The 72,089-nt window shown below is 42.8% G+C and overlaps 2 protein-coding genes across 2 annotated transcripts in view; one reads left to right on the top strand and one right to left on the bottom strand.

The window, feature by feature from the left end:
• dcun1d1 (DCN1, defective in cullin neddylation 1, domain containing 1) overlaps positions 1 to 17,102 on the bottom strand; it is an 18,650-nt gene extending 1,548 nt beyond the window's left edge. The window contains exons 1-6 of the mRNA XM_084326850.1: positions 17,007 to 17,102; positions 15,889 to 16,102; positions 11,587 to 11,755; positions 10,378 to 10,508; positions 3,349 to 3,431; positions 3,091 to 3,187 (exon numbers count right to left, since the gene is read on the bottom strand). Coding sequence (XP_084182976.1) covers positions 3,091 to 3,187; positions 3,349 to 3,431; positions 10,378 to 10,508; positions 11,587 to 11,755; positions 15,889 to 16,102; positions 17,007 to 17,009 — 697 coding nt within the window. The 5' untranslated portion in view covers positions 17,010 to 17,102. The remainder of the gene's footprint in view (positions 1 to 3,090; positions 3,188 to 3,348; positions 3,432 to 10,377; positions 10,509 to 11,586; positions 11,756 to 15,888; positions 16,103 to 17,006) is intronic.
• A 43,982-nt stretch (positions 17,103 to 61,084) lies between these two features.
• eif4a2 (eukaryotic translation initiation factor 4A2) lies at positions 61,085 to 70,236 on the top strand. Its single transcript, XM_084327937.1, has 11 exons — positions 61,085 to 61,144; positions 62,018 to 62,075; positions 63,766 to 63,898; positions 64,212 to 64,351; positions 64,795 to 64,963; positions 65,070 to 65,179; positions 65,617 to 65,760; positions 68,898 to 69,035; positions 69,140 to 69,229; positions 69,480 to 69,559; positions 69,644 to 70,236. The coding sequence occupies exons 1-11, from the start codon at positions 61,116 to 61,118 to the stop codon at positions 69,786 to 69,788; spliced, it is 1,236 nt and encodes a 411-aa protein (XP_084184063.1). The 5' UTR covers positions 61,085 to 61,115; the 3' UTR covers positions 69,789 to 70,236.
• Positions 70,237 to 72,089: the final 1,853 nt, after the last annotated feature.

The raw sequence follows: 72,089 nt of genomic DNA, 5'->3' as shown, positions 1-72,089 counted from the left end.
TCGGTAATCTTAAAATAGCCGTAGGTTAATTAGGTTCAGGTTTTATTCAAGAAGACTATAAACCAAGGAAGGGTCATTACATCATAATACCAGCGTTTTAATGCTCTGCTTGGTGCCAGACTTTGGTGTCAGTACTAGAGGCCTTGCACAGAATGTTTGCATAGTTATATTTATTCCAGTATGGCTGCCTGTAACCATTGGTAACTTCCAGTATGGCTGCCTGTAACCATTGGTAACCACTTTCAAAAGAAAATGTTTAAATTCTGTGTAGTGGTAGAGTAGGTAAACCAGTGGGAAAGCAAGATATTACTGTTCTACTGTGACTCGTTTACAAGATCCAGTAATAGGACACCAAATTATTATGTTTTTGTCGATATATTTATCATGTATCAACACATAGCAACCATTGTTTTGCACATAGCAAACGTTGTACAATGGCACACAATGGTCGCTATGTTACACGTAGCCATCTTGGAAGACAGAGAAATACACAAACATTCAGTGCAAGGCCTCTATTGAAGCCTATGTGAGATGCATGGAGAAGCACACTAAACCCAAAATATCCACATCATATGACTTGATGAAGAAATGCCTGCTTTACCAAATTAAACACACTTCAGAGAATACGGAAATATTTCTAAATGTGCACATTAGTTTATTTGCTGCTGGTCTCCAAATAGTATCCATAGATGATTATAGGCCTACTTTACAGGGCTCATGGTGAGTCAAATTAAAATGCTCACCATGACAATAAAACAAAAAGAAAAAAAACATTGCCAGTGGAGTCCCTTGAAACTTTAGGATGAATAAATATTGTCAATAAGATCCGTTTCCTTTATTGCTTCTCTCTTCCTTCTCATAGTCATAAATGCAGCAGTTTTAGGAGGCTGCTTAATAATGATTGACAGGGCTAATAATAGCTAATGTTATGGGAATATCACATATATACAAAATAAACATTTATAAACCTCTTAATTGCACATTGGAAGCCTATAAACAAACCCTTTGCTATAAAACACTCTGCCACCATCTTGATAATGGGGACTAACAAGACCTGACCCATATCTCTTTGAATGGGGGAGCCATCCATATCTAAGAATCATTTATTTTTATTTTGATCACTGGCTAATTGACCAGTGAAAACATAGAATGGTTAATTTTGTCAAAAAGGACTTGCCTTTTTTCCAACTTAGACCAGCTTCTAAAAAAACATGGCAACCATTCACTGCACGATTCCCAGCCTTTTAGCAGAGATGGTGATTCATTTTAAATATCTTTAAAAGTCGCATTAACCTCAAGATCAAGTATATTATAGTTTTACTCAACATAAAATGTATATGTTTGTTTTGTAGCACGTAGTTTCTTTGTTGCAGTCATCTTTAGTGTTATGGTTTTCGCCATTCAAAACCACTATGATCCGTCTCCTCATTATGTGTAGACTGTCTCGTTACTTTTGCTGATTTTAAAAAGGTAATTCAAAAAGTGGAAGGGAACACTTGGGATGGGCCAGTAGACTTGTTCACAGTGGACCTGTTACGGCTGCCCTTGACTAAAGATATTCTTAGTCAACTAATCGATTAGTATGTTTTAATCTGCAAATATGTAAAATTGTGCTTCCTACATGCAGAGGGATCACTTTAAATCTACTGCTTACCAGAGATATACATTCTCCAGGAACAAAAAGAAAAATCAATCAAACCGCCTGATTAACACTTTGATCGCCATGGGTTAAATTCATAATTTACCATCCCTCGCCAGCTCTATTTGTCTATGGAGAAGTTCCCCTTTGCAGGGCTATAACTTTTTAAATTCTATTGCTACATTGCCATTATTATGGCACATTCAATGTCCTATATGTATTGTTCAGGGTGTAGCAACGTTAAACTTTTTCATTCATATATTCATACTAAAATATGGTCTAAAGTATAAGTATGTTTTTATCGTTTTCTGCAGCTTTCTTCAGAACGTGATTTATAGCCCTAAATGCATTATATTGATGATGAAATACAGTTTGGTAGCGATCGGCGCGAGATGAAAAATTTTAACTGGACGTACTTCTAGAATGATCTACGTATGATCTGATGATGACCGGAGTGGGCGGGGGATCATTTATAATTCCGTGGGCAACGTTAGATGATTCATCCAGAGTGGGTCATATGTTCATCATAGCAGTTTATATGGAATACGTTAGAAAATAACGCTGAATCTTACCGTATGTTCCTCGCGCCGTTGGACGATCAGCGTGGAGTAGACCGTTTTCGATTATGGGATGTAGAAATGCCCGATCCATTTCCAGGTTGTATAATAGTATATACGTCCAAATAACGTTGTTTATTGAGTTAGGGCGAGCGATCTATTATCCAGTGTTTCAAGATGGAGTCGCGGGAGCTATAGAGTGGCCGGACCACATTTGCATGAGTACTACTGGTTCAAAGGTTAATATCCGGTTGGCGATCTGCCGATCGGCCACCAGATGGCGCTCTTGAACCGCTAGAGAGTTGAGAGGAGATCAGCACTGTGTCTCAGAGCTCCGGAAAGGAAATATGATTTCGATGACAGATTTTTGAAATATTGACATCAAAGACGAGTTAAGGCGTCCTCGGCGGAATGAGCATGGCGGGGAATGACGAGTTCCGGCGTTTTCGGCGGTTAAAGTGTTAAATAGATTCATTGGAGACATGCAGCCCTATGACTTGCCATACGCTCACACAGTGCAAACTAATTAAACAGTATGGGAAATTTGCTTGTCTTCTCCAGGGTCAGACAAGAAGATAAGATACCGGCTTCATCTCTGTGCGTTTAGTAGAAAGACATGCCAGCCTAGCTTAGCACAATGAATGGAAGCGGATTGGTACAGGCTAGCCTAGCTTAAAACTCCAGGAGAAGTGTTAGTTGGCCAACTCCTGGACTAGCTTGTACCAATCCGCTTCCATTCAGTGTGCTAAGCAAGGCTAGTGTGCAGCCGGATAGCTTTCTACTGAACGCACAGAGAGGAAACTGATATAAAATCTTCTTTGACTCTGGGGAAGATATATTCCCATGTCGGTGTGTTCCTTTGTGGTCTACGCTGAGGAAGATAAAAGTACAAACCTTCCTCATCATAATTGGACATGTCATCAGTTATCATTGTGCTGAAGTCTAACAAGAGGTTCCATGTGTCCTTGGGGATAGACCTTTTATGATGCTCCTGCAGAACACAACAGGTTAACCAAAAGAAAAACACACCATTATGAAGAGTGATGTACCAAATATTTGCATATTGATAGTGAGTGGTCACTTACGTACGTATACATACATACATATATACACACACACACACACACACACGTGTAATAGTGATAAGCTTACCACTAAAAATTTGTTCCAAAGTTCCAGGAACTTGAATCTTCCAGCCAGTACTAAATTCCAATATGCAATTGCCATTTCTAGGTCTAAAAGCAGAAACAATAACAGAAGGAATGTCAAAAATAACTTTGCATCCAATCAACATTTGGAATATACGGAAGCGTATTGCTGCCACACCAGAAACAGAAAAAAAATATCAGTATCACATTATAACCTGATAACTTATTGTTTTAACATAAAACATTTCACGTTATAACGTGATAACTTATTGTTGTTGTTTTTTTTTTTTTTTTTTTTTATCTTTTTCCCCCTCCTTTTTCCTCCGATTTTCTCTTATCCCAATGTTAGTCGTTATGCCAATTCCCAATCCCCTTCCTGGTCGCTGCGCACTTACCCCCCACAGTCGGTCTGGGAGAGTGGAGGCTATCACGTGCTTCCTCCGACACACGTCTAGCCAATCAACTGCTTCTTTTCACCTGGTAGCGCGGACTCTCACTGAGAGCGTGTAAAGTGTGGAAGGATCACACTACCGCCCTTAGATCCTATCCGCGCTTAGCAGGCGCCCCGACCGAACTGTAGGAGTCGCTGTTTACAACGCCCCGGACCCACCCCGCCAGCTTCTCCCACCCTCTAAAACTGCCAATTGTATTAGTGTGAACGGCCAGCCAAGCTGGTGACAACCCCGGAGCTGTGAGCTGGATTCGAACAGGCGAATCCAGCGTCTCCGGGGTTGGTGACGAACGCAATCTCCACTACGCCACCTGACCGCAACTTGTTTTAACATAAAACGTTTCACGTTATAACGTGATAACTTATTGTTTTAACATAAAACGTTTCACATTATAACGTGAAAAAACTTATCACGTTATAACGTGAAACGTCTTATGTTAAGACAATAAGTTATCACGGTATAACGTAAAATGTTTCATGTTAAAACAATAAATGATCAGGTTATAACGTGATACTGATCTTTTTTTTCTGTTTCTGGTGTGGCAGCAATACGCTTCCGTAGGAATATATTTGGTTTATATATAACAAAAAATATATTGTTTTGTTTTATTCTGTCTATATTTATATATATACCGGTATATATATATATATATATATATATATATATATATATATATATATATATATATATATATATATATATATATATATAAGTCTGAGTTGTGTTGGCTCTGTACTCCAGCACACTGGATTTGAAATGGAACAATGACTGAGGTTTAAGTGCAGACTTTCAGATTTAATTTTAGGGTGTTTACATCCATATTGTGTAAGAATGTGTAGCCCCTTTTATTAAAATTATTCTCATGTTTTGCCACAATATGGCATAATGCCACAGCCCATTGACTACGGCTGTCATTTAGTGATAATCACCTGCTGTTTGATTATAATCCCCTGTTGTCTGTGATCGAGTTATGAATACATTGTCCTGACATTTTAGGGGACCAAAGGTTATTGTACAAATTAAAATGGCACTTGACAAAAAACAATGCTGCTTCATCATCCACATAATCTCACATATCCCAAAGCCTTAAACAGGTTTGCACACACATACATTTAGTTTGACAGTTAAATTAATTTGAATAGGTCGCCCAGTGATAACCAAAAGACACTGAATCCTTATGTTGTATGAATTACTGTCCAATGAAAGGATGAAGATTAAATAATTGTGATAAGGATCACCATTTTTCACCTACATTATTTCAATGAGGTAATTAATACAGGCAGTGTGAACAGGAACCTTTTAAACATCATTATTGCCATATGAGTGGGAGGCGGTCTGCCTGTTGAGGTCCATGGTGCGACAGTTCATCAACTTAGCTACATTTAGAACAAAAAATAACGAGCCTATAGACAATTGTCTGAGTTATATGTACTCAGGAATAGGGACAAGGCTCAGCGAATATTGTCTGATCCTTTGCATCCCCTTTATGATGAATTTGACACGGTTCCACCGGGAAGGCACTATAGAGTTCCTCTAGCCCTGTCGTACACAACTTGTAAGTCGATTTGGATAAAAGCATCAGCTAAATGACTAAATGTAAATGTAGCCCAAAAAAATACATATTTAAGAAGTCCTTCATCCCACATGTCATTGCTGATGAATTATTAGATTTAGATTTGATCTGAAGTGTTTTTGTTGTCGTTTCTCGTTTGTCTATGTATTGGGCTGTTTTGGGCCAATGTCTTTTGTGCCCGTGTGGTGTTTGTACTGTGTTGTCTTGTTGATTGCAACCATGGTGGAGCCAAAGACAAATTTCCATGAAAGTGGACAAATAAAAATATCTATCTACCTTGCCATTACAGATCCACAGTTAGCCATGCATGATGTCATAATTTCTTTCCCTCACTGGACAAATGTAGACTGTTTTGAGAGAAACTGAAGAAAATTATAGTGAAGGTGGTTTTATATTGGTGGCATGTATTTTAGCTGCGACCAAGCAGCCTGCATAAGACCATCAGTCCGTCCCAAAGTGATAGATATTGGTGTACCAATGCATCACAACAAATATCACGTCACCAATAGACCAAATGGTGGCAATATAATAAAGGTCAAAATGTAAAACTTTGAAAAGTCATAACTCACACACAGTGTTAAGTAACTGAGTGGCTCCACTTCACTCAGAGCGAATAACACACTTAATGGGTTGTTCAGCTCAGCCACTCTGAGCACTTTCTGACTAGGCTCAGTATACGGAACAAATGGATCCTACACAGATGGGGTCGTGACCTGTGGTATAAAAAAGTTTGAGAACCCCTGCTCTACACTGACCATATCATCTTCGGTCGCTGCTTCCTCAATCAAAACATTATAACAACCGTCCTTCTTGTCGCAACAATGAGCATTCTCACCGTGAGCGCTCAGTTACTTAACGCTAGGGTTGGGCATCGTTTGGATTTGAACGATTCCGGTTCCGATTCTCCATTTCGATTCCTGTTCTAAACGATTCTCGATTCCGACTCTTTAAGGTGCGGTCACAGCTTATTTCGCATTTTTTTCATACTATTCACATTGTCAGTTGACTTTATAGTTTTATTTGGTTGCTGTACTGTAACTAGGGTATTAATTAACAAAGTAAAACATTTTAAGAATCGAAATTAAGAATCGAAATGCAAATATGTTACTTATGTTCCAGAACCGGAAGTTAGGAACCGGTTCCTATTAGAACCGGTTCTCATTGCCCAACCCTACTTAACACACCCTGTAAGTCCGATTGACATGAGATCTTGAACACATATACAGCTGTCCTTGGTGTACAACTTCACCAATAAGGGAGATGTTCCCCTTCTTTGCAGGGCTATAACTTTTTAAATTGTATTGCTAAATTGACATTACTATGGCCCATTCAACGTCAAGTATCTATCGTTTAGGATGTAGCAACGTTCTACTTTTTCATTCACATATTCATACTAAAATATGGTCTAAAGTATAAATATGTTTTTATCGTTTTCTGCAGAATTCTGCAGAACGTGATTTATAGCCCTAAATGCATTATATTGATGATCAAATACAGTTTGATAGCGATCGGCGCCAGATAAACTTTCAAATGTACGTGCTTCTAGAAGTTACTACTCATCATCTGATGTTGACCGGATGGGGGGGGGGGGGGGGGGTCGTTTGTAATTCCGTGGCCAACGTTAGATGATTCATGTAGTGTGGGGGTGATATGATCATCAGAGCAGTTTGTATCGAACACGGTAATAATAAACACTGAAACTTAACCCCAGTCTCCTCGGGCCGTTGGGCGATCAGCTTGGAGTAGACCGTTTTCTATTATGGGATGTTGATCTAGATCAGCGGTTCCCAAACTTTTTTGGCCGTGCACCCCCTGTCACCTCCCGACCTAGCTGACCCCAATGGGTTTCTGTTCGAATTTTTTTTTGCTGGTCTCCGTGCACAGATGAAGCACACCTGTGTCAGACACGCCCGAGACATTATTGTTTATTATTATTATTAAAACTTACGTTTTTTATTAAAACATTTCTTGAATTTCATGATTAACACAGTGAAAATCCCCATTTGAAATAATGTATATTAGTTATATTTATTAGGCATAAAAAAAATATTGTTTGGTTCCTGTTGGTTCTCAGTTAAGGCCATGAGTAGGTAGGGAATTTATTTAATTAAATTTTTTATTGTATCTCTTCCCACGGCGACTATGGATAGGGAATTTCTTTATTTAATAAAAATGTTCACGACAACATGGATGCATGTACTCTGCCAGCATGTTTAATATCCATAATACTAAAGGTTTGACTAAGATTTTTATTAAATTTTATTGTAAAAAAATATATAATAATAAATATTTTATTTAATCTTTTTACCACCATTAGCCTTTTCATGTCACGCACCACCTAGAGGGCGCTCGCACACCACAGTTTGGGAACCACTGATCTAGATGAACCATTTCCAGGTTGTATAATACTATATACGTCCAAATAACGTTGTTTATTGAGTTAGGGGGAGCAATTGATTATCCAGTGTGTCGAGATGGAGCCCCGGGAGCTATAGCGAGTGGCCGGACCGAATTTGGATGAGCACCAGTTTCCGTTTCCGGTTTGCTGTTTGGGCGATCCGCCGATCGGCCACCAGATGGCGCTCTTGAACCGTTGGAGAGTTGAGAGGAGATCAACAGGAGATCTCAAGTCTCCGCGGGTGAAATATGATTGCCATCACAAGATTTTTGAAATATTGATCTCAATGACGTGTTACGGCGTCGGCGTCATTGGCAGATTACGCATTAGCGGAGAATGACGTGTTAACTCGTCCTTGGCGATTAAAGGGTTAAACGACAAGTGTATACAAAGAAAAAAGAAAAATGTTAAATAAAAAAGCTCAGCAAAATAATGTTTACAGTAAGAACCATTGATGTATGCCCAATGACCATGAATCTTAACACTTTGGCTGCCATGGGTTAAATTCATTATCAACCGTAGGTTGCCGGCTCTATTTGTCTATAGAGAAAGTCCCCTTCTTTGCAGGGCTATAACTTTTTAAATTCTATTGCTACATTGCCATTATTAGGGCCCATTCAAAGTCCTATATGTATTGTTCATTGTGTAGCAACGTTAAACTTTTTCATTCACATATTCATAGTAAAGTATGGTCTAATGTATAAGTATGTTTTCATCTCTTTCTGCAGCTTTCTCCAGAACGTGATCTATACATTATATTGATGATGCAATACAGTTTTATGGCAATCAGCGCGATATAAAAAATTCCAACTAGACGTACTTCTAGAAGTTACTACACGTCATCTGATGTTGACCGGATTGGCTAGGGGGCGTTTATAATTCCGTGGGCAGCGTTATACCAATCATCTAATGTGGGTCAAATGTTGATAATAGCAGTTAGTATCGAAGACGGTAACTTTACACGCTAAAACTCACCCCAGTCTCCGCGCGCCGTTGGGCGATCATCGTAGAGTAGACATTTTATCATTATGGGATGTAGATTTACCCGGTCCATCTCCAGCTTGTATAATGGTATATACGTCCAAATCATGTTGTTTATCGAGTTATTGGCAATCGATCGCTGTGTATTGTGACGAGCTAGAATGCCGGGACCTATAGCGAGTGCCCGGAAGTAATACGGCCGTCCAGCACAACCTCTATGGCACTTCCTGTTAAGCGATTGCGCCGATCGGCCACCAGATGGCGCTCCTGAACCGCCAGAGAGCTCAGTGGGTCCTCCTGGTGGATCTCAGGCCAGCGGAGGGGACATATGAATCCGATCCCAGATTTTTGAAATATTGATATTAAAGACGCTGTAAAGCGTCTTCGGCAACTTGAGCATGGCCGGGAATGACGTGTTTAAGCGTTTCCCGGCACCCAAAGTGTTAAGCTAAATGGGGAAGCATCAGTAATACAGTAGAGCTGCCACCACTGAAATGTTATTTCAGTTATTTCCACAAACTCACAGTGCAGACATATCAAAGATACTTGAAATGGTATCATTGTTTTCCATTGTGAATGGTGCATGGATGTTTTCAGCTGCAGATTATCAGCTGGGCAGGATACTGGACCGATACTTGCTCTTTTAAATCTACAGACGACAGCTGAATCTTGCCGTGTAAGTTAAACAGCGGAGTCCAAGTATTTTCCAAGCGGTGCCTCTTGGATGTCAAGGAGTAGTAGCAGTTAGCATGTTGTTATTATTGCTAACAACAAAACTAGCTAGAGAAAGAGAGCCAGCTGTGACAAGCCAGAGATGCATTAAACAGCAGCAGCGTTTGAGAATGCACAAATCAAAATATACAGCTGTTTTCACACATTTGACTGGTAGTTTTACCAAAATAGTTTAACGGACCGAGTATTTTCAGTGTCGACTAGCTGGTGCAGCAACGTTTAAACGTGTCATCGTTTAATAACGCACATACCTAATAACATCTAGTCGACTTTCAGAAACACACTCTAAACAGGAGGCCGAGTGGTACTCATGCAACACTTTGTCTGATTTGTAGCAAAGTTTGCTACAATGACACATATTCATGTGCCAACTCCTCACACCAAATCTGCCAGTGGAAGGTTTTGCTGATCGTCAGGTCCTGCACGATGGGTGACTATGGTATTTTGGGTGCAACGCTGGCCAAAACGAACTTTAGCCTGTGTTTACATGCAACGTTACCCAGATAAGGGAAGAGCAACACTTTAGTTACTTTACTTTAAGTTCTAGTTCCATTTCAAATCCAATGTGCTGGAGTACAGAGTACATAACAACAACTAATGGTTCACTGTAGTGTACTACTCAAGACTTGTGGACTGCACTGTATAGGTGGGGTTAAGACCACATACTGTCAGCAACTGCCTGTTTGCGTTGTTTCACAGTATTAGCTCATTTTTAATACCCGTCCTTTGAGCATGTTGGTAGACATATACATGGGGGGGGGGGGCGTATGCAGTATCACTTAGGTATTTATAACAGCAAAGCAAATTCATTGTAACATGTTACAAGGCTATCACTTTATTTTATTTCGGATTCTTATTTGTGATAATAATAAAAATGTAGTAACAAAATATTCTTACCCAAACCTTTCTGACCAGGATTCTTTGCAAAGTTAAATGTAAACTGGTAAAAGTCCTTAAATTTCCCTTGGTCCTTTAACTCTTGCTCCATTTTTGGTAGTTGAGCTTTTAGCTTCTCTATACTGTCACACCTGAGGAAACAATAAGGGTTTTTAGCAAAAAAGCAGAAATGTATGGATGACAACAGAACGTTTCTTCAGTGACTGATGCTGCTGAGGGTTTGAGTGACACCTGTTCATATCTTGGCTAATATCTAACGCCGCAACAATAATACATTTAAATGTTCTTTTAAAGAGTTTTAAAGTTTTAAAGGACTTCTCACTTCAAGATTCAAACATGGGTATCAATGTCAGGTTTTAAACAACTATTCCACTCATGTCTGACCATAGAACTTGAAAGGTGCTGGAATATCTTATGACAGGTGGAGAGGAGAATGTGTGTAGACTATAGAAAAGATAACTCACACACAGGGCCGGGCGACATGACCTGAAATCCATATTGTGCTGTATTATCACATTTACCTTGGTAACGGTAAACTAAACCATAATTCATTTTCTAAATAATCAGCGCACAAATACCACCACCTCCATCATGTTGACCCTCTATCTCTATCTACATGTTTGCCAACAGGTGATTAGCTGGTGTACATTCAGTTGAATTAAAAGGGGCACAAAATGACACACACACCTTACTTGCATTTACTTTATTAAAAGGTGCCGTAGGTGGTCATTTCTTGTTAAAATAAGTTTTAAATAGCTCTACATTCTGACAGCCATCACTGATATATAGTGTTTGGCCGGTAACATGGGTCTCCCAGTCCCTCCACTATGCAGTAAACAGAAAATATATGTTCTGGTATCCTGTTCCAACTTTATCCAATCAGGAGAGAGAGCCCTAGATGTTTTTACTTGTTTCAAGAAATCTTGCCGAGCCAGAATTTCTCACTGCTCTGGCAGATTATTTTACTTGTTTTAAGTTCATATTTGTTTTTATTTCAGGAGTTCTCTCCTGATTGGATAAAGTGGGAACGGATACCAGAAAAAAGTATTTCTGTTTACTGCAGAGCCATGACCACACACTCTATAGCACACTCTATAGCACACCTTGTGAAGTGAACACGAGTAAGAGGACGTTTCTATAATCGACATGCCTGGCCATGAGAAGGTGAGCTGAAAGGGGCTGGGGCTGTGAAGACTCTCTGACTCTCACCCTTGCTCCGCCATCCCGTCCATGAACTCCTGTTTGGAGAACTCGCATTGTGTTGCTGCCCGGAACTTCCAGGCAATAAGGAGCACACTTATACTGGCTGGATCCAGGCCCAGGTCGTCACAGAACTGCTGGATACCGTCGAGACCGATCTTGTTGTCATCTTGAGGATCTAGGTTTAAGTCAGAGGAGCACATTAGCATTCTGGTAATATAGAGAAAATCACTCTGGCCACTGCCTGATTTATTCATCCATAGTAGTCTAATAACACTGCAGTGCCTGGCCCTAGGGATGCCCCGATCGATCGGCCACCGATCGTTATCGGCCGATAATCAGTATAAATATGCGATCGGGGAATTCCGATAATTAGTCATATTCGCCGATCGCGGAAACTGATCAAGTGGATATCTCACTCGCTTGTCTCAGACGCACAGGACCTGCAAACTGCTCCTCCTCCCTAGCCCCGCCCGTACCCGTGTAGAGTTTGTAAACACAGAGGAGGCGAGAGGAGGCGGACCTCCTCTGCTGAGTCTAGATAGTGCATTCAACCTGAGCTAACGTTAGCTACCTAGCTATCGTTACTGTTTAAACAAAATTACCCAGTCAACTATTCACTTTTAGTAGGCATTGTCTAACGGTATTTAGCCGGCTAGCTACTGATAGCTCCGGATATCAACAAATGCCCCAGGAAGTCTAGTAGTCCATGTTGATATCTCCGTTAGCTTGCGTTAGCTTGCGTTAGCTGACGTTAGTTCACAGTTCAAAACGAAATGTCCGATTGAACTAAATAGTTGTCTTAACGTCATCTAGCCGGCTAGCAGTAGCTACAGATAGCTCCTGATATCAATGTCTTATAACATTGATTGAATGCGTATTCGAGCTGAGGGCTTGCTGAATGTGAAATGACCAAAGCATAACGTTACCAATAGGGTCCCGCTGCAGCGCCGGAGAATCCTTTTTGGAGCTGGAGGCTACTAGAGTACACACAGACAGTGGAGCTGTTTGCAGATAGCGAGCATTTTGACTTGTTGCGTGGTGGCGATGTCTCGCAGATAATACAAGTACAAGTCTAATTATATAATATATATATTTTATTAAAAAAAAAATTATATAAAATAATTTTTTATTTCTTTTTAATCAAAAACGATCGGTATCGGATCGGTATCGGCCGATATGGCTCACGACGATCGGTATCGGTGGCAAAAAACGTGATCGGGCATCCCTACCCGGCCCCTCTCTAGTCGTCTAATAACACTGCAGTGCCTGGCCCCTCTCTAGTCGTCTAATAACACCCTGCAGTGTCTGGCCCCTCTCTAGTAGTCTAATAACACCCTGCAGTGTCTGGCCCCTCTCTAGTAGTCTAATAACACCCTGCAGTGTCTGGCCCCTCTCTAGTAGTCTATAACACCCTGCAGTGCCTGGCCCCTCTCTAGTCGTCTAATAACACCCTGCAGTGTCTGGCCCCTCTCTAGTAGTCTAATAACACCCTGCAGTGCCTGGCCCCTCTCTAGTAGTCTATAACACCCTGCAGTGCCTGGCCCCTCTCTAGTCGTCTAATAACACCCTGCAGTGTCTGGCCCCTCTCTAGTAGTCTAATAACACCCTGCAGTGTCTGGCCCCTCTCTAGTAGTCTATAACACCCTGCAGTGCCTGGCCCCTCTCAAGTAGTCTATAACACCCTGCAGTGCCTGGCCCCTCTCTAGTAGTCTAATAACACCCTGCAGTGCCTGGCCCCTCTCTAGTAGTCTAATAACACCCTGCAGTGCCTGGCCCCTCTCTAGTAATCTAATAACACCATGCAGTGTCTGGCCCCTCTCTAGTAGTCTAATAACACCATGCAGTGTCTGGCCCCTCTCTAGTAGTCTAATAACACCATGCAGTGTCTGGCCCCTCTCTGTTAGTCTGCAGTGTCTGGGCCCTCTCTGGTCTGCAGTGTCTGGGCCCTCTCTGGTAGTCTTAACACCCTGCAGTGTCTGGCCCCGCTCTAGTAGTCTAATAACACTGCAGTCACTGGCCCCTCTCTGGTTATTATTCTCTAAGTATTTCCTCTATGGATGCAGCCTCTAGTGAAAGTTAAGATTAGGGCGGCTGTCACTATTGGTACCTAATTGAGTATTCTGTCAATTATTCTGATGATAATAATGATGATATAGCCTAATGCTAATGACAAGATAGCATTTTTAAATGCTTTGCAGCAAACCATTATACATGTTGTAGGCTATGCATTATACATGTTGTAGGCTATGGTCTCTGCAATTCAGAGACACTGACATTATGTTTGTTTATGTTTATGAGCAGAACATTTTCCCCTACTGTTTTTCATACAAAAAGAAACATTGCGGGTTTTGAAAAAAGAATAAGCATAATTTGTTGTGTATAAAACAATATGTGTGTCTGTACAAGCCATAGGTACAACATACCAGCATAAGATATGGGGTCAATCTTCATACTGAAATTGTTTCTTTTTAAGATTTTTTTTGTATTTCTGGTAGACTAGATGCTTTGGAGCATATTGCTCTGCTGCCATCAATAGACCTGTTCGCTGTATACGTCAGACTCAGTGTGCGCACGCATCCCCGGAGCAGAAAGGAACATATTCCTGGTCAGAACAATGGGGCAGACTACAATATATTTGCATTTGTTAGCCATGCTAGCGATCTAAACAATCAATCCATGCCGTAGCTAGATATGTAAAAGGTGAAAGACTCACACTCGCAGCCATGCTGATTTGGCTAAATGACATCCAGCCGTTTTAGTTTGAAACAACTTCTAGTCAGGGGAGTGCCATGGTTTCTCCATAGAGCCCCATCGTATTCTTTTAGCGCAGCAGCTCGCGCAGGTCCGAGGCAACTTAGTCACGTGACTCAGATGGTATTGCTGATCGTCTCGAACGCAGTATGTTTGTAAACAGGTATATGAAATTATTCGAAGTCTCAGACAAGAGGTCTGAACGATATGACATGAAATCCATATCATTTGCGTTGGTAGCGATAAATAAAACGATAATTATTTTTTTAAATGCACAAAGACCACATTCTCCATCTTGTTGGTCCTCTGTCAACGCGTTTATTAGATTCGTCTGTCAACATGTTTGTATCTCGATATGTAATTGGTTGTTGTACGTTCAGTTGAATTAAAGGGGCACAAAATTAAACAGCCTACAATGGAGGAAAGCATTTACCTAACATATTGATATACAGTAGGTGACATTTATGACGTTGTATCCGTACATTTTGTGTTTATCACCCAGCCCTATCTGACAACATCTAATCCAATCTATTTTCCCACAGCTTACAGGAATGCATGGGAACTTGGTATCACTCATGGGCGATCTGGCAGGGATGTTTTGTTGTACGCATGCAAGTAGTTTTGGATAAAAGCATCAGCTAAATGTAAATGCAAATACATGTGCAGGTAGCACCGTAGGTCTGCACGGTATTTGAAATACAAATTTCTACCCTTCTACTTTTCTCCAATCCCCAATTCAGTCGTTATTCCAATTCCACCCTGGTCGTTGCGCTGCCCTACCGTCTGACTGGGGAGGGTGTAGACTACCACACGTCTCCTCCGATATAATGGAGTCGCCAGCCACTTCTTTTCACCCGACATCTAAGAGTTTCACTGGGAGAGCGTAAGGTGCATGTTCACGCCATTTCCCCCAGATGCCCTCCCTGCTGAACAGGTGCCCCGACCGACCAGTAGGAGTTGCTATTGCAACGACCAGGACTCATACCTCACCGGCTTCCCACCTGCGAACACTGCCAATTGTGTTCGTAGCGACGACTGAGCAAACCATAGGTACCGTTGAGACGGAATAATTGCGTTATTCTAGTAAGGTTTCTCGATTAATCGTGACAGCCCAAATTACGATTAGCTACAATGATTTCACTATGCAACACAGAACCCCATGAGTCTCAAGATTGCAAAGCTGTTTACAGCTATGAAGAATGTATCAGGGGACAGATACTGCTGAGCTCTATCCATAATATTCCATTATGTCAGTATTGCAGACATTTTGGCACGAGAAAAACAGCTGATGGTAATCAAATAACAGGTGATATGACAACCATGGCCAATAAACTGTGTTTATGGCATTGAACCATATTGGTAGGAATGCAGGACCCATTATGAGGATACTATGGATATCCTAGATAAATTGATTGAAGTGATTGATTGAAAACTTTATTAACAGATTGCAGAATGGGTACAATACAGTACAGCTCAATACTAACAACTGCTAAGAGGATGAAGTGGTGCGTATTCTGTAACATTTAATTGATTATGCATGTGAAAAAGACTACTTACCCCTGTATCTGTTGTACAGCTGCTCAAGCTTTTTCTTGTCAAAGGCTCCCTTGAGATTTGAAACATAGAGCTCTGGATTTTGGAAGAAGTTGTCAGTGGCTACATCTAATTTCCAGTCATTTTGTGACAGACAAGCCAAAGCGGTCTTCTCATTAGATTGTGTGAATATCATGAACTGACGAACTTTATCCTTCTGTGAGGACTTCAGCTTGTTCTGTAAAAAAGACAAGCATAAAATACATATTAATGGCACAATACCAACGCCTGTAGTCAAATGTCCCGTTGAGTTTATTATTATTAATACTATGGCATTACTAGTTTACATATGTCTATCAGTCATTGATTGATTGATTGATTGATTGATTGAAAACTTTATTAACAGATTGCAGAATGGGTACAATACAGTACAGCTGTTGTTAAGGGGATGCAGACCAGAGAAAGACTTTCGTCTTGTTTACATCAGGGTCCCCCATTTTCAATTGATCGGGACATATATGACATGCATGACATACAGATAGACAGTACTGCTACATCTATACATTTATGAGCTGTAGTTTACTGACAGCTACGGTATGCTAAAAACGACCACTAACAGACGTGAATAAATCACATAGCCCTCTGAGCATTTATAGATCAACTAGCACACATCAACACATTATACACAAGAGTACAAAACAGCTAGCGTTAGCTATGGGACGTGCTAGCGACTTGCTAACACACAGGTGACGTTACGTTAGCGTGATGTGGCTAACGTTAGTTCCATTGGCCGGCTTGTATTGACCAGCTTGTATTGAACTGATATGTGTCACCATGTAGCATTGCTGATAACGTCCCACTTGCAGTCTTATGGACAACAATAACGGGCTGATCATACAAGGGTCCCCTGTTTCAGTTGATTCAGCTAATGTTTCAAACTAGCTAGCAAGCTGGTCTCACCGTTAGCTAGTTTGCTAATGTTAGCTAGAAAGCTAGGTGAATTTATTTTCTTTGCAGGGTTATAAGGCCATTATCGCTAGTTCTTGGGTATTTCTCATTGTTTGTGAGTATTAATCCAACAAAACATATACGGGAGTTGCATGTACATCTCCGAAAACAGAATAAATGGAGGTGTTTCTCACCATGTTTGTAATTGCCCGACTCCCTTTTTTCCATCCAGCTGGCTGACCTTTGTGAAGCTACCAAGAGATTCCAAGGATAAGATTTCCGGTTTCAGGTGGTTGCCTTCAAAATAAAAGTACACAACAGAGTATTTTTAGAATTACATTTGTGGATTAATTCTAAATCTAAACCCCATTTATACAGTACATAATATGAGTTGCTGGATGTGGGAGGGTGGGGGTATTTTATAAACTGGCCACCGTAAATGTTCAAATCCCCCACCCCCTCCTAATAGACAATCTCCTCCCCACCGCATGTATTCTCTCCCAGCCGTATGTATATTTCTCTCCCACCCACCCACCCCCTCCAAATGTACAGTCTCCTCCCCACCGTATGTATATTTCTCTCCCACCCACCCACCCCCTCCTAATGTACAGTCCCCTCCCCATCATATGTATATACTCTGTCAGGATCTATGGGTAACAGTACTGTATATTTGAATACCGTTTATGTCACAAATGTATCAGTACTAAATACCTGTATGTCCCTATGCCATAAATGTCATATATGTTGTGTATGTCATAAATGTCAATATGAATTGAAAATGGGGGACCTTGATGTAAACAAGACAAACGTCTTTCTCTGGTCTGCATCCCCTTAACAATTGTGTGTATTGAGCCGTACTGTATTGTACCCATTCTGCAATCTGTTAAATAAAGTTTTCATTCATTCAATCATTCATTCATTCACCTCCCACAGATTTTCTGAACTGAGCTAGGGATTCAAACAGGGGACCCCTGGTCAGAAGCTCCCTCTAACAGACCTAATTTATGCAAATGACATGTCGTCAGCTTGTGACTGCAACTTGTTCTTGTTCGTGGACGACTCAGCCCTGCTAACGCTAGCTGGTTTCAAAGTTACAGGTTGAAAAAACCCTCAGCTCGGAACTCAGCAGAATCTGCACCTGGCTCGCTGATAACAAACTATCATTACACCTGGGTAAACAAAGTCCATTCTCTTCAGATCAAATAACAAACTCAGCAAGACCGACGGCTTCTCAGTTACAGTGGGTGACAATATTGTCACAAGGAAAGATGAAATTCCATACCTGGGTTCCATCCTAGAGGCAAATCTTTCCTGTGACAAAATGGCATCCAATGTAATAAAAAAAAGTCAACCAACGAACTAGATTCTTGTACCGGATCTCCTCTCTGGTAAACAAGAATACCCTGAAGACTCCGGCAGGAGCACTCATTCAAGGGTACTACGACTATGCTTGCACCTCATGGTACCAAAGCACCTCAAAGCCCAAAGGCACTAAAAACAAGATTACAAACATCACAAAACAAATTGGTCAGACTACTACTTGACCTTACTCCTAAAACCCACCTCACCCCTGCCCACTTTGACTACCTATGGCTTAGAGTAGACGACAGAGTACAGCAACTTGCAATGGGCCTGGTCTACAAGATACACTACACCACTCAGGTACAGTGTATATATACCACACCCACAACACCAGAGGGAGTTCCACAAATCATGTGCAACCCAGATTCGGCACAAACAAGGGACTAAACACGTTTCGCAATTATGCCACAACAATGTGGAACGCCCTACCCACAGCCGTAAACAAATTTGAATCCCTACCCACATTTAAAACCGCTCTTAAAGAGCACCTACAAGAGGCTGCAATTAGAAACTGGCCACCGTAAATGTCCAACCCCCCCCCCACCCCCTCCTAATAGACAGTCTCCTCCCCACCGTATGTATATTTTCTCCCACCCACCCGCCCCCTCCTAATGTACACTCTCCTCCCCTTCATATGTATATATTTTCTGTTAGAATCTCTGGGTAACAGTACTGTATATTTGCATATCGTATATGTCACAAATGTAACAGTACTATATACCTGTATGTCATGTATGTCCCTATGTCATAAATGTCATGATGTCATGTATGTTGTGTATGTCATAAATGTCAATATGAATTGAAAATGGGGGACCCTGATGTAAACAAGACAAACATCTTTCTCTGGTCTGCATCCCCTTAACAATTGTGTGTATTGAGTCGTACTGTATTGTACCCATTCTGCAATCTGTTAAATAAAGTTTTCATTCATTCATTCACCCTGATGTAAACAAGACAAACGTCTTTCTCTGGTCTGCATCCCCTTAACAATTGTGTATTGAGCCGTACTGTATTGTACCCATTCTGCAACCTGTTAAATAAAGTTTTCATTCATTCATTCATTCATTCATTCATTCATTCATTCATTCATTCATTCATTCACTATACTACAACTAATACTAGCGTTAATAATAGAGTTGCTATATGGAGTTTTAGTAAAGCAAGTAATATGTAATATTATATAATTAAATATAGTAATACTACTGTATATATGATATAAGGCCCACATCTCAAATACATTTATAAATATAATATAAATTATGTTTTTGTTTTTTATATCTGCCATATCATCTCTTTTGCTGTGTCTTACCATTACCTCAATGCAATTATATTACTTCAATACACTATGCAAAAATACTTTCTACATCAATCATTTTAAGCATCCAGAGTGCTTTAAAAGTTACATATAAACATATTACATTTTTATATATTATCCTAGCATTTTTAAAAGTTACTATTTCCCTATATTCATGCACAATTTGTATTTTTCTTTGCAATTAGTACATGTGCCAAGTATGGTTAATAGTTTTGAGAGTGATGATGTTTGCCTTATTGGAGCATTTAGAGGCAGTTGAATGAATGAATAAATGAATGAAAACTTTATTTAACAAATTGCAGAATGGGTACAATACAGTACGGCTCAATACACACAATTGTTAAGGGGATGCAGACCAGAGAAAGACGTTTGTCTTGTTTACATCAGGGTCCCCCATTTTCAATTCATATTGACATTTATGACATACACAACATACATGACATTTATGGCATAGGGACATACAGGTATTTAGTACTGATACATTTGTGACATAAACGGTATTCAAATATACAGTACTGTTACCCATAGATCCTGACAGAGTATATATGATGGGGAGGGGACTGTACATTAGGAGGGGGTGGGTGGAGAGTTATGAAGCAAAAAGGCCAAATTTGACTTATTCGCTATTCATTCCTCTGTCAAGGCTGATTTTGTTGGCCCACAAATTGTCAAACCTTTTCATTGATCATAAATTAACACATTCCAAAGCAATTAAATATCAATATTCATCACATATTGGCATTTTAAATGCAGTTTATGACAGATCTTACAAATGCCATATTCGTATGCTTGTAGCACTGAACGGCACAGGAAGTCCTTCCTTCAGACAGCCATCAGACTTTATAATGCATCTCTGTGCCTCACTGCATCACTGAGCACATATATCAGTACCATCTTCGGGATTTTTACATTTAAAACAACATTGTCAATATTACACTTACTGTACACTTAATGTAGATTTCTGTATTTGTTTGTGTATATTTTTAAATAGATTGTACATACATAACAGAGGAAATGTGAATGTGAAATTGAAATGTAATGTAAATGTAAATCTGAATCCCGGACTGTAGTTTATTATTATTATGTTATTCTTAGGCTTATTTTATTCCTTATTCTTGTTTGTTATTCTTATTCGTGATTTGTTTTGTCTACCTAAATGTTTACTGTGAGCGATTTGTAGTGCAAAATTTCCCTCTGGATGATTAAAGTATGTCTATTCTATTCTATTCTTATAAACTGACACACTTTTATTTTGGAAATACATGACGGAAGTGGTTTCAGTTTTTTGTGGCTTCATGTGTTTGTTTCCATTTTTCCGCTCATGCGTAGTTGGACACAAAATCATATAGGTTCTTGGAATAATAAAATAATATTTTTGGAAGAGATGCTTGTCACTGGAGGGAATATGGTCCCTACTTTCATTCCCCCTACATGAAACAAACAAACCAAACTGGCTCAACACTGATGTTATGAGTTCAACACTGCTTACACTAATTTATCACCTGGGATGCGCTGATATGAACATGTTGTCAAATAAATATAACAAATTATACATATTTACAGATGTTGATATGATTTGGTCTGTAATTACACACACTTCTGCAGTCCCTCCCGCCGTCCCTCTCTCTCTCTCTCTCTCTCTCTCTCTATCTCTCTCTCTCTCTCTCTCTCTCTCTCTCTCTCTCTCTCTCTCTCTCTCTCTCTCTCTCTCTCTCTATCTCTCTCCCTCTCTCTCCCTCCCTCCCTCTCCTCGCTAGTTCTCTGCCTGTCAAACCCCGTTTGAGGAAGTGTCGGGTTACACTATGCCTATACGTCCCCGACACACGCAGTCAAGTTTGTGTATGTGTGTGTCCCCGACGAGGGAGAGAGATGGCGCACACACATTACACACACTTCTGCAGTCCCTCCCGCCGTCCCTCTCTCTCTCTCTCGCTCTCTCTCTCTCTCTCTCTCTCTCTCTCTCTCCTCTCGCTCGTTCTCTGCCTGTGAAAACCTGTTTGAGGAAGTTACACTGCACTACAACCATAGAGGGGGTGTTACTGCAGATCAATGCTATGTTGACATCACAGAAACCGTCAAATCTGAACAGTTTAGTTGAGTGAAGGAGGATCTCGTGAACTCGAGACTAGACTGATGAGTCAATATGGTAATTAGAGACACAGACCCATTGACTGACTAACCTGTATTACTATAAAACCATGCTAAACACAGAAAAAAGGCATTTATAATGCATGTCCCCTTTAAATCAACTTTCCAGCCCCCTGTCAACTGTCAAATGATGTCAACTGTCAACCTGAATTAACATTCAGTATTCAATATGGTCTGATATTAACATTCAGTATTCAATATTGTCTGATTCAATATTAACATTCAGTATTCAAGTAGAACAGCTAGCTAGCCGTTGTGGACACTCAACTTTCCACAGCAAAACGGTAGGCAAGGCATCTTGGTTGAGAAATGCAGGTTTCAGTCTATGTGTTGTAGGATAGACAGTCTATCTATCCTGTCTCAAGATGCACAATGATGAGAGAATTGTTGAATATATAGAACACAAATCTTCTAGAATGTTTGACATCATACTGTGACATCACAAATGTTCTAGACTTTTCTATTATTTTATGACATCATACTGTGACATCACAAATGTTCTAGAATGTTCTATTACATCATACAAATGTTCTACAATGTTCTATTATGACATCATACTGTGACATCACAACGGAACATGTTTGAGTTCCATTTGAATAATATAAATAATGTTTGGTAAGGCTGTCTCCGAATCTTTGGCCTGAATAATGAGAACCACCAGCTGATCACAGAGGCAGTGCTGACATTTCTGCACAAGGCAGAGTTGTACCAGAGGATATAATGTTATTTTATTTATTATTATATATATATATTTTTTGTAGGCTTATGCGTATTTACGTTTTTCTCAATTGTGGGCGTAGTATAGAACTGAGGAGGGCAGTAATACGCCATGTTGCGTTTACACTGCCGGGAAAAATAAAGAAGAAGAAGAAGACCTCGGTTGCCGTGGCTACGTGCTGTTTCAGGAAGTAAGTGCTGTCTTTTGTTACAACAGAAGCATGGCTGTGCAATGCTGGACTGATCTGCTAAAATCATCAAAGAAAACAGCTTTGATAAACGACGGGAAAAGGAAGATCCACTATCTCTTTACAGATGGGAAAGAAATGGCAGAAGAATATGACTTGAAAACAGAAGAGCTCATTGTGCGGAAATGGTGTTCAAAAAGCGCTCTCGGAGGTGAGGGTGAATGGCAGATCGAGGTTGGAGAACCATTTGCAGCCTCTGTTGCCTCATTGGATTCTGAGCAGATAAAGGAAAATTGTTCAAATTATAGAACTGAGGAGGGCAGTAATACGCCATGTTGCGTTTACACTGCCGGAAAACATAAAGAGGAAGTCCCCGAAGCCTGTTTTTGGGATTCAATCTTCGTCAGGGTTCTTCGAAGGGACGTTCGAATCTTCGCTTTTAATTAAAAAAGTAAAAAAAATAAATTATAATAATAAATTCTTTTTATATATATATATATATATATATATATATATATATATATATATATATATATATATATATATATATATATATATATATATATATATATATATATATATATATATCCTCAAACTAAATCCTCAATTTGAATAAAGTGATTCAAACTTCGTCAGTGTTTTTTGAATGGAAGTTCGAACCTTCGTTTTAATAAAAAATAAATAAAAAATCTTATAAATTATTATTATTTTTTTATATCCTCAAACTAAATCCTCAATTTGAATAAAGTGATTAATCTGATTAAATTAGTCTTTATTCTCTATACTCTGATTAACCAAAACACTTAAAAGAAAACTAGATGAATTATTATAATAATATGTGGTTGGCACTTCTTTATCGTTGCTATTGTAGATAACTGTGGCAATTCTAGAGTTAATACATGTAAAAAAAATTATTCATTGATAACCCAAAAAAAAAACATTATCTACTTGAGGAGAGAATGTGTATATCTGTGTTTTAACTTTGTGTACATACACACCGTCCATAATGGGAGTAGGTATGCGTTACTCATAAATTTGTTCTGCTTGGGGAGAAGTCTTGGTTTTGGGGAGAGTAATACTTAGGGTTTCCAACCTGCTCTACTTCTAGAAACAAAACAGTGCACAAAATGTGTATTTTAGCAGCTTAAGTTCACCAGTTTGATAAGAATCTATTATTTGGGAAACAGAAAATACTCTGTTACACTATATACCCACTTGTAGGGCTGGCCGATATGGCCAAAAATGATATCGCGATAACGATATCGATAACAATATCATATCACGCGATATCCATAATTATCGATATTGTTATAAGTATTAAAAAATATATATATCTTATTTTTAAACAACAGATGTATGTTTATTTTGCAGCAATTCTTTGTTGTTGCCGCCATCTTTAGTGTTACAGCCCCTCACACTCCAGTTCTCAGGCTGCAGTTGGTTTGAAAGCGAAAGTAAACCGGCTTCTCTGCTGCGGCTCCAGGGGAGTTGAACAGTTCTGGCTCTGCTAGTTTCTTTTCTATCTTTTGGCGCTTTTTTGGTGGACAAACCACCGCACATGTGCACCTTGACTCGTGACTGGAGACTAGCTCTGCTAGCACACATAGCCTACTCCCTACTGTGTACAGACGGTTTCAAACTGTATTTTACATTAGAAAGCAAACAAAATAAATGGACAAGATAAAATGTCTCATGCCTCACCATATACAATATGTATATACCATCTTATATATCTTTACATATTGTTTTCAAAAAGGCATTTTTTTTTTGGTCTCATGAGTGTTTTACAAAGGGAGAGAGAGAGAGAGAGAGAGAGAGAGAGAGAGAGAGAGAGAGAGAGAGAGAGAGAGAGAGAGAGAGAGAGAGAGAGAGAGAGAGAGAGAGAGAGAGAGACCTGGAAAGCGAACAGGCTCATGGAATGGGTGTCTGGGAGGAAGTGGGGGGTCTTTTGATGTTGATTAAATGGCAAGTAACTAATGTCATGAGTGCAAAATTAAAGGACAATAAATCTAATCTAACTGAAATTGTGTAGCACAGACCTTTCTATGGATCAAAACCTCAATATTATTATGGTGTAGTTAATACTTCATGTATCCTTAATCCCTAGGCTAATGAGGCACTAAGATGTTAGTAAAAAAAAAAGAACGTATGCCAATGACAGGAAGTAATGGTATAAAATCCTCTAATAGTGGAGGGTACTCGAATAAAAGACAGGCCTCTTATATAAGCCGTGGGTTTGATACATGGAGACAAATACAGGCCGGCTTCCAATATAAGGTCGCAAAAAAAAGTTTTTATTTTATTTTTTCGTGTCGTGATATAGAATGAGATAAACTCTTGCCAATGCAAATTAAGTGCTGCCTCCCGCTACACTAAATCCATTAACGTTTCCCTCTCGCTGGCGTTAGCTAACGTCGTCACATCTAGATCTGTGGTGTCGGCTGGACGACGCCGGCTTTGTTTTACAAGCGTTAACGTTGGCAGGCGGGGCTGGCGTTGTCCAGTCGGCATCACAGATCATGATGGCTATGATAGCGTCAGCTAAAGCCACTGCATGTTATCATCAACTCGATTCGACTGAGGAAGTCGAGAAGGTAGGTACCACACGCTAAATCGTCCCCGGACCCCGCAACCTGTAGACAGTTCCAACTTCAGTGTGTGAATTACGTTAATCCACCACAGTTTCACCCTGACAAAGCAAATACTCATGTGATCTGTATATTTATGTCTAAATAAAATCAATCAATCACAATTACAATTGGCCAGTTTGTGAAATTAAAGTGGAAAGGAAGCAGTGCGATAAATACATATTCATAGCATCACATTAGTATTTAGATAAGCCACAGAAGAAATCACGTTATAAAAATAAGCAGTTTCTAAGAAAAAACGATTTGTTGTGTGCATTTCTGAAGCATTTAGCATTATGGGCGCGGCCATTTTGTTGCTGACGTCATGCCACTGGTTGGGTGTATACACGGCTGGTACACTGCCTATAGTGAATGGGTCAGTCAGTAAATAAAATGTTGCCTACAAAACAACGGGACCGCGGTGGTTCTGTTTGTATTGCTCCTGGCTGTTCAAACTAATTTTACCATGTGAGAGAGAGGAAAGTTGGTTAATTTCCACAAACTACCAGTGAAAAAAACAGTGTTGTTGTCACGTTGGCTCAGGCTGGCTGCACTCAGGCGGCGCGACCAGCCTGTTGGACAGGGAAGGAGGATCTGCAGCGAACACTTCATTGCCTCGGATTATGTTGTTGGGGTGGGATGTTTGTCCAGAAGACCACTAATCAGCTGAAGCCGGACGCGGTTCCCTCAGTCTTCGACAGACAGACCGGCGTTAGCTCTCGGGAGCGATCGCTAGCTAGTTGGCACCAGCCGGGGACCGGAGTTAGCTCTCGGGAGCGATCGCTAGCTAGTTAGCACCCGGGAGCGTCGCGGAGCATTCAGCCTGCTGGCTACCTAGATCCACTTCAACCAGCCGAGCGTCGGGAGCTCCAGCAGCTTGTTGATGTGCTAATAGCCTGGAGCCAGCTACCGTTAGCTTGCCGAGGCTATTAGCACACCGACAAGCTGTGTAGCCAGCTACCGTTAGCTTGCAGAGGCTCCAGCACACCGACAAGCTGTGTAGCCAGCTACCGTTAGCTTGCCGAGGTTCCAGCACACCGACAAGCTATGTAGCCAGCTACCGTTAGCTTGCCGAGGTTCCAGCACACCGACAAGCTGTGTAGCCAGCAGGCTGAATGCTCCGCGACGCTGGTTGAAGTGGATCTAGGTAGCCAGCAGGCTGAATGCTCCGCGACGCTCCCGGGTGCTAACTAGCTAGCGATCGCTCCCGAGAGCTAACTCCGGTCCCCGGCTGGTGCCAACTAGCTAGCGATCGCTCCCGAGAGCTAACGCCGGTCTGTCTGTCGAAGACTGAGGGAACCGCGTCCGGCTTCAGCTGATTAGTGGTCTTCTGGACAAACATCCCACCCCAACAACATAATCCGAGGCAATGAAGTGTTCGCTGCAGATCCTCCTTCCCTGTCCAACAGGCTGGTCGCGCCGCCTGAGTGCAGCCAGCCTGAGCCAACGTGACAACAACACTGTTTTTTTCACTGGTAGTTTGTGGAAATTAACCAACTTTCCTCTCTCTCACATGGTAAAATTAGTTTGAACAGCCAGGAGCAATACAAACAGAACCACCGCGGTCCCGTTGTTTTGTAGGCAACATTTTATTTACTGACTGACCCATTCACTATAGGCAGCTAACCAGCCGTGTATACACCCAACCAGTGGCATGACGTCAGCCATGACGTCAGCAACAAAATGGCGGCGCCCACTGGCGGGATGGTGCCAGGAAAACAGCCTCTCCCTGAACGTCAGCAAAACAAAGGAGATGATTGTGGACTTCAGGAGGTCGGGGGTCAAGGACTACAGCCCCCTCAGCATCGACGGGGCACCGGTTGAGAGAGTCAACAGCTTTAAGTACCTCGGAGCCTACATATCCGAGGACTTGACATGGACCACACACATTAACAGTGTTGTGAAGAAGGCACGACAATGCCTCTACTTCCTCAGGCGCCTAAGGAAGTTCCAAGTCAGCCAGAAGATCCTTTTTTTTTTTTTGATCAAATTTTTTTTATTGTTATTCACACGAAACAAGACAACACATTAACCACAATCACAATACATAGAGTCAGCCAGAAGATCCTTAAGAACTTCTACTCATGTACAATAGAGAGCATCTTGACCGGCAACATCACCTCCTGGTTTGGGAATAGCACTGCACAAGACCAAAGCAGACTACAAAGAGTGACACGTTCAGCCGAACGCACAATTGGAGGGGGGCTCCCCACCCTCCAGAACATTTACTACAAGCGTTGCAAGGGCAAGGCTAAGAGAATCATTAAAGACTCCAGTCACCCGAACAACTGCCTCTTTGAACTGCTGCGGTCAGGCAAGCGATACAGGAGTCTCAAGGCGAGCACAGAAAGACTCAGAAGAAGCTTCTATCCCCAGGCCATCAGGCTGCTAAACGAACAATGAATGAACACTACACAACAACAACCACCAAACGCACATAGCACACACATCCACACGCACACACTCACTTTAAACAAACACACTGTAGCACCCACTCCACACACTTATAGCACACACCCACTTTAAACAAACACACTGTAGCACCCACTCCCCACACTTTATATTTATGGATGAAGGATTGCACTACAACTCGTACACCTTACTGTAAATTGTACCTAAAATTGTACCTCATCCCATTTCTGCTTTGCACTAGATAGTACTGTACATTAGTACACTGCATAGTATTGTGTATTGTATATTATATGGTAACTCAGAACATTGTACATATGTCTATACCGAACACTGTGACCTCATTTTCTTCTTCTAAATTCATGCTATATTATGTTATTATGTTATTTGATACTATCTTGTCTAGCACAGTCTCTGGAGCGTAACAGTAAGAAGCATTTTGTATGAAAGTATTCTGTACTTCTGTATGACAACTATTAAAGAACTTGAACTTGAAAACAGGGATATTATATTTGATTTTTCAGACAAATAAGATAGATTTCACATTTGATTATAGAACCCTGTCTTACACAAGGTACACAACAAACAAACTAGGATCACATTGCTCACTGCTTCATTTCCACTTTAAGGCCTGCCTCTTATATAAGCCTCTCTAATAAAGGCCAGGGCCCTCATTCATCAATGTGTGCGTAGAACATGTTCTATTTCCACACGTAAGCACGGAATGTAGAACCAGTGTACGCACAGGGAAGTCGGGATTCATCACACGTGCGTACGCAGGCTCTACGCACACCTGTCATGATGAATCCCACCTTGGCTCTGCGCCGAGGCTCGTGCACACTTTCACGTATTTGCATACCAGAAACGCTCCGATTAACCATATACGGTAATGGAATACACCCATGAAATGTGGAAAAATGGACTAAGCCGAGGGAAGCGTGTCATGAGACAGGCTGACAGACGTGTACACTTACGGTGATGTCGGATATGATATCTATTAACCATTGCTGCCTGGGCAGCGCAAACACTAATAAATACTGCGCTGGAATATGACTGCCTTTTCCCGTGTTGTTTGATTAATACCCAGGGATTAAAGTTCTCCTCAATTTTATTCCAAATCGCGATGGATCTCCCGTCAATTTTCTACCTGCTGCATATGATTTCTAGAGGCATACTACAATCTATTTTGATGTCAGTATTGGGTAGCCTATATAAACAATAATACGAGAGCATATACAAGAACAATGAATCTCACTGCATGTATGATGTAGCCTGCCTTTCAATACATGAACTTGAATTCCATCATGTTTGTGTGCGGGACTCACAAGGCTGTTGTCACAATGGGTGGTACCGGTACAGTAATAATAACAGTCCACACAATATCACGATCCATGCCATAGCCTATGTTCTATTAGGACATGATCTGTGACGACAAATGTTCTAGAATGTTTGATTAAGATATCATACTCTGACAGCATGCCTATATCAACAAAAACGCGAACTTGAATCCCATCATATACATAGTCTGTCCACTATCTGGTGTCATTGCAATGCGTTTTCTATTCTTTCTTATACAGTAAAAAGGGGGAAGAACACTATATTCATATGACTTGTATTCTGCTTACAGCTTCGAAATTCCACTTGTTTCGTTTAACGTAAAGCCTTTTAAATATAATCAAAACGTTCCCGTGTTTCTGCGGTCTGCGCAAAATAATAACGAGTTGAGCTTTATGATTTATGATGAATTGAAAATGGGGGACCCTGATGTAAACAAGACGAAAGTCTTTCTCTGGTCTGCATCCCCAATTAACAATTGTATGTACTGAGCTGTACTGTACTGTACCCATTCTGCAATCTGTTAATAAACTTTTCAATCAATCAATCAATCAAGCTACGCGGAGCGCAGTCAGTCAGTAGCCTACACCCCGTATATTCCGATAACGCTATATAAACCATGCTGCATTCATTCTGAGAGAAAGATCTATTATTCCAAATGCTATTTATAGGGTTTTGACCATAATTACACTACTGTTGCTATTTTACAATGAACTATAATGAACTACGGTTCGTACAGAACATGCCAGTGTTATTATGCACAGAAGCTCATTTCCTTGTTGTAATAATATATTCTACCACTGGGCGCCCGCCAGGTATGCATGGTCTGACCTGTGCGTAGACGTAAGCACGGAGTCAAGTTCAAGTTGAAATTGATAAATCCCACTCTTTGCTTAGAAATGATCGTACGCACAGGGTAAGCACAAATCTGTGCGTAGAACACGTTGATGAATGAGGGCCCTGGTGCTCTTTGCAGCTGAGGTAAATACAAGACCGTCCTATATTTGAGGATTTACGGTATGTGTGTGTGTGTGTGTGTGTGTGTGTGTGTGTGTGTGTGTGTGTGTGTGTGTGTGTGTGTGTGTGTGTGTGTGTGTGTGTGTGTGTGTGTGTGTGTGTGTGTGTGTGTGTGTGTGTGTGTGTGTGTGTGTGTGTGTGTGTGTGTGTGTGTGTGTGTGTGTGCTGCGTGCACTGTGCACGAGTGCACATCTAGGGGCGGGGTGTAGATTTGGTCTCCCTGATGTTGACTCCTTAGCCACAGCCTTGGGTTGTTTAATACTGGACGAGTGTTTCATAACGGCCGTTGTGTGGGCCGGTTTCGGGGCCGGTGCGTGGGCCGGTGTGTGGGCTGGTGCGTCTGAATGTCCCGTGCTGAATTTGTGTCCCAGTCCGCCCCTGGTCTGTATTAATAAAAAGTTCCAGGTAATGCAATTTTGCATATACTGAAAGTGACATGTTGGAAAATTATTTTAAATTTTTCTTTATTTCTGTTCCCGCAGGGCTTTACAATACGTTTTCTTCCCACCACCACCCCAAACTAGTTGCATTTGTTCCAAACTGAAGAGGAACAATCCCAAATCCTTTTTTCAGCAGGTCTCTCTCTCTCTCTCTCTCTCTCTCTCTCTCTCTCTCTCTCTCTCTCTCTCTCTCTCTGAACTAAAATAATAAATTAATACAAAATTATTGACAAATTGCACCCATACATTCAACAACCCCCCATCCATGTGTGTGTGTGTGTGTGTGTACACTTCCCCTTATGTCACTTCACTTGTTAAGAGGCTTTTGTTTCATTTAGTTTCATTCGTTTAATTCTTTTTTTTGTGAACAAATTTCTTTATTATTTTTTTGACATGACATAAAACTAGACACACAAGCATTAACAGTAAATATCCACAATAAATCACAGGACTATACATTCCAGTATTTGAATCAATATAAATGTAGTTTACGAGATATATACATAATACTTGCAATACAATACAATACATACATATGCTCTTGCTCGCTCTTCTTCCCCCCCCTCGGGACCCCCCTTGGATAATCCATCCATTATTTCGTTTCTAACCAGGGATTACAATTCATATGCTAACCTTTATTCTCTCCACCACTTCTAACCAGATTGCAATGCTGGCTTCATTGACACCTAAAATTCTTGCTGTAGATATCTCTAGATAAATCACATCAAGATAGGTAAGAACCCATACCTTCCGGCACATTTTATCCGGTTGAATCCAGCGTGATGCTATCAGCTTTTTAGCATCCGTAAGACCGGACAAAATTAGTCTCTTTAGCTGTATAGAGGCTGCTAACTGAGAAACATCATTCAACAACAATACAGACGGCAGTACAGGTATGGTCAGAAATAAAAATTCTGATAATTGCGTGGTTACTTCTTCCCAGAATATCTTAACAGGGGGGCATTCCCAATACATATGTATAAATGTACCGATATGACCCCTTAGACACAAGGAGCATAGAGAGTCTTGTTTAAGCCCCATTCTGTAACACTTCCTCCGGTCCTGGTCCTATGGGACCAGGATCCAGACATTTATATTCACAACCTCCCATCAATAACAATAACTCTCAGTCATCATTTCCAACCGGTGGGCTGATGCCGATCTGGCACCAGCTCACACACCAACTCATTATTGTTTATTGTCAGTTGTGTCTGTTATGTGTACTATCTGTGTTGTTGTTGTTGTTGTTGTCTCCACTGTGTTAGTCTGGTGTTCCCCTGTCTGTGGTTTGTAATTATGTTTAGTCTGGTTGGTTATTTGTTATTGTTTTCCAGTGTACTCTGTGTTCTATTGTTTCTGTCTACCACACCTGTGTGTTGTTTGTAAATTACCCTCTGTCTCTTGTCAATTAGTCTGTGTGTATATAGTCCTGTCTGACCTGCCCTGCTGGGCGCGATCATTGATAAATGTTACCTGTGTGTGTACGTGTATGTGTTGTGAAGTAAACTGTTAATCGTCACGTGCTGTCTCCGGTCTCATCAATCCATACTCTGCCATCTGGGTCCAACATGACTAAGAAGCGTACTAATCGTAACAGAATGATCGCGCCGAACTTGGACCCGGCAGAGAGGAGAGACGGAGCCAGCTTCGCGCTCGGGATCCTGGGCGCTTCCGTCCTGCGTGCCGACCAGGCGACCGCTCTGGGTCTGGCACCATGGGACGCAGTGGCTGGGCCAGCGGCACCGATGATATCGGGTGCTTGCGCCGCGGCCACCCCGGTGCTGGATCCCTGGGTGGGAAGTCGCCTGGTCCGCAGGGGAGCGTCGGGGACGGGGCGCGGATCCCGACGCCACAGCCCCAGGGGAAGGGGTTCCCAGGACCGCAGGTCTTCCTCGCCGGTCTGGTCGAGGTCTCCTCCGCCCTGGGAGGTTCCAGAGAACGAGCCACCACCATGGCAGACCTGGAGGACGACGTCGGATTCCGCTGCCGGAGGGACCCCGGTTGGGGGTCCTGCACCGCGTCCTGTCGCCAGGGAGCCTCCGGTTCGGGGTTCGGCGGGGGGTCTCGCCACCGTGGAGACCCCAGCCCCAGGTCGCGCTCCGGAGCCGTCGTCTCTTCCTCCCATCCTTCCCTGCTCCAGCCCTCCTCGTCAGCCCCCTCCCCCCGTTCCTGTTCCCGCAGGCCCCGTCCCTCGAACCCCCGTCCTCCCCCCTCCTCTTTTCGCTGATGCGGCTTCCGTCCCCCCCACCCTCCCCGTTCCCGGGGGGCCTGTTGGGTCGCCTGGGAGTCGACCTTCGAGGGCGGGGTACTGTAACACTTCCTCCGGTCCTGGTCCTATGGGACCAGGATCCAGACATTTATATTCACAACCTCCCATCAATAACAATAACTCTCAGTCATCATTTCCAACCGGTGGGCTGATGCCGATCTGGCATCAGCTCACACACCAACTCATTATTGTTTATTGTCAGTTGTGTCTGTTATGTGTACTATCTGTGTTGTTGTTGTTGTTGTCTCCACTGTGTTAGTCTGGTGTTCCCCTGTCTGTGGTTTGTAATTATGTTTAGTCTGGTTGGTTATTTGTTATTGTTTTCCAGTGTACTCTGTGTTCTATTGTTTCTGTCTACCACACCTGTGTCTTGTTTGTAAATTACCCTCTGTGTCTTGTTCAAGTTCAAGTTCAAGTTCTTTAATAGTTGTCATACAGAAGTACAGAATACTTTCATACAAAATGCTTCTTACTGTTACGCTCCAGAGACTGTGCTAGACAAGATAGTATCAAATAACATAATAACATAATATAGCATGAATTTAGAAGAAGAAAATGAGGTCACAGTGTTCGGTATAGACATATGTACAATGTTCTGAGTTACCATATAATATACAATACACAATACTATGCAGTGTACTAATGTACAGTACTATCTAGTGCAAAGCAGAAATGGGATGAGGTACAATTTTAGGTACAATTTACAGTAAGGTGTACGAGTTGTAGTGCAATCCTTCATCCATAAATATAAAGTGTGGGGAGTGGGTGCTACAGTGTGTTTGTTTAAAGTGGGTGTGTGCTATAAGTGTGTGGAGTGGGTGCTACAGTGTGTTTGTTTAAAGTGAGTGTGTGCGTGTGGATGTGTGTGCTATGTGCGTTTGGTGGTTGTTGTTGTGTAGTGTTCATTCATTGTTCGTTTAGCAGCCTGATGGCCTGGGGATAGAAGCTTCTTCTGAGTCTTTCTGTGCTCGCCTTGAGACTCCTGTATCGCTTGCCTGACGGCAGCAGTTCAAAGAGGCAGTTGTTCGGGTGACTGGAGTCTTTAATGATTCTCTTAGCCTTGCCCTTGCAACGCTTGTAGTAAATGTTCTGGAGGGTGGGGAGCCCCCCTCCAATTGTGCGTTCGGCTGAACGTGTCACTCTTTGTAGTCTGCTTTGGTCTTGTGCAGTGCTATTCCCAAACCAGGAGGTGATGTTGCCGGTCAAGATGCTCTCTATTGTACATGAGTAGAAGTTCTTAAGGATCTTCTGGCTGACTTGGAACTTCCTTAGGCGCCTGAGGAAGTAGAGGCGTTGTCGTGCCTTCTTCACAACACTGTTAATGTGTGTGGTCCATGTCAAGTCCTCGGATATGTAGGCTCCGAGGTACTTAAAGCTGTTGACTCTCTCAACCGGTGCCCCGTCGATGCTGAGGGGGCTGTAGTCCTTGACCCCCGACCTCCTGAAGTCCACAATCATCTCCTTTGTTTTGCTGACGTTCAGGGAGAGGCTGTTTTCCTGGCACCATCCCGCCAGGACCTTGACCTCTTCCAGGTAGGCCCTCTCGTCGTTGGCAGAGATCAGGCCCACCACCACTGTGTCGTCAGCAAATTTGACGATTGTATTGCTACTCCGCTGAGCCACACAGTCGTGTGTGTACAGGGAGTAGAGGAGGGGACTCAGAACACAGCCCTGGGGGGCCCCTATGTTGAGGGTGATGGATGAGGAGGTGCAGTTGCCTGCTCTCACCACCTGGGGTCTGCCAGTCAGGAAGTCCAAGACCCACTGGCAGAGGTCATAGCCCAAGCCCAGGTCCCTGAGCTTGGCTATGAGTATGGAGGGGACTATGGTATTGAATGCCGAGCTGTAGTCGATGAATAGCATTCTCACATAGTTCCCCTGCCTCTTGTCCAGGTGTGATGCTGCTGTGTGCAGCACATGGGATATGGCGTCCTCCGTGGACCTGTTGGGGCGGTATGCAAATTGCAGGGGGTCCATGTTGATGGGGAGGGAGGAGCAGATGTAGCCCTTTACTAGCTTCTCGAAGCACTTCATGGCTATGGAGGTGAGAGCTACAGGGCGGTAGTCGTTGAGGCAAGCAGGCTTGGATTTTTTGGGTACAGGGATAATAGTGGACTTCTTCAGGCAGGTGGGGATGACAGCCTGTTCTAAGGACAGGTTAAATATGTCAGTGAATACTGGGGCCAGTTGGTCGGCACAGACTTTTAGGACGCGGCCGGGGATGCCGTCTGGACCTGCTGCCTTCCTGATATTCACTTTTTTAAAGGTCCGCCTCACCTCATGCTCTGTTACCCTGAACACTGCGCCTCCATCAGCAGCCGACCCCCCCCCCCCATTGCCGAGGCTTGTGAGCTGGTGTTGTTATTACCAGCATCAAACCTCGCATAGAAGGTATTGAGGTCATTTGCTAAGGAGATGTCACTGTTCAGTTTGAGGGAGGCGCCTTTGTAGTCTGTCATCGTTTTGAGCCCCTGCCACATAGCTCTAGAGTCAGCTTGTTCAAACTGGAGTTCAATTTTATCCCTGTAGCGTCGTTTGGCCTCTGACACAGTCCTCCTTACGTTGTATCGCGCCACCTTGTGGTCATTCATGTTGCCTGCCTCTAGGCCGTCGTTGTATGCTTTGGTGCGCTCTCTCAGAGCTTCACGGACGGATTTGTCTACCCAGGGTTTTTGATTTGGGTAAACTTTCATTTTGGTAGTGGGGATTGTTTCTTTCACCCTAGTACAAACATAGTCCAGCACTGTCTCCGTGTAGGCATTAATGTTATCTGTGTCGCGGAACACATTCCAGTCTGTGTTGTGAAACACTGACCGGATCGTATCCTCTGACGTCACATCCCATTTCTGCACCTCTCGCGAGACCACGGGAGTACTTTTAATTCTCTGTCTGTACTTCGGTGTAAGAAAAATTGATGCGTGATCTGACTTACCGAAGCCACTATCAGAATGAGCCTTGTAGCCACCTTTAAATTGCGTGTAACAGTGATCTAGGATGTTACCGCCTCTGGTGTTGCAAGTCACATGCTGATAGAAGTCGGGCAATACCTTTCTCAGATTGGCGCTATTGAAATCTCCCAGAACTAAAATGGCGGCGTTAACATTCGCCTCTTGGATTCTATTTACCTCGTTGTGTAGTCTGGAGAGCGCAACCTTGTTGCTGGCTTCAGCTTGCGGTGGAATATACACTCCGACCAGGACGATCGCCGTTAACTCCCTCGGGAGGAAGAAAGGACGACACTTGATGGTTATATATTCCAGTTCTGGGGAGCAGTGGTTGGATAGTTCCTTCACGTTAGTTGGGTCACTCCAATTTTTGTTCAACATGAAGGCAATACCTCCTCCACGTTGTTTACCGGATTCTGCTGTTCTATCCTTGCGGTGAATGAAGAAATGATCGGCCGGTTGGATGGCGTGGTCTGGGACTTCTGGCGCCAGCCACGTCTCGATGAAGCAGAGAACGTTACAGTCCCTAACGTCTCTCTGGAATTGAATCCTTGCTCGGATGTCGTCTAGTTTATTGTCTATTGATTGTACATTGGCTAGCAATATACTGGGTAGTGGTGTCCTGTGCCGCCTGGTTCTCAGCCTGTTACGGACTCCAGCTCTCTTTCCTCGCCGTCTGGGTCCTTTGTCCCTGGGGGCGAGATCCGGTCCTGATGTCCTCAAGATCTCAACGGGCCATTGTTGCGGTTCAGAGAGCTGATCCAGAGAGTAATCCAGTCGGTAAGTTTCCCGTAATCCAATGTCTATAAGTGACTGACGGTCATACACATTAAATGCACCTACTGTTGGTACAGACAAAACTCTTAAAACTATAAATATTAACAAAAGTATGCACAGTCTCGACGGAGCGCACAGACAGGCGGCCGGACGTAGCGGCGCCATCTTGCTTGTCAATTAGTCTGTGTGTATATAGTCCTGTCTGTCCTGCCCTGCTGGGCGCGATCATTGATAAATGTTACCTGTGTGTGTACGTGTATGTGTTGTGAAGTAAACTGTTAATCGTCACGTGCTGTCTCCGGTCTCATCAATCCATACTCTGCCATCTGGGTCCAACATGACTAAGAAGCGTACTAATCGTAACACCATTCGGTTCAATCTTATAGGAGTCAGGTAAGTCCTATGAATTAGTGTTGTCACGATACTGGAATTTCGACTTCGATACGATACCTTGAAAAGTATCGATACTTCGATACCATTTCGATATCAGAAAAAAAAAATATATATATTATATATATATATATATATATATTTTTTTTTTTAAACAAATTTAGCTTTTGTTGCTGGTTGATTCTCCTCAGCTTCTCTCTGGTACTATAAGATAAGATAAATATAACACTTTTAAAACCCTTTGTTTATCTTTAGATCACACATTTAAAAATAACTGTTCATCTCACTTCAATCATTTTTATTGCAGATGCAGAAGTTAGAACATAGTATTTTCTCAAGCAGACAGATGTAAACACTCACTGTAATCTGTGTTGCATGTACCTGACAAACTGAACTGTTTGTATTACAGTTGGTAACAGTTTTGATAAAGATAACAGGGCGAGGGCTATATGTGTAACATATATAACTTCACAACAGCAAAATTACTAGTACTAGTAGTAGTAAACAATAATTAAAACTTTTTTTTGCATTAGTGAAAACAATAAGGACACATTCAAAAGGCAGGGTAAGAAAAAAGTGCAATCTTATGCATTTTCAAGTCAAGTTCTTCTTAGGTAGTGCATTACCTTCTCATACCATTACACCTACTAATACCACCTTCTCATACCTTCTCATACAACCTTCTAATACCTTCTCATACCACCTTCTCATACCACCTACTAATACCTTCTCATACCACCTTCTAATACCTTCTCATTACACCTACTAATACCTTCTCATACCACCTTCTAATACCTTCTCATACCACCTTCTAATACCTTCTAATACCTTCTCATTACACCTACTAATACCTTCTCATACCACCTTCTCATACCTTCTCATACCACCTACTAATACCTTCTCATACCACCTTCTAATACCTTCTCATACCACCTTCTCATACCTTCTCATACCACCTACACCTACTAATACCTTCTCATACCAACTTCTAATACCTTCATACCACCTACTAATACCTTCTCATACCACCTTCTAATACCTTCTCATACCACCTTCTCATACCTTCTACATTACCTAGTGATACACATAAAGCATAAGAGCCGTGGAAGGCTCGCCGTCGTCGGGTAGAGTAATCCAATATACAGGTCCAGTCGCTCTTGACCCGGAGCTCCTCGGATGCAATCACCACTAGGGGTCTGACCAGCCTGGATAAGCGTCCAGATAACGTCAGGAACGATGGGGGTACTGATAACTGTAGGACTCGAACCGAACGATGCACAATACCTACTTAGTACTTATACCTTATCATACCTTATATAAAGGCCTCAAGTTAAAAAAAAAACTGCAATCTTATGCATTTTCAAGTAGCAGCCAGCAACTAGCAAATGAAACAATATTCTTCTTGAGGTAGGGCATTTAGACAGCAGAATGACTAAAACAATAATTCAAACTTTTTTGCATTAAGCACACATTCAAAAGGCACTAAAGTGCAAGTACAAAAAAAAAGTGCATTTTCAAGTTAAATTCTTTTTAAATAGGTAGTGCACTTATTCAACGGCCTCAGACTAATCACACATAAGGTGGTGCAAGTAGTGTAATAATGTACTAGCCTAAAGTTTCTTTACAACTTTCAGATTTTTTGCTAGGAACACCAGCATGTCAATGTGCTCCTCTGTAAGCCGTGCCCTTCTTGGACTGCAAATGAGCCCTGACGTACTAAATACACGTTCTGAAGCTGAGCTTGAAGCAGAGATGCACAAATACTTTTTCGCCAGCTGGGCAAGGTGAGGTAAAGTTCTCTCATGTGTCCTCCACCATGTGAGTGGGTCGTCTCCTGCGCTGAGTTCAGGCATCTTTTCATATATTGTGAACTCGTTTTTTAGTTCAGCCTCTGCGTCCTCTGCATCCTCGCCACCACCATGTTGACCCTTCTTTTCCCCCTGTATGCTGGTTAACAGTCCCTTCAGATCCGTTCTACTTTTCTTCGCTGGTACGCCTGGTAGTGGTAGTGGTTGCATGGCAGTGGCACATGGAGGAGGAGGAGCGGGTGTTTGTCTTCCTGTTTCAGTGCGAGTGTCCATCAGATTTCGTTTGACCTCGTCTCTTAACATAACAAAACTGTCCTTGAACCTTGGGTCGAGAAACGTGGCTGTGTTCAACACCAGCTGCAGAGCCCCGTCGACGTCGTTATATCGTTCGTTGAGATCTGTACCAATATTTTCTTTAAGTTCACATTTGAGGAGGCTGTCATTTTCCTCAATGGTCAAAGTTGAAGATAACTTCCAAATTAGGGGCAGGACAGAGGAGAGTGTGGTGTGCTTTTCACCACTAAGGGCATCAGTGAAAGAGCTGACAGGGCTCAATATATCTTTTACAGTCTCAAGAATTGTAATGTCTGAATCTTTAGGCATGAGGTGCCATTTCTTCCGATCGTCGGCTAGAACTGAACAGACCGCTTGCTGCTGTTCCAGAAATCTCGCCACCATTTGATACGCTGAGTCCCAGCGTGTCGGCTCATCATGGATCAGTTTGTGTTCAGGCAGTTGCAACTCTTTTTGCTTCTGCTTCAGCTGTCGGGACATCTTTGGTGACCTGCTGAAGGCAGACACTGTCTTTCTCAGCCTCGACAGTGCTGCAGACACACGGCCTATATCCAGACCCTTGCTAATGGCTAGGTGAAGGTTGTGCCCAAAGCAGGGGACCCATGTGAAGTCCTGCTTAAATGCTTTCTTGTTATTTGAGGCATTATCAGTGGTGATGCCACTGCCAGCCATATTTGACATGTCCAGCTTCCATGTTTCATGTACCATCTCCTCCAACGCCTCTCTCAAACTGTCCCCCGTGTGCTCTGAGTGCAGCCCAACACAGCCCAAACACCAGCTCTGCATGTCCCAGGATTCTGTAATAAACTGCAGAGTTACTGCCATGAATGTGGACGTGGCCCTGCTGGTCCACAAGTCAGTGGTGCATGAAAATAAGGGTTTCCCCCTAAGGCTCTCCATGATTTTGTCTTTTGTTTCATTATATAGGGCAGGGATTTCAGTTGACATGAAGTGGTTCCGTGAAGGAAGGGAATACTTGTTATTTAACTGTCCAAGCAGTTGTCTGAACCCATGTTTCTCAACAGTATAGACAGGGACCTGATCCATGCATATGTACTCTGCTACAGCCCTGTTAAGTTTCTTGGCTTCCTTTGAGTTTGCATGATACTTCCTTTGTTGTTCAAGTAATGCTGGTAGGGTAGGCTGCTGTGCTGTTGCTGGTCGATTCTCCTCAGCTTCTCTCTGGTACTATAAGAAAAGAGAAATATAAGACTTTTAAACCCCGTTGTTTCTCTCTAAAGAAAGAAATACATAGCAAACATGACTTAGTTATGCAATAGTGCTGCTGCTTTTTATTTGGTTAAAATATTTTAGTTAATAAGACTAAAATATATGACTACAACAATTTTCATTAGAGAGAGAGATTTCTCCGGGGCTGGTAACGTTAACCTCAGAGAGAGAGAGAGAGAGAGAGAGAGAGAGAGAGAGAGAGAGAGAGAGAGAGAGAGAGAGAGAGAGAGAGAGAGAGAGAGAGAGAGAGAGAGAGAGAGAGAGAGAGAGAGAGAGAGAGAGAGAGAGAGAGAGAGAGAGAGAGAGAGAGAGATTTCTCCGGGGCTGGTAACGTTAACCAACCTCGTGTCGAGTGTAGTATTGTATGACCTCGACATAACGTTTAAACGTAATTTTACTCCGTTTCCATGCGGTAGCCGGCTAGCTAGCATAAGCTAACAGAGGAACGACTAGCAGTAGCTATCTAACGTTAGCTAATAGCTGTAACGTACAACGAATCAGCTGTTGATATGATGCGCCATCAGTAGACAACGTATCTTGTATTAAACTAGAGTTAGTGGTTTAATGCTTCAGTCACAAACCTCTTTCATTTCTTTGTGGAGATCCGCGTGCCGGTCCTTCAGGTGTTTTGCCATATTTGAGGTGTTGGCACCTTTCGTTGGCACTGCCCTGTAACACCGCTTGCAAATGGGCATTGTGACATCTTTAACTTTCCCTTCTGTGTTTACTTCAAAACCGAAGTACTTCCAAACAGCACTTCTGCTGTTTTCTTTATCTTTAAGTTGTGGAGGCGCTGCATCAGCCATCTTAGTTCACTCAGCTAAAATGTTTACTGAAGAGTGAAGACGCCGACGGCTCGCTCTGTGAGGGGGAGGGCTGGAGGGGGAAGCGTGCTCTGAACAGCTGGAGGGGCAAGCGTGCTCTGAACAGCGTGTCAACAAACTTCCGGTAGAACACTGCCAGCGGGTACCGATACTACAGAAAGTATCGGTATTTCGGGAAATGAGTATCGTAACTGTTTTAAATATTCAGTATCGATATTTATCGATACTTCGATATTTTTGACAACACTACTATGAATATAATTAAGATGAATCTGATGATGATCCGGGTTGCGTGACGCTAGTCGAACGTTTGCCCAGACTTCTTGCCAATCAAAATCTACTTCCAAGTCTGGTATATCCCTCCTCCAAACTGAGTCTAGGGGAAGGATTCCATACGAAGACGTAAGTAAGTGATGATAAAAGTCTGATACAAAGCCTCTCGATGTCTCCCGTTCATAGAATAATTTGTGATATCTGTGGTGCTCAAGTGGTATCTTTAATGGGACTCCATGAGCCTTCAAAGTTGCTAATAACTATATAGAAATAATAAGTGGAGCTGGTGAGGTTAAATTTGTTATGAATTTCATGATAGCTACAGAAACCCAGTTCGTTGAAGATATCTCCCAATGTATGTATGCCCTGCTTTTCCCATTTGGGATATCTGATAGGTCGTTGTGCAATAAGGAGTGCATTGTTATTGAATAGGGGAGAATGGCTATGCCATTTATGTTGGTTAGTACATTTTTTCTGTGTTTCACGCCATATCCGAATCACATGTGTAATAAGAGGGCCAAATTTCAAGTCGCATTGCTTAATTGATCATTTGGTGTATACTATATCCTGCAGTCTATGCGGTGCTACTATGTTTTCTTCTAATGTTCTCCAGGATACAGATGTTTGAGAATCAAACCAGGTGATCAGTGGTCTTAAAGAGAACGCTTTAAAATAGTGGTAGAAGTCTGGAAATGCTAAACCTCCGTCGGCTTTGTTTCTCTGTGCGGTGGATCTTTTTATTCATGGAGGTTTGTTGTTCCAAATAAATTTATATGCGGTGGAGTGTAATTTTTTCCAGTAACCAGCAGGGGGGGGGGGGGGGGTAACGGTAACATTGAGCTAAAGAAGTTGATTCTAGGTAAAACATCCATCTTAACTATTGATACTCGGGCCTGTACTGAGTTTTTAAGTTTTGACCACCTGTCAAAGTCATTTGTGATCCTATCTTGGAGTCTTGTATAATTATACTTCACCGTTTGGCATATAGTAGGGAATATTTCAACTCCAAGACATCTAAAGTGTTCTACCATTGGTATATTTCCTGGAAGGATTGTAGCCTTTGCAGAGACATTAAGTGGGAGGAAGGCCGACTTTGGCCAGTTTATCCTAAATCCTGATAGATTGCCAAAATCATCAATCAGCTTGAGAAGATGAGGCAGTGAGGTGGTAGGGTTTTGCATGAACAATATTACGTTGTCCGCATATAAACTAATATGATGCTGTGTGCCCTTAATTGAGATTGGCTCTATGGATTGGGATTGTCTTATATACTGTGCTAAAGGCTCTAAGGATAGAGCAAATAGTCCGGGACTAAGAGGGCAACCCTGTCTGGACAAGCGCGACACAGGAAAGAGTGAATCATTCGTTTAATTCTGTAGTTTTTATTTATGAATGATTTTAACAGTGGCTCTCAACCTTTCTGGTTCATGACCCCTAAAAACAGAGGGGTGCCTGTTTGTGTGTTCTTTTTCATTTCCATTTGAACCCTTAACCGTCTGTAGTGTGGTAGTGAAAGGGTTAACCGTCTGTAGTGTGGTAGTGAAAGGGTTAACCTTCTGTAGTGTGGTAGTGAAAGGGTTAACCCTTTGTCGTGTGGCAGTGAAAGGGTTATCCTTCTGTAGTGTCGCTGTGAAAGGGTTAACCCTTTGGTAGAGTGGTAGTGAAAGTTTCTTTTTTCTTTGCTGTGCCATCGCCTGGAGCAAGTGCCTCCAACCAGCAAGACGGACCACCATGTTTATGAAAGTGGGGGAGAAAGAGCAGCCCCAGCCAGGAACATCAGCAGGGCTGCTGGGAGCGGCCAAGGCCTGGGAGCTGAAGGTGACCCTAGGGAGACCATCACAGTGACCACTCTCAAGCCAGATGTTGTCCTGGTGTCTGAAATATCAAGGCAGGTGGCCATGCTTTAGCTGACCATTCCCTGGGAAGGTGGAGGAGACCAATAATAATAATAATAATAATAATAATAATAATAATAATAATAATAATAATAATAATAATAATAATAATAATAATAATAATAATAATAATAAACTTTATTTATAAAGCACCTTTTATACAAGAATTGCAGCTCAAAGTGCTTCACAACAGAAAAAAGACAGGCACAAAATGAGCACATAAAGTGCAGACATATAAAATCACAGTTTGTCACATTAGTATCTAACATCTTAATAGGCCACCTTGTTTATGGTTTGATTCTATTGCAGTTTAAAAATAGACAATAATAAAAAGAGAAAAGTAGTGCAATAGTGCAGTGCAATAAATAGTAGAATAGAATAGACAAAGTAAAATGATGCAACAGTGCAGTGCAATAAAATAGTTCTCCATATACTTGGCCTTATCACTTCCGATCTGCACAGTGGAAATTGTGCTTTTTGGTAGTCTGGTTAGTGTTGCCTGAGTTTTTTTTACAGGACAGTTTCTGAATTTCTTTACAGAAACAGCAGAGCAGCTCCTTCTCACCCCTGCCCACTTTGACAACCTAGGATGGCTTAGAGTAGACGACAGAGTACAGCAACTTGCAATGGGCCTGGTCTACAAGATACACTACACGACTAAGGTACCCATGTACATGTCAAAATACTTCCCAAAGGTCAGTGAATACCACGATCACAACACCAGAGGGAGCTCCACAAATCATGTTAAACCCAGATTCGGCTCAAACAAGGGACTAAATACGTTTTGCAATTAGTTTCAAGTTCAAGTTTCTTTATTAGTTGCCATACAGAAGTACAGAATACTTTTATACAAAATGCTTCTTTCTGTTACGCTCCAGAGACTGTGCTAGGCAAAAGTATAAAATAAGTATAGCAAGTATAAAATAGAAGTCAAGTACGTAGACAAAAGTGTTCAGTATATACATATATACAATGCTCAATGTAGAGTAGAAGTAACTGAGTTACCATACAATATACTATACAGTGCAGAGCAGAGCAGAAGTGGGATGAGGTACAATTTAGGTACAATTTACAGTAAGGTGTAATGAGGTATGGGTTGTAGTGCAAATTCTTTACCAATAAATATAAAGTGTGCTTAAGTGTTCTTAAGTGGTTAAAGTGGGTGCTGCAGTGAGTGTGTGCGTGTGGATGTGTGTGCTGTGCGTGTGGATGTGTGTGCTGTGCGTGTGGATGTGTGTGCTGTGAGTGCATTTGATGGTTGTTACATAGTGTTATTGTTCGTTGAGCATCCTGATGGCCTGGGGATAGAAGCTTCTTCTGAGTCTCTATGTGCTTGCCATGAGACTCCGGTATCGCTTGCCTGACCGCAGCAGTTCAAAGAGGCAGTTGTTTGGGTGGCTGGAGTCTTTGATGATTCTCTTAGCCTTGCCCATGCACCGCTTGTTGTAAATGCCCTGGAGAGTGGAAAGTCCCCCTCCAATTGTGCGTTCGGCTGAACGGGCCACTCTCTGTAGTCTGCTACGGTCTTGTGTGGTGCTATTCCCAAACCAGGAGGTGATATTGCCAGTCAGGATGCTCTCTATTGTTCATGAGTAGAAGTTCTTAAGGATCTTCTGACTGACTTGGAACTTCCTTAGGCGCCTGAGGAAGTAGAGGCGTTACCGTGCCTTCTTCACAACACTGTCAATGTGTGTGGTCCATGTCAAGTCCTCGGATATGTGGACTCCGAGGTACTTAAAACTGTTCACTCTCTCAACCGGTGCCCATCGATGCTGAGGGGGCTGTAGTCCCTGACTCCCGACCTCCTGAAGTCCACAATCATCTCCTTTGTTTTGCTGACGTTCAGGGAGAGGCTGTTCTCTTAACACCATCCCGCTAGAACTTTGACCTCCTCCAGGTAGGCCCTCTCGTCGTTTGCAGAGATCAGGCCCACCACTACTGTGTCGTCAGCAAATTTGATGATTGTGTTGTTGTTCCGCTGTGCCACACAGTCATGTGTGTACAGGGAGTAGAGGAGGGGACTCAGAACACAGCCCTGGGGGGCCCCTATGTTTAGAGTGATGGATGAGGAGGTGCAGTTGCCTGCTCTCACCACCTGGGGTCTCCCCGTCAGGAAGTCCAAGACCCACTGGCAGAGGTCATAGTTCAAGCCCAGGTCCTTGAGCTTGGCTATGAGTTTGGAGGGGACTATGGTATTGAATGCTGAGCTGTAGTCGATAAACAGCATTCTCACATAGTTTCCTTGCCTCTTGTCCAATTATGCCACATCAATGTGGAACGCCCTACCCAAAGCTGTAAAGGAATGTGAATCACTACCCACTTTCAAAACCACTCTCAAAGAACACCTACGGGAGACTGCAATTCGAAACTGGCCCCTGTAAATGTCCTAACCCAACCCCTCCAATGTACAGTTACCCCCCACCCCACCCACCCAACCACCTCGTACAATTTCCGCCCACCCCACCCACCCAACAACCTCCAATGTACAGTCCCCCCCCCTTACCCAACCCCGCCCCCACCCCACCTACCCGACCTCCTCCAATGTACAGTTTCTACGTCAAATGTGATGAAATATGACACGTATCATGTAATTTTATAAGCGGAGACATTCTCCCATCACTACACTATATAAAGCTGGTTTTACGTCTCTCTCTCAGACAAGAGGACCACTCACAGATCAGTGACCTGCAGGCTGACCCCTGGTACATGGTACCGTTCCTCTCACACAAGCACACACACACGAACCCACACACACACATCCACACCCTCAAAGCACATACACACACCTACACACACACACATACCCTGGTACTGACTGGCATTAGATAAGGCCGGATCACATAAATTACCGGGATGTCACAAGCCGGTGAAATACGACTGGGTCATTCAGTGGTCACGAAGACCAGTCTCCATTAAATCACAGATCGTTATCTTAGACCCACACACGCACCTACTTACACGTTAACGTGCGATACATGCACTCATGCACGCCGGACATACAGGCGGACCAATACACAAGACACACAACGTGCACGCAGGACTGAGACCACATACACACTGAACTATGGGATCGCTAATAAAGATCACCCCCAGAGCCAAGGGGGGACTTCACTTCACTTCACTTCACTTCACTTCACTTCACTTGACTTCACTTCGACTTCTCTGCTTTGACTGGACTGAACAGACGGACTGGACTCCACGGACGAGACATGCTGGACTGAGACAATGACTTGACTTTTATAATTTCCTTTAATATACTCAACCGGCCGGTTGTAACAATCTAGATTTCAAATTGTACCTTGCTATATTCACCTTGTATAAATACTTTGCTTATTCACTTTTATATTACATTGCTTGTTAAACTTTTTATAATAAATACCTTCAAAAGTGTTTCATCTCTTATATCTTTAAGTATCTTTTACAACTTTCATGTTTGAGTCTAAAACGTGACAATTTGGCGTTCCTGGTGGGCATTCAATCAGACTTACCGACCTAGCTATTTACGGACGATATTGACTGGAAGACATCCACTCAGACAGAGGATCCACTTTCAAAGGTAAGCAGATAAGCCTGTTACGCAAAAGTCGAAATCTGCATAGTTAAAACAGCCGTTATGAGTGGATGCATTCTCAATTATTGTCTTGTAAATAGGTGGCTAAAAATAAAAGTAAAACCCATTGAATTGTGTTGTTGAAATGGATATTTGCAAGGTGCAATTTATAACTAGAACTTTTTTTATTTAATTTTTTCCTACTCACCACTCTTTTTTTTTTTTCTTTTTTTTTCTCTCTGCACTAGGCTAGAACCAACCCATTTATTTAAGTTAAGGGTAATCAGTTATTGAGTATAGACATAAAGTGGATTGCAGGTCTGAAATGCGGGAGAATTACGCCCATATTACGATTAAAGGAGCGATCGGCCTTTTCTTAGTCCTGGGATAGTGTCTCATTTGCATCAGTCGACTGCAATCCAATTAGTCTTCAAGATAAGCTTAGTCAAATTGCCAAGTTAGAGCAATAAGGGTTTGATTGTGTGGATGTGCTCGATGAAAAGCAGTGTGTTTTATATTCTGTCCTTTTTTCCCCCCTCTGCTGTTGTTGTTGTTGTTTGTGTTGAATGGTAAGTCCTTCTCTGAAAGGCAATAAGTACTGTCATAGGTTAGAATGACCCATTTTATTTAAGTTAGGGTTGTTTGTTTAAGTTAGAGCCACAGTGTACAGGGGCTTGAGTATGGCCGGAGTGGTTGAGTGGACAAACCATGGGATTGTGTAGGGCTGAAGTGCGCGGGAATTACGAACAGTTTACGGTTAATGGTTGATCAGCCTTAATTTGTCCTGATTTAGTCTCTTGATTGCGTCAGCCAGCTGCAATCCTGGCCAGGAATAAGCTTAGTCAGTTACGAAGAACCCATGAATGTGGTTAGCGTATGAGTTATGTTATACCGATATTTTATTCCCGTATTTTAATGTTGAATATTGTATTGTACAGACTTCTTATATTCTGAGTGTTGTGTAGTAGAGAATGGTATATTATATTGAAGTTAGTGTACTGGTGGTAGGGGGGCCATGTCCTGCTCTGCGAGGAGGGGTACTGGTTCAGCGGACTTTTGAACCTTCGCAGCGGCCGCGCGAGGGAGCAGGTCTGTGGAACCAGAAACGATTGAACCCTCTTCGCATTGCAGTTTCAGACTATGCATTGACGATTAGATGGATGTATCTAGTTCATTAACGATAGGCGGGTGTTATGTTATATTATATTATTATGTTATGCTATAGGAGGCGTGGGTACCTGACTTCTCGTCGCGACCACTCTGAACACCGCCATCTGCGTTATTACCACACTTATAGATGCTGTTGAACCAGCAATCTTTATTTTTGTAATACGAGTTGACCGTATTGCGGGGTACAGCCGCGCTGATCATCATTCTATGATACATTCTGACATTCTAATTGAATATATGATAGCGGGTTGTATATGCAAAATGGACAATGGAACACTGGAACTGGAAATCTTTAAAGGCACATATGGACTATGCATTTACAGCTATTCGCTTTCAATGCAAACCCGCGAGTGTCTGAGGGCGTTTTCTGCTCCCATCCGCTGCGTCCTAAATCAGGGTTTTCACGTATTGCATATGCATGAATAAACGTATTATTGATAAACGCAAAGCACAAAGACCATAGAGTATGATATGCCTAGTGGGACGATACAGATATAATTTTCATCGTTCATTCGTTTGGCTCTGGCAAACGTAACCTTCCATGGAATAAAATATATACCAAAGACATGAACATTGCTTTAATTCCGGGCTTATATATAGTTACACGCACGGTGTGCGGACTGCGTGACATACAAAGGGGGGAGAAGGACTTTCGTCTTGTTTGCATCAGGGTCCCCCGTTTTCAATTCATCATAATCATCATGTTGTTGTTTTTATTATTATTATTTCTTTGGTCCGAGGCGCGGGGACTGTTAGTGCCGCTTGCGGTATATAGTAGATGTGTAATGTTGCAGGACCACGCACATAATTCACACAGGACTGCATTGATGAAGACGCACATGTTGGAATATAGAGCATACAATACTGGGACGCGCCGCCTATTTTATTGGAGCAACGTGCGCTCGATCGAGGCATGTTCCTGCCGGCGCCGGGGGCAACGGAGAACCACCGCGGGCTGTTGTTTTCTCCCGGACGATGTGCTCGGTTCAGCCGACATCCACGTCTTATTACCCGGGAAGAACGATATGCGCCGGGCGCGTTGTCAGGATGGGGGGTGTGTGACATTGACAAGCGGTCACTGCACTAATCGTAGAACGTTATGTTACTGGGATTGGGATAAGCGGCTGCGATTATTATAAATTAAGAGGACCAGAGGTGTTTTGTGTTTTTTTCATTTGATAAATAGGTGAAGTTTTGGTTTGTGCTTGCAGCGCCGCCACGCTCCGATGCGAGACAAAGCATGCGTTTCACTGTCTATATAACGGCGAATTAGTGAGCGACCGTGAATCATAATTTTAGTAATTTGACCCATTATTTGATTTTATTAGTCTTCCTGGGGTCCACCAGGAACAGTAATTATTATTGCAATTCTTTGTTTTTTGGAGACAGTACCAGACGCATATTGCATGATGATGATATCGGGTTGAATGAAATTACGTGCGTGCACGGTGGCGGAGGAACAAAAGTGGACAGGTGTATGAATGAGTGAATGGGAACTTTATTTGACGGATTACAGAAGGGGTACGATACGGTACGGCTCAATACGTATAATTGTTGGGGGGATGCAGACCTGTGAAAGGCGTTTGTCTTGTTTCCATCAGGGTCTCCCACATATTTTGTATGCTTTATAATAACAGTATGGCCTGTGTTCTTTGTGTGGTTCTGCTAAAAAAGACACAATGTAAACCTTTCTTTGTTTACTTTCAATGGAACCATAAAGCAGCCCCCAGAAGACCGATACGATTTGATAAGGGACTTAAAAATGTCCAGCGCCTGTAATATTCGTTTTACATCATAACCATAAGATCTGTTTTGTGTCGTCACCCGAGTGAGAAGACGGGGTCTGGGCTAGAACGCTAATACGTTCCACGTTTGGTCCTATGGAAGTAGATAGAAGGCGTGACTGGATATCTGTGCGATTGGTATGGATGTTTACAATCATAGTGAATATCGTCCTTGCATTGCTCCCAAATCATGGACAATCTAGACAATATAATCATGGACATAGTATATAGGCCTATAGCCTCTGCGGTCACATTGATCGGTTAGCGCGTTTTATTGTTGGAAGTACATCTAACGCAATGAACCCATATTCCCCACGGGGACAGTACAGGTGTTATTATTCTTGACGAAAATTGTAATTTAGATTTGGCTATTATCCCTGTGATGGGAACTCAACGTGTATATACACTCATAAAATCGAATGGTTGTTAGTCAACATCCAGCGGACGTTGCTGTTTTGGTGGAACTTGTTTTTAGTGGGTCTTAAGTGTCTCGGTATATATTTTCTTTGCAACTTTGATTCACTGATAAAACGATTTAATCACGACATCGCAACAGGACGCAAGCATGCGTGTATGGGGTTCAAGAATGTTGATATTTGTTCCACTTGCACGTATTCTAAGTGGCTCTGTCGTCAGATGTCTGGATTCTAAATGCGACTGTTGCCTTATGATGCCTCGTGAGGTGGAAAGACAGGAAGGGTTTGCCGTATAGGATATGTATATGAAAGTTGTATTTTGGTCATAAGTCTTCTGAGGACGGAAGTAATTACGGCAGTATGGTTTCTTTGTTGACAGATGTGAAGCGCGTCTGATTGCTGTCACTGTGGCGAGCTGTAGAAGGTCCTATAGTCATATGCGCGCGCGTGTGTGTTTACCGTTTGAATAATTAGGCATAATTCTAATGAGAAATTAATCCTTGTATATTACTTATTCATTACTTAATTTATATTAATGAATGTGTTGTATGTTCGGTCTGTCTCTGATGCTGAAGGCAGGTCTGTCTTCTAAGAGCGGTTTTGATCTCCATATAAGACTGGATATGTTTATAGCAAAAAAAAAAAAAAAAAAAAACACACAGATCGGAGTTGCAAACAACTTTTAAAAAAAGCATAGAGGATAATGGGAACACATATTAGGCCTGTATACATTATGCACCCATACATATTATATACGTTAGGGAGTGTTTTTAAAGTGAATCTACTATACAGCGGAGGTTTTGAGGCAGGTTATTCCAAGGGGTTAATGCTCTACAACTAAAAGATCCCCTTAAGAGCGTTGGTTTTAGGACCTGGCAATTCGCGCTGCCCACTACTGGGACCTTGAGTGTAATACTCGTGCACAGTTTTGCACAATCGGTTCATGTATGGGAACAGGAGTTTTACTGCTCAGGACCAATTTAAGCAGCAAGGCCAAGAGAGGCGGGCATGCATATACGGCTCACATTGGACCTTGGTCAGCGGCCCTTAGTACCAACCGTGCTGCCCAGTTCGGGGCAGCCTGGAGTTTACAGAGGTCACCGCTTCTATCTGACATGAGTACCTCTCCTGGGAATACCGATTGCTCTTCCCATTTTTAAGAAAAATAAAGACGATAATTAAAATACTGAGATTAAGACAGAGTGCTGTCCAGCTTCACTCCAAAGAGATTAGTACTTTCGACTTGTTGAACTGTAGAATTACACGAGTTTAAATGAATCTTTGGATACTTGCAGAGTCCTGGTTTCACCCCCCCCCCTCCTCTCTCTCTCTCTCTCTCTCTCTCTCTCTCTCTCTCTCTCTCTCTCTCTCTCTCTCTCTCTCTCTCTCTCTCTTTCTCTTCCTCTCTCTCTCCCTTCTCAAACTCAGCACAGAGCTGTCCCGGGTGGGAAGAGGAAGCTGAGACATTTTTAGCTAGCTGCTCCTGTTTTCTGGGAGAAGTTAAGAGTGGCTATGGAGATTCCCCTGGGCGTTCCGATGGCTCCTGGTAGCAGTGCCGAAGGGACTAATCGACGCCTGCACCCGTTGGCCGTACACCCCACGGCCCCACTGGGGGCTATAGGCCTTACGTCTAGGTCAGGCATTATAGCTCAGCTACAGTCAATGGGCGCGGAGAGATTTGTGTCAATATCAATCCGTGACCTAGCTTTCTTTAAAGAAGGAATGTTGCGAAATAGGGCAGGAGAAGGAAGGGTGATTTCGTTTCCCCCCCTCAATCCCCGTTAATCTATCTTGTGTTCCCTCTCTCTTAGGCCTAAGGGGGAGTGGGTGTAGACTGGAATTGGCTGAGATTGAGGGTAGAAAGGGAGGGAGCCGCCACTATTTCGTATTTGCCTAAATACGATACTAAGTGCATGTCTGTCTGTGGGTGCATGGTTCTGCGTTTATGATTCCAACTAAAACATTAACTAATTTTGTTTGTCATGGTTTATTGGGGGGTGCATGGGGTACATGTGTGTCCTGGAGTATGGGTGTGATGCGTATGCTTGGTTCGATTACTGCATGTTTCTATGATTATGGTGGGAGTCTGGATGGTGTTGCGTGTTTCTTTTTCTCCCCTTTTCCTGCTCTCCTTTAGGGAGGCCGTGACCCATCAATCATGCTGGTGTATACCCCTGGTCTGTAAAATGCTGTATAACTCAGTAGAATACTGTATACTCATTAGAATATATATACTCGGTAGAATACTGTATACTCATTAGAATGTATATACTCATTGGAATACTGTATGCTCGGTAGACTACTGTATGCTCAATAGGTTAGACCAGCGTTGTGGACGCTGTTATTGTCTTGTCTTTTATAATGTTTTTTTGTCTCACGATTTGTGTCAGGATAGATCAATCAATCAATCTACAAGCCCTGACGCACACGCTGATAATCTCGCTAGCACACGCCCTTACGCTGGCGCGCACGATCACGACACACACACACATACATACACACACGCACGCACACGTTGTCTGTACGCACACACAACCTAATACGAACACAGACACACACACACACACGCACTCTATACACACACGTACACTGGCACATGAACACACAGACTCTGATACACACCGTTTCGCTCTCTCTCCCTATTTGGTCCTTATTTTACGTTATTTTAATTTTTTGGGTGTGGATTTTGTATTTTTTCTTTTTACTCTTTTTGGGTTTTGAGTCTGGTTCATTTTAAGTTTGCCGTTTTATTGTAATCTCTGTCTGGATGTCGTTTTAATGTGTTGGATTGATTGGTAATGTTGGCGGGGAGGGCCGCTGTTCTATTCTTCTCTCTCTGTGACTCTGGGACGGGCAGCGGACTTGATCCCACACGGACCCAATACTCAGCCATGGATATCCTCAGTCAAGGGGGGACGGGCCATGGTGGGACGGGCCATGGTGACTGTGGTGACAGCTGGACCACACTGACAGCATGGAGGAGAGGAGGTGGAGTATGAGACATTGGGACTCTAAGTGGTGACGTTACATCCCCCGACGGCTCTGTGGTCGAGGTCCTGCTGGGCCTGGCGACCTGGGGTCATGGGCTGGCACGGAGCAGTGGTACAGAGGACCCCCCGCTGTGAAGCCATGGAGCGGTTTGGGCGAATACGGGTCTGTCTTTGTCGGATATGTTTGTGTCGCTGACCATAGTGCTCTTATCATCCTGAAGGGTGGTTGCTGCTGCACTTACCGAGGACAAGGACTCGGCCGTTGGGATGGACGCTCACTGAGGTTGACAGAGGACGTGTGCCGCTGCTACATCTCTCTGTATCCTCCTGGACAGGCGTCTGTATCCTCCTAGAAAGTCATCTCTCAGTATTCTACCAAGAGCCATGGCAGTCCCCACCACGGTGCTATCTCTCCTCCCCTCTTCTACTCCTCCTCCCCCGTTTATCCCCCACTGACTGTGCAGGATGTGGGGCTGTCCGTGACTGTGCAGGAAGTGGAGCTGTCCAATGCCACGTATTACCAGGTCTTGATATCCAGATATGGGAGGAAGCTGTGACTGGTCTCTCCTCACCGGATGACACCGGGGGGAGAAGCCTCATATTATAGGACTCTGTCTCCTACTCTCTCATCTCTCTGTCCCTCTCTTGACCGCACCAAATTCTCTCTCTCTCCTCTGGGCCCCCACATGTATGTGGTCACACTCCACAAGTCCGACAAGGTGTCACCCTCCACAAGTCCAACAAGGTGTCACACTCCACAAGTCCAACAAGGTGTCACACTCCACAAGTCCAGCAAGGTGTCACGCTCCACAAGTCCAACGAGGTGTCACACTCCGCAAGCCCAACAAGGTTACGTATAGGTCTGATGTATTAGTGTTGGTCATCCCATACGCGCCGGAGAAGGAGCCTCATGTCATAGGCCTCTAGCCTTTTCTATCTCCTATTCTACTCTCTCTCTCATCTCTCTATACCGCACCAATTCATCTCTCTCCTCTGGGCCCCCCATTGTATGTGGTCACACTCCACAAGGTTGCGTACAAGTCTGATATGTAGAGCTGTGATCCGTCGCGGACGTCGGGCGGCGGTGAAGTTTCGTTTTTCTTTTGTATTTTTCTGTTTTTTAGGGGGCCTTTTGGCGCCCTACGCCCTGGTTTGGGTTAATACACTGTTATGTTTTGTTATACACTGTTATGTTTTGTTATACACTGTTATGTTTTGTTATACACTGTTATGTTTTATTATGCACTATTATGTTTTGATATCCACTATTGTGTTTTATTATACTCTGTTGTGTTTTGTTATACACTGTTGTGTTATTATTATGCACTGTTATGTTTTATTGTGCACTGTTATTGTACACTGTTATGTTATGTTTGACAAACTCACAGTGAGTCGGATGTGCTGTGAGCTGCGCCAAGGGCCGTTACCATAATGGCGAGACTATGGGACGATGTGTGCCTTTTATCCTCCAGTTATGTCATGGTATTTAAGCATGTTATTATTCATGTGTTCTTTATTGGCCGTACATTCTGGGCCGTTTGTCTCGGGAGGTTTTTTGGCCACATGCAGGACTCTGTTTGATGAAAACAGTAGAGAGGTTGATGATTGTGCCATTTCTCTATTGACTCTTGTGGGTCGGCCGGTTGGGTGTATTTTTTATTATGTGGTTGTTTGTTGGTAATTTTGCTTGAGGTCCCCCTTCTATTTCATTTTCTCCCTACCTGTGGGTAGGGAGAGGGGGGACTGATGAAATATGACACGTATCATGTAATTTTATAAGCGGAGACATTCTCCCATCACTACACTATATAAAGCTGGTTTTACGTCTCTCTCTCAGACAAGAGGACCACTCACAGATCAGTGACCTGCAGGCTGACCCCTGGTACATGGTACCGTTCCTCTCACACAAGCACACACACACGAACCCACACACACACATCCACACCCTCAAAGCACATACACACACCTACACACACACACATACCCTGGTACTGACTGGCATTAGATAAGGCCGGATCACATAAATTACCGGGATGTCACAAGCCGGTGAAATACGACTGGGTCATTCAGTGGTCACGAAGACCAGTCTCCATTAAATCACAGATCGTTATCTTAGACCCACACACGCACCTACTTACACGTTAACGTGCGATACATGCACTCATGCACGCCGGACATACAGGCGGACCAATACACAAGACACACAACGTGCACGCAGGACTGAGACCACATACACACTGAACTATGGGATCGCTAATAAAGATCACCCCCAGAGCCAAGGGGGGACTTCACTTCACTTCACTTCACTTCACTTCACTTCACTTGACTTCACTTCGACTTCTCTGCTTTGACTGGACTGAACAGACGGACTGGACTCCACGGACGAGACATGCTGGACTGAGACAATGACTTGACTTTTATAATTTCCTTTAATATACTCAACCGGCCGGTTGTAACAATCTAGATTTCAAATTGTACCTTGCTATATTCACCTTGTATAAATACTTTGCTTATTCACTTTTATATTACATTGCTTGTTAAACTTTTTATAATAAATACCTTCAAAAGTGTTTCATCTCTTATATCTTTAAGTATCTTTTACAACTTTCATGTTTGAGTCTAAAACGTGACAAATGTATATACTCTCTTCTCTAGACTCTTTTTGTATCACAAACAGTACTGTATTAGCAAATCTGGTATGTCATAAATGTATAGATGTAGCAGTACTGTCTATCATGTCGTGTATATGTTATGATGAATTGAAAATGGGGGACCCTGATGTAAACTAGACGAAAGTCTTTCTCTGGTCTGCATCCCCTTTGTAATGTATTGGATATTACATATAGAGTGTCAGCACCATCTACTGGCCACTATTATCATGCCCTGTATTACGTGCAGTCTAGACCCATTAAACCAGCTATGAAGCACGTATCTGTCTCCGGAGTATTCTTATAGATCATAAGAACCCTAATATGTTACACCCTTAACAATTGTATGTATTGAGCTGTACTGTACTGTACCCATTCTGCCAGTGGTGCAGTGGTGGTCCCACGCGGTACCACGCCGTCCCAGCACTTTTCTGAGCAGAAGTACACACACGGATGTGCAAGCGCGTGCACAAAAATGCATCCACAACTTTCACTCGACTCTTCGCGCCATGCGCCAAGTACCGGCGGTACTCACCTATCACTAGTATTTGCATAACAATAGCAATAGCAACAAAGAACGAGAAGAGCAAAACCAAAATACAAGCCCTGGTGCCAGCTTTGCCGTTATATCATTCTCAATGTTCAGAATGGACAGAGAAGAAAACCTTTTATCACCCATTGTTGATTGCAGCCAATTTCGGATCCTTCTCATGGCAGAGAAACTTCTCTCTGTGGTAGCAGATCCAATGGGTAGAGTGAGTGCCAACTGTAGCAACTTGTACAGATTTGGATAGCTGCCCTTTGTAACAGTCTTTTTAAGATGATCAAGTAAAACAACTGTGTCACAAGACGCCTTTACAAGATCCATCTCTGATCCAACCAGAATAGGGTTGATTTTCAGCGGCTGTGCATATTTTTCCAGGAGAGGTTCGATTCCTTTTTTGTCACATGTAAACACTGCTGCACATGCCTGTGCAAGTGGTATTGCCTCTCCTGTGAATCGCCTGTCCAGTTCGCTGATGAGAGTATCCAGTACAGGTAGAAATAGGTGTTGGTGACGAAATCCAGGTGTGTGTGTGTGTCTCTCTGCTGTGTCAGTGTCACCCTCTGACACTGTCACAGTCACTACTGCACTGTCACGTTCAGTTTCATGCATTTCCCTTTGGCCCAAAGTAGACGTAACCAAATAACTGTCGAGGGCAGTGGGAGGGGTTGGTACCTGCGTGTCTGTCTGACTGACTCACTTCCGTCGCAAGTCATTACGAAAATAATATAATGTGACATGATTACTACTATAAAATGAATGTATTGTAAAACAAAACATAATAGAATTCAGATTTGTTTCTCACAATTATTATAATTTTATTAAAATAAAAATAATCTTGATTTTCTTTTCTTTTTTTTTAAAGCAATTTCACCCCCGGCCACCAGGGGGTGCAATGCACCCCCTGCACCCCCATAAACTCCGCCCATGCCACTATGTGACAAATGGTCCCGACTGCATGGAAGGATGAGACATTGGAGGTGGGTGGGGGGTGGGGGGGGGGGGGAGGGTTGGGTACAACTATACAAACAAAACTGTACATTGGAATATTGACAAGACCATACTTGGTCATTTACTGTACATTGGAGGGGGTTGTGTTAGGACATTTACATGGGCCAGTTTCGAATTGCAGTCTCCCGTAGGTGTTCTTTGAGAGTGTTTTTGAAAGTGGGTAGTGATTCACATTCCTTTACAGCTTTGGGTAGGGCGTTCCACATTGATGTGGCATAATTGCGAAACGTGTTTAGTCCCTTGTTTGAGCCGAATCTGGGTTTAACATGATTTGTGGAGCTCCCTCTGGTGTTGTGATCGTGGTATTCACTGACCTTTGGGAAGTATTTTGACATGTACATGGGTACCTTGGTCGTGTAGTCGTGTATCTTGTAGACCAGGCCCATTGCAAGTTGCTGTACTCTGTCGTCTACTCTAAGCCATCCTAGGTTGTCAAAGTGGGCAGGGGTGAGGTGGGTTCTAGGAGTAAGGTCAAGCAGTAGTCTGACCAGTTTGTTTTGAGATGTTTGTAATTTTGTTTTTAGCGCCTTTGAGGTGCTTTGGTACCATGAGGTGCAAGCATAGTCGTAGTACCCTTGAATGAGTGCTCCTGCCAGAGTCTTCAGGGTATTCTTGTTTACCAGTGAGGAGATCCGGTACAAGAATCGAGTTCGTTGGTTGACTTTTTTTATTACATTGGATGCCATTTTGTCACAGGAAAGATTTGCCTCTAGGATGGAACCCAGGTAGGTAATATCTTCTTTCCTTGTGACAATATTGTCACCCACTGTAACTGAGAAGCCGTCGGTCTTGCTGAGTTTGTTATTTGAACCGAAGAGAATGGACTCTGTTTTGCCCATGTGTAATGATAGTTTGTTATCAGCGAGCCATATGCAGATGTTGCCTAGTTCTGAGCTGAGGGTTTTTTCAACCTGTAACTTGTTCTTGTCAGAGACCAGCAGGGCTGAGTCGTCCGCAAACAGAAACAAGTTGCAGTCACAAGCCGACGACATGTCATTTGCATAAATTAGGAACAGTAGCGGACCTAGTATGCTTCCTTGTGGAACACCACAGCCATAGGCGGCGCGTATATTAAGGCTAGGGGGGGCTATGCCTACCCAGAATATTATGCTCGGAATCTTGAAATGTATATAATATATATGCGCAGGCTGCTGGCTAGTGTGTGTCTTGTGCTGCAGCCGGCTCGCTGGCCGAGGTGTCAACGACGAAGGTGTCAATCGGTGGCAGCGTTTAACATTCCAGGTATACAGGCAGTAACCAATCACGCATAGGCTCAGGTTAAATAATGTGGCCAATCACATCATTCACATGATCATCCTGATCCCGCAGGCAGAGTAAAGCAAACATCTGTGTTCTGAATTTCAGCCCGCCGATCGCTTTGTAGAGAAGCGAGGAGAGGCATAACTAGCGATCACCTGAGGCTGTATGTTGTTTTATCTTGGTAAACAAGGGCTTGCTCTAATAAGAGGACATGATGAGAGTCCGAGTTCATCAAACCGTGGAAACTTTTTAGAGCTACTGTATGTACATTGTTTTCAAAGCATGATGAGATCTAAATTACGAAAAACTTTCACTTCATTGCAACTTGTGATTCAATTCTCACCAAGACGAAACGTCGCATTTATCTGCATTAAGGTAAGACAATGGTTCATATATTATTGGATGCCTTCATTTGAACACTTAATTTGCACTATATATAAATGAGTGGGGCTCGCTGTAGTATAGCCTAGTAGTGTGTGTGTATATGAAATCAGAACCTGGACAGTTTGCGTGCAACCAAAAATAAAAAGTCAAATTTTTCTCCCGCTGCGCGCGAGGGGCGTTCCCAATACAGCCTACCTAGACCTGAAGCCCATCCGCCGCCTATGACCACAGCTTACTGTGAGGGGGGGGGGGGGGATAGGGTACCGTTTACCTCCACCATCTGCTCTCTCCCCTCCAGGTAGGATTGCATCCAGCTCACTGATAGACTATCAAAACCAATTGCTTTTAGCTTGTCAATCAGAATGGTGTGATTGACAGTGTCGAAGGCCTTTTGTAGGTCCAGCATGACCATGCCGCAGTATTTGCCCGCGTCCACCTCTTGTTTGATGTGGTCGTTTAAATAGAGAAGGCATGGTCAACATGGTCAACACACATAGACACAGTAGTAAAGAAAGTGAAGCAGCGCCTCTACCACCTGAGACAGTTAAGGAAGTTCAGAGTATCGGGGAAGATACTCCAGTCCTTCTACTCAGGAGCTGTAGAGAGCATCTTGACTGGAAACATCACTGCCTGGTATGGGAACAGCACGGCACAGGACAAGAAGGCCCTACAGAGAGTGGTGCGCTCAGCCGCGCGTACCACGGGTATTGCGCTACCTCCCCTGCAGGCTCTATACAACAAGAGGTGCAAATCCAGAGCCTGCAGGATAATGAAAGACCCCCACCACCCCAATAACAGCCTGTTCCAGCTGCTGAGGTCAGGCAGACGCCTGCGAACCCCAGCTACTAGGACGGAGAGGCTTAGGCTAAGCTTCTTCCCCCAGGCCATCAGAGCCTTGAACAATGAACATTGAGAGACACAGAAACTGAACTATCCACACACAAGCACACACAAGCACATACACGACACGCACGCTGAGCACGCTCACACACTAGCAGCCACTTTAACACTCATGCCGCACACACGCACACTTATGGCCAGAGGAAAGGCCACTTTAAAGTAGTATAACATCAGGAACAGTGTATTGCACTACTAAAGCTACCTAGCATGTCCTATATGCTCTGTAAATACTAATGTACAGATACCGAGATGGCACACCATGTACCTGTTTATTGCACTGTTTTATTGGATTCTATTAATATGTTGTACCACTGTATTTCTATTGGATTCTATTATATGTTGTACCACTGTATTGCACATCGTCGCGGGCAAGACCAGCCGCATTTCATTGTATACCTGTATGCCGTGACAATTAAAACTCTTGACTTGACTTGACTTGACTTGGCATGTGTCAGTGGAGTGGGATGTTCTGAAGCCAGATTGGAATTCGTAGATTAGATTTTTTTCCGCAAGGTATTTTTCAACCTGTTCGTATAAAAATGTTTCCATGACTTTCGAGATGGAGGTAAGGATAGAAACAGGGCATAATAATCATCTGTTCTGTGCGCATGCGAGGTAACATGTATGCGCATGCGTCATTTAAACATAGTACAGGCACCCACCCACCCACCCCCTCCTAATGTACAGTCCCCTCCCCATCATATGTATATACTCTGTCAGGATCTAGGGGTAACAGTACTGTATATTTGAATACCGCTTATGTCACAAATGTATCAGTACTAAATACCTATATGTCCCTATGCCATAAATGTCATGTATGTTGTGTATGTCATAAATGTCTATATGAAATGAAAATGGGGGACCCTGATGGAAACAAGACAAACGTCTTTCTCAGGTCTGCATCCCCTTAACAATTGTATGTATTGAGCCGTACTGTATTGTACCCATTCTGCAATCTGTTAAATAAAGTTTTCATTCATTCATTCACTTCTGATATTACGACTGCACCCCTGCATTCTGCAATCTGTTAATAAAGTTTTCAATCAATCAATCAAACCCAATCTCGCCTTCGCGCAGTTCTAGTTTTGACCTGTCAGAGCCTCTGTAGCAGTCTAAGCACCCACAGTTCATACTGCAATATCCTTCCGCTAAGAAATGTAGTCTGAATTAATCTCTTACCGTTGATTATCGAAATGTACCTCTGTATACCATATATTGGAAATAATACAAACTATGTGGAATTTTTTTCGTTAGTACTTTGATCATACGATCTTCGAGTTGGCTTGAGTTTTAAATCCATGTGCGAAAATAGTCCGGCTACATAAAAGCAGTGGGCGTTGTCTTGTGCGATCTTTCCAGTCACGCCGCAGTCGGGTACGGACCATGTCTAGTGATTCTGCTGATTACAACAGGTACACATTGTACATATTCATACGGGTGAGGGGATTATTACCGTCACCCGAATGACTGTGAAGACGTCCATTGTGCATGTATTTGACATCTGTTCTGCATCTGCATGAATTTGCGCCGTTGGTTGGTTATCTAGCTATAGGCCCCGACCAGTGCCTTGACGTCAGCAATGCGTCGCTAGCTATAGTCATGTTAGCCTAGCTGACTTGGCTTTACATATCCACCATTTAAAATGTAAAGCCACGTAACGCACGTCAACCTTCATGTATTGTCAAGGCTTCGTTCCAAGTCAAATGACTTTCTATTGATTGTAACCAGTGTTTCTCTGAACGTTAACATAGGTAAATGTTATGCCCAGAACGCGGTACGGCCTGGCAGCACGATGCTTTTTGAGTGAAATGATGCTTCATCTTTCGGGACTGACTCAGAAATGGAGACACCCTTTACTTTACTGATCACTCAAAACGGTCATATTAGACTGTATTTATAAATTGTAATGTTATGTTTAGCCTGCTTGTATTCGTCAGAAGCGTTCATGACTAATACTGCACTATCCCCTTTAGTGACTGTGATCCAAGACGGCCCCTGGCTTGCATCGCAGTCAGGAAAGCGGCTAATACGGCACCGGCCCGATTGTCCGACATATTGGCTAAATGAAGCAGATATCTATGTTTGGCTACCGTGAAGATATAATTCGTATTGCTTATGATTTTAAACTTGACTAATGAGCGTCCTGGTCTTTTAGAACCACTTCCGTTACATAACCAGGTTTCATTCTTGCACACAAGTTATTCAGCTCCCCTTGTGCAAAACAACTTATTTGTGGGAATCGTGATTTCATGATGTGTATCCCTCATGACTATTCTCTTTTGCAGTTCAAGAGATCGAGACCATGGGGGGCCCGAGGGAATGGAGCCCGATGGTGTCATCGAGGTGAATCCACACTGAATTTTAAAACCGCTTAACCTGCAATGAGTCAACCTGGCCATTTTTTGTTTGAGGACTGCATAATTTTCTTTGCAAAACAACATACTTTATACTTATAGCGCATGCATGAGCCTGGTCTCGTTTGAAAGATGACATTCTCGACGGTATTAACACAACAATGTATGAATGAAAAAATATAACGTTCCCACATCCGGAACGATAGATACCCGATTTTGAATGGGCCATAGTAATGCAGATATAGCTATAATATAAAAAAAAATGCCTCAACGACGCATCGTAATGTCCGAAAATAAATAATAACACTACACCAACACTGCAAATGACAGTGGATAAATAAATAAGAACTAAAGCTAAGCGCGTGGGTATATCTATAGTGGAATAGACTCCTGGCCACCTGTTCAGCGTGCGCGCGCACACACACACACACACACACACACACACACACACACAGTCACCAGTAACGTTAGTCTTCTGCCTCCCGGCTATGAACGGACTCGGAGTAATGCCTTGCTGCTATGGGTAATAATAATATGCTGATGTTATTGTCCGTGTAACACTAACTATATAACGTTAATGCCACAAAACGAATGCCTTGTTAATCATAAATAGTAACTTTGATGCAGTAGCTTGTGTGTGTGTGGGGGGGACGGCGGGCGTTGTGCAGGTAGGTCGCGAGTGAATTTTTTTTTTTGCCTTTTGACGCTACACAAATGGATGGTTAGTTATCGGCGACTGCTATCGGCACATTTGAGCTTATCGGCCGATAGCAGTCAACAAGGCACTTATCGGCCGATACCGATACCCGACCGATATATCGGTGCACCCCTAGTTAGTAGTCCAGAGTAGGGCTGGGTGATATAACGATAACTAAGGAGACCCGTGCTGCACCTCTGGGTAGAGAGGTAGGACTCCAGTAGTAAACAAGGCTGGCTAGGATCATTAGCTTGCACGCCGCTATTTTATAGTTTACGTGCCGAGTGGGTGTGGTGTGAATTCTGAGGCCACGGTTCGAGTAGTGTGGGGTATGCGGTGGACGTCGTTGCATGTATTGGGGCTGAACGGAGTATTTTAGGGTGATAGTTAGTACATTGTCATAAGAGACAAACTGCTAACGTGCGCGGACTGATGACGACATCAACTCGAGACATTCGCAGCAGCAAAACGAGTCTATTAATAGCCCGTCAATCGGCGCCGGGCATAAGAAGTTAATTAAACTTGACAGAAATTATATCTACGATAATTATCGATATAGAGTTATATGAAAATAATTTTATCGCAATAACGTTTTTGGCCATATCGCCCAGTACTAGTCCAGAGGTAGTATTTCCCAAATCCATATGGACCTGAAGCCTATGTAGTACATGTCCAAATTTCATAAAAATCCATTCAGAAATGAGTGCTTAGGAGTGATTTTGGTAAGCTGTACAAAAGAAGTTCATCTTTCGGGACTGACTCAGAAATGGAGACACCCTTTATGTATTGTATTACAAAATATGCACACTGAGCCACTAGGGGTCGCAAGTGCCGGTGGGCAAATCGTCCTAAAAAGGGCCCACATGTGGGTCGTTGCAGGTTAAGAGGTAATGCATTGATCCAAATGGATCACATCGTCCTGCACTGATGTAAACTACAGAGGTCACTTGTGTTTTTAATTAAACCTTATTTACCTCTTCAGAGCAACTGGAACGAGATTACAGACAACTTTGATGATATGAACCTGAAGGAGACACTACTTCGGGGAATATATGCATATGGTTTTGAAAAGCCATCTGCCATTCAACAGCGGGCAATCATTCCTTGCATCAAAGGTATGGTATCATAATGTTGCCAGTGCATTGGCATGCAGCCTGCTTTTTGAGTGAAATGATGCTTTCATCTTTCGGGACTGACTCAGAAATGGAGACACCCTTTATGTTACTGATCACTCAAACAACTGGTGACTCAAAACGGTCACATGATGGAATGTGTATTTATTCATTCTAATGTAGTCATATTTAGCCTGCTTGTATTCATCGGAAGCTTTAATTATGATGTCAATTACTAAATAATTAACCTCTGTACAGTTTCCACCGAGCGGTATTATAAATCCTAAATGCCTAACCAAACCCCCTCTTCTGCCAGGCTATGATGTCATTGCCCAAGCCCAGTCAGGCACTGGTAAGACGGCCACGTTTGCCATCTCTATCTTGCAGCAGCTGGACATAGAGCAGAAGGAGACCCAGGCTCTGGTACTCGCCCCTACCAGGGAGCTGGCTCAGCAGGTATGCTGTACCTGAGGTCAGGATTAACTTAAGTGTCTCAGACCAAGGCGGCATATTGGGACAGTGGCTCAAATACTAAGGTACTATTCTCAAACATTTAATCTACCTGTAATAAAATGCAAATAAAGTGATCAACCCTCGTAAGATTGGTGTAGTCCCTGTCCATGACTGCATTGGTCTGAAAGGTGACCTGGCTTCACTTTGCTTCATCGGATGTATGATCCAGGTCTTGACCATGGGGGGGGGAAGAAAGACTTTGAGTGATATGATGTTTCATCTTTCGGGACTGATTTCAGAAATGAGGACAATACAATTTACTGATCACTCAAAGCATTATCAACCCCCACACCCTTGGGTGTATTTCTATATGAAATATATATATACACTAATGTCTGTCTTTCAAAACGGCTCATGGACCCTTTGTTAAATTTCCCTCCCATTAGATCCAGAAGGTAATCATGGCTCTCGGTGACTACATGGGTGCAGCCTGCCATGCGTGTATCGGAGGGACCAACGTCCGCAGTGAGATGCAGAAGCTCCAGGCCGAAGCCCCTCACATGGTGGTGGGAACCCCAGGCCGTGTGTTTGACATGCTCAACAGGAGGTACCTGTGTAAGTATCCCCAACACGAGCCTCTACACCGTCTCGCGTCCTTGTTTTATTAAGGAGATGGACTGAATGTTTAGATGCATGCATAATGCTATGTATTATTTCCTAGCGCCAAAATTGATCAAGATGTTTGTTCTGGACGAAGCAGACGAGATGCTGAGTCGAGGGTTTAAAGATCAAATCTATGAGATCTTCCAGAAGTTGAGCACAAACACTCAAGTGAGTTATGTAATTGTTCTTTGGGGAAATGAGATGTGATTCATCACTTTACATTTGTTTTATTATTGTATTTATTGTAAAGCTCTTTGGATAAAAGCACTATATAAATGCCTTATTTTTTATTAAGATGCCTATTAAAAACGAATCTTGTCTATTACACGCTGCTTCTGCATTAAAGAACTCTGCTAAAATTGTGTGACCCGGGTTTTCCTAGTTCATGCAATAATGCTAGCCAAGTATCAACGCGGAAGTAGAGTATTGGCGCACCGGGCCGCAAATGAGACTTTGTCGAACCTCTTTCTTAATGTTCGTTGACCTCCGTCTCGAGGCCCTGTGCCACAGTTGCATCTTTACTGTTGCGCTGTGCCAGTTCTTCTGGAGCGCCCTGCGATTTACATCCGATTACCACTCCACTAAATGTCATTGTCGTCTTTCAGGTGGTCCTGCTCTCTGCCACCATGCCTGCAGATGTGTTGGAGGTGACTAAAAAGTTCATGCGAGAACCCATTCGTATCCTGGTGAAGAAGGAAGAGCTGACCCTGGAGGGCATCAAGCAGTTCTACATCAATGTTGAGAGAGAGGTGTGTGTGTAGGGCTACTCGTGTACATGAGTTTGGTGCAGCAGCTTATAAATTTGGAACGGTTATGGGCGAAGGGTCTAAATGTGCCCTAGTTTTCTCGTCCCCTTCTTTTAAGCACCCTGCTAAATCTGTAAGAGCGTGACTCCACGGTTGGGCTCTTGCGGCCATGTCAGTATGGGTACACCAAAGAAGGAAACTAAAGGCATAGTGTCTATAATGAGGCCAGGAGGGACCTCTTTCTTAATGTCCAGTGTCCTTCGTCTCAAGACTCTGTGCTACACATTCTCACTTGCCACTTATTGGACTGTGAAATTACATGCAACTCGGATTTCAGGGAAGTACAGAGAATCTCTTTCCAGGGGAAGAATAGAATGTGAAAAAGATGCTATGGTGACTTAAGTTCTGCAAAAATTTGTTGTCAAAATCATGCCCCCAAGAAGAGTTAAACATGTTTTGAGTGGAGGGGATCTTTAGGGGCCCACAGTAAATTCAGTTGGTGCATGAAGGCACTCATGCATACTTCACATAAATCCACAATTATCCAGACCTTTAGGGAATGGCCCCCAATTCATAGCGTTCTGACATTTAAAAAGGCGATACCAAAGGCTGGCCACAATTTAGCCATACTGAAGCTAACAAGCCATGACTGTCACAGAAATAAAGGCAATTTAAAATAAAAATAGGTTACTGTACTGAATATGAAGCCAAGCAAAAGTACTTTTACTAAACTATTTCATCATTCACTAGTTACCTTGGCTAACGTTTGGTTGCTGAAAGATGCACGTTTGCTTAAATAATGGCTTACTAAACAGTTTCTGACACAGGGTGTCCGCGGGACCTTAAAAAGTCTTAAATTCAACTATCAACTATTAAGGCCTTAATTTGTCTTAAAATGTCTTAAATCCGACTTTCGGAGGTCTTAAAAACATGCCATGTCATCTTATGTTTCATTGTGAAATCTGGGGGGAAACTATTATTAACGGGAGATAAAGTCAGGCTTTTTTTTTTTCTTTCACGCAAACGGTACGCAGTGGGGCGGAACCAATTTATGGTCCTTAATGTGTGTCGCCGTCGGGAGCTATTTCAGAACACCGGAGCATAGGTAACACGTTATTCAAGCCGTAGCGATAACGCTGACGTTTAGTTTAGTTTAATTGATTTGTATTTATTTGCACTCGTTAATTTAACATGGGAAAGTGCAAATTTAATGAGAACTGGCTCGAAACCCCTCTGTTTGCACCGGTGAAAGTACGAGGCCCGCTGCAAACTCTGCAAAAAGGATTTTAAACTGGGAACGATGGGAATAAAAGCAGTCGAGTCACACATGCACAGCGCTAAGCATGTTACATCTGCAAAAACCCGCCTGCAGACAACTTCAATATCAAATTTCTTTTCGACGCCGTCCACATCAACTGCTCGGGGACAGGTAGGTCTACGTCTACCACCAATTACATCTGCACCTGTCCGGGTAACGTTCGGCTCCACGCCAACCCTTGAAGCTGAGATACTGTGGGTTCTAAATACGGTCGCAAAGCATCAGTCCTACAATGGAAATGAGGGACTAGGAGAGGTGTTTCAAGCGATGTTCCCTGACTCTGTTGGATCTATGCGTAACAGTACTGTATATTTGCATATCATGTATGTCACAAATGTAACGGTAATATATACCTGTATGTCATGTATATCCCTATGCCATAAATGTCATGTATGTTGTGTATGTCATAAATGTCACTATGAATTGAAAATGGGGGACCCTGATGTAAACAAGACAAACGTCTTTCTCTGGTCTGCATCCCCTTATTATTGTGTGTATTGAGCTGTACTGTATTGTACCCATTCTGAAATCTGTTAAATAAAGTATTCATTCAACCAAACCACAAAAACAAAACAACTGGATGAATGAAAACTTTATTTAACAGATTGCAGAATGTGTACACAATACAGTACAGCTCAATACACACAATAATAAGGGGATCCAGACCAGAGAAAGACGTTTGTCTTGTTTACATCAGGGTCCCCCATTTTCAATTCATATTGACATACACAACATAGAATAGATAGAATAGAAATACTTTTATTATCCCGTGGGAAATTTGACACTGCAAATCGCTCAACATTTAAACATTTAGACAGGACGGGTCACGAATTAGAATAATAACACAAATCAATCAAGTTGCCTAGGATAAGAGTAGAGTAAAATAGAATAAAAATGAAATAAAATATACAGAAATAAATACAGTAAAAACATACATGACATCATGACATACAGGTATATACTGTAGTACTGTTACATTTGTGACATACGATATGCAAATCCAGAGATCATAACAGAAAATATTATATATATATGATGGGGATGAGACTGTACATTAGGAGGAGGGGGGGGGGGGGGGGGGGGTTGGACATTTACGGTGGCCAGTTTCGAATTGCAGCCTCCCGTAGGTGCTCTTTAAGAGCGGTTTTGAATGTGGGCAGGGGTAAAGTGGGTTTTAGGAGTGAGGTTAAGCAGTAGTCTGACCAGTTTGTTTTGTGATGTTTGTAATCTTGTTTTTAGTGCCTTTGAGGTGCTTTGGTACCATGAGGTGCAGGCATAGTCGTAGTACCCTTGAATGAGTGTACTGATAGTACCCATGATTTTTGCCATTTTGTTATCGTGAAATTGGTATTAAATTTAATTCTGAGTGGCATTAAAAAGTCTTAAAAAGCCTTAAATCTGACTGGGCTAAACCTGCAGATACCCTGTGACAATAGTTGGTAAAGATAAATTACTTGGATTTGGTCTTTCTGACCATATAAAGAATCTTGATTTGTTGGCTATATATTCAGCTGGCCAACTAATACCAGGAATACCTAATTAATTGAAATGACACACGGACATAAGTTACTTGATACATTTAGAACGCTTTCGACTTTGTGGGCAACGTCACTGTTGAACTCTTATCACTCGTAACTAGGCTTGATTGTATCGGATGCAACTATATTGAATAGTTACATGGATAGTGATCATATTGCAGACCGCATGTTGATATGCAAATTGTCTGAAGTGGAAACTCACCCCAAGGATTTATTGGATTCCTTTTGTTGCAACATATCGGCACATGTCTAGACATCTAATCATGACATTTAATGCGTTTCAGGAATGGAAGCTGGACACGCTGTGTGACCTGTATGAGACTCTGACAATCACTCAGGCCGTCATCTTCCTCAACACCAGGAGAAAAGTCGACTGGCTGACGGAGAAAATGCACGGGAGGGACTTCACCGTCTCTGCTCTGGTGAGATTTCATCTCGTTTGGCTCCAGAGGCCAGATGGTGCTACACTGGGGTAATTCTGTACATGAGGCGCCATATTGATCTGCATTGTCTTTTTTATTTTTAGCATGGCGACATGGAACAGAAGGAGCGAGACGTCATCATGAGGGAGTTCAGGTCTGGCTCCAGTCGAGTGTTGATCACTACTGATCTTCTGGTTAGTATGGAAACCATGGAGGGTTTTAGGTGCAACAAATAAAAAAGGCCTTGCGGAATGGTTCAACTCTGCAACAGTCCTGTAATGGCAGAGCAGTCAAACCTTATGGGAGATTGGGGTCTGTGCTCCACAATAGTTTCCTTTCATATAGGAATCTGTTACTTAAAACGCAGACTACATTTAGAAATGTGTGTATTTCATCCAGATGTCATGTTTGGTGTTTATAAATTGTATGTCTTTTTATATCCAGGCTCGTGGGATTGACGTGCAGCAGGTTTCCCTAGTCATAAACTATGACCTTCCTACAAACAGAGAGAATTATATTCATAGGTAAGTTGAGTTATTAATATGCATTGTTGTAGTGTGTTAAAATGTAATTTGTCCACATTCTTAATTGTTCTTGGATCTCTCCAGAATCGGTCGGGGCGGGCGATTCGGCAGAAAAGGAGTTGCCATAAACTTCGTCACTGAAGAGGACAAGAGGATTCTTCGAGACATAGAGACGTTTTACAATACAACTGTGGAGGAGATGCCTATGAATGTGGCTGACCTGATTTGAGCCCTGACCTTTTTTCTTACCGCAGTGACGGTGGTCGTCCACTTGCATTGTGCTTTATATTATTGGAGAAGGAAGGGGAAAACTCTTCATAAATGCTAAACTTCGGCCCCTGAATTTGGATATGTTTTTGTGAGGCCAGGTCCCTCTGTTGTAGATTCTAACCTTGAAAGTTGCTGTTTTGGAGCTACAAAGCCATGGGGTCTGTAAACATTAAGATCCTCATCACGTATTTCTTTCAATGTTCACTTAAGATGAGTGTATTGGATGTTCTTCACCGTTTAGTGATTTACTTGTGGACTAAACGGTATAGGTGCTGTATAAAGTCTGCAAATTATGTTGTGCTAACGTGTGCGATTTTGTTATAGTTTGTCTGCTAAATGGAGGTACTGTTATCTTTTGTAGGTTTTTGTATTGTATTAATATCTTAATAAAAACAATTTGCTGTAATTAAAAACCGGTCACTCTTTTGTAAGGGAGAATTACTGCACTTGAATGAGAGAGTGGTTATAGGCACCCATCCTGTCTGCTAACATTTCAGTGACTACAGATGGCCTGTTGTGACCGCAGCCATTATAGATGAGTCCAATCTGGTGTTTTGGAAGCGGGTGGCATGCTGGGACAAACCTCATGGGAAGAGATTCTTCACTATTTTATTTATAGGACTAAGTTTTAAGTAATTGTGCCCTTGGTCTCGTTAGTTTATTTTGTGTTTCACTCTTTCAAACCTTAGTCCTCAATTCTTTATTAAAAGCACTTATTTTTTATTTTTATTTTTTAGGTTGGCTGTTCGCATAAAAATAAATCCAGTGTGTACTGGTCATGCTTGAATTAATGATAACAAAGATGGATGTAAACATGCAGGACACTGGGAAGTTTATGGTTTAATTTGTTTGTGCAGCATAACTAGATGATGATGGAGGGAGGTGTCCAATTTCGATATGCTTTCAAACAGACTGGTTATGATGCATCCCCTCAAGTTGTTGTACAGAAGCTATCGCCACAAATACTTATAAGGTAAACTCACTGACTACCTCCATCACTGAGTGAATTCCACCACTGATGTCGATCTAGAGCAGTGGTCCCCAAACTACGGCCAGCGGGCCGAATCCGTCCTCCACATTTGGCCCGGAGCTAAAAAAAAATATATAAAGTTTTTAAGATGGCAGCATCCCCATTGTCTCTGCTAAATGTTTGATATTTTGGTTTTTAGTACTTTTAAACATCCATTTTTAGTAAGTAGTTTTTTTTTTTTTTTTTTTTTCTCCCATTTTTCTATATTTTCTCCCATCCCAATTTCGTATCATCCAATTCAACCCTCCCCTGTCACGGACGCTGTTTCTTGCCTCCCACAAGCCGGCTGCAATGTGGACTAAGTCATACATAGCACAAGTCCCCTCCGGTACTTGAGGTAACAGCAGTCGCATCTTTTCACCTGCGCAGCTCGATCTCTCAGTGGCGGTGTAACGCGTGGGAGGCTCACGCTGCCCCCGACACTTCCTGATTCTACTGCGCAGGCGCACCAACCGACCTGAGGAGTCGCTGTCCACAACGCCCTATCCCCACCCATCAGTTTCCCACCCCCTAATACGGCCAATGTGTATTAGTATGGACGACCAGCTAAACTGAAAGCAAATGTGAAGCGCTGGGCTCGAACTGACGAGCCCAGCGTCTCCAGCATTTCATGGTGAGCGCCTTGCACACTACGCCACGTAGCCGCCCAGTAAGTAGTAGTTTTCATTGATCCTATAATTTTCATTCACCGATTTGTGGACTTTTTTTTTTAGTGTCCTGAAAGGCGCCTTATAAATAAAATTCATTATCATCCAGGAGGGAAAAGACACTTTGGATAGTAGGGACTGCATCTCTGCCTGTCCTGGCCAGGAAACACTTTGCAACTGTGATCTCTTCTGGCAGTAGTTGGATATTGTAATGTGTGGCGAGGGGTTGCAGCAATTCCACTGAGAGAAACTGGTCTGAGGCTGGATAACATGCCTGTATGCCTCTCATAAGTTGTTCTCCAACTCATGAGAACCTGCTCTCAAGCTCTTGCAGCATTCTGTCGAGGACTGGATAGAACAGTCAGTCTCAGCTGAGGTCTGAGCTTGTGCCACAAGTTGACTCTACTACATACTCGTCCATCCTTTTCTGCTTCCTCCTTTGGCTGGTAGTATGTTCCTCAATCCCAAGCAGGCATGCAGTGGTGGTCAAACGCGGTTAAACGCCGTTTAGGCTACGTCACTGAGACAGAAGTGCGCGCAATGATGTGCACGCGCGCACACAAAAATGACTCGTCGCGCCGTA

The sequence above is a fragment of the Notolepis coatsorum genome, assembly GCF_963971535.1.
Source record: "Notolepis coatsorum genome assembly, chromosome: 13".
In the NCBI taxonomy this organism is placed as follows: Eukaryota; Metazoa; Chordata; class Actinopteri; order Aulopiformes; family Paralepididae; genus Notolepis; species Notolepis coatsorum.
This window is presented reverse-complemented; position numbering and strand designations above follow the sequence as displayed.

Bases quoted from the DNA above. Each gene is read 5' to 3' on its own strand.
- eif4a2 (XM_084327937.1), top strand. From the start codon at position 61,116: ATGTCTAGTGATTCTGCTGATTACAACAG. The intron at 64,352-64,794 runs GTATGCTGTACC...CCCTCCCATTAG, and splicing joins CCAGGGAGCTGGCTCAGCAG to ATCCAGAAGGTAATCATGGC. The intron at 69,230-69,479 runs GTTAGTATGGAA...TTTTATATCCAG, and splicing joins TGATCACTACTGATCTTCTG to GCTCGTGGGATTGACGTGCA.